At 33.3% G+C, this 71,392-nt stretch overlaps 8 protein-coding genes, 1 non-coding gene and 1 pseudogene across 12 annotated transcripts in view; 8 read left to right on the top strand and 2 right to left on the bottom strand.

The window, feature by feature from the left end:
• Positions 1,000–4,729, bottom strand: LOC18611587 (protein SCO1 homolog 2, mitochondrial). The gene is made up of 7 exons (XM_007047924.2): positions 4,484–4,729; positions 3,932–4,064; positions 3,735–3,810; positions 1,971–2,171; positions 1,797–1,886; positions 1,558–1,690; positions 1,000–1,465 (listed from the first exon to the last, which is right to left on the bottom strand). Exons 1-7 carry the CDS (start codon positions 4,552–4,554, stop codon positions 1,357–1,359), a joined length of 813 nt encoding a protein of 270 aa, XP_007047986.2. The 5' UTR covers positions 4,555–4,729; the 3' UTR covers positions 1,000–1,356.
• On the bottom strand, positions 5,707–7,769 carry LOC18611586 (succinate dehydrogenase [ubiquinone] iron-sulfur subunit 3, mitochondrial). 2 transcript variants are annotated; one of them, XM_007047923.2, is made up of 4 exons: positions 7,444–7,769; positions 6,941–7,179; positions 6,350–6,559; positions 5,707–6,143 (listed from the first exon to the last, which is right to left on the bottom strand). In XM_007047923.2, exons 1-4 carry the CDS (start codon positions 7,711–7,713, stop codon positions 5,957–5,959), a joined length of 906 nt encoding a protein of 301 aa, XP_007047985.2. In that variant the 5' UTR covers positions 7,714–7,769; the 3' UTR covers positions 5,707–5,956. The 2 variants fall into 2 exon arrangements, with proteins under 2 accessions (XP_007047985.2, XP_017982224.1); XM_018126735.1 differs by having other exon boundaries at positions 6,084–6,272.
• On the top strand, positions 14,987–17,779 carry LOC18611585 (mucin-12). Its single transcript, XM_007047922.2, has one exon. The coding sequence runs from the start codon at positions 15,670–15,672 to the stop codon at positions 17,086–17,088; it is 1,419 nt and encodes a 472-aa protein (XP_007047984.1). The 5' UTR covers positions 14,987–15,669; the 3' UTR covers positions 17,089–17,779.
• On the top strand, positions 30,798–34,455 carry LOC18611584. Its single transcript, XM_018115272.1, has 3 exons — positions 30,798–31,288; positions 32,015–32,766; positions 33,679–34,455. Exons 1-3 carry the CDS (start codon positions 31,001–31,003, stop codon positions 34,202–34,204), a joined length of 1,566 nt encoding a protein of 521 aa, XP_017970761.1. The 5' UTR covers positions 30,798–31,000; the 3' UTR covers positions 34,205–34,455.
• Positions 35,452–39,187, top strand: LOC18611582. Its single transcript, XM_018114354.1, has 3 exons — positions 35,452–35,876; positions 36,702–37,453; positions 38,469–39,187. Exons 1-3 carry the CDS (start codon positions 35,589–35,591, stop codon positions 38,986–38,988), a joined length of 1,560 nt encoding a protein of 519 aa, XP_017969843.1. The 5' UTR covers positions 35,452–35,588; the 3' UTR covers positions 38,989–39,187.
• LOC18611581 lies at positions 39,908–40,900 on the top strand (annotated as a pseudogene).
• On the top strand, positions 42,356–42,441 carry TRNAM-CAU. The gene is given in 2 exon segments: positions 42,356–42,393; positions 42,406–42,441. It is a non-coding gene; the product is annotated as a tRNA-Met (tRNA).
• Positions 46,176–48,085, top strand: LOC18611579. Its single transcript, XM_018114253.1, has one exon. The coding sequence runs from the start codon at positions 46,303–46,305 to the stop codon at positions 47,743–47,745; it is 1,443 nt and encodes a 480-aa protein (XP_017969742.1). The 5' UTR covers positions 46,176–46,302; the 3' UTR covers positions 47,746–48,085.
• LOC18611578 lies at positions 57,496–65,068 on the top strand. 2 transcript variants are annotated; one of them, XM_007047915.2, is made up of 5 exons: positions 57,496–57,786; positions 59,293–60,345; positions 61,315–62,194; positions 62,685–62,736; positions 64,602–65,068. In XM_007047915.2, exons 2-4 carry the CDS (start codon positions 59,377–59,379, stop codon positions 62,699–62,701), a joined length of 1,866 nt encoding a protein of 621 aa, XP_007047977.1. In that variant the 5' UTR covers positions 57,496–57,786; positions 59,293–59,376; the 3' UTR covers positions 62,702–62,736; positions 64,602–65,068. The 2 variants fall into 2 exon arrangements, with proteins under 2 accessions (XP_007047977.1, XP_017969438.1); XM_018113949.1 differs by lacking the exon at positions 62,685–62,736.
• Positions 71,218–71,392, top strand: part of LOC18611577 (ABC transporter D family member 1) — a 17,200-nt gene continuing 17,025 nt past the window's right edge. For both annotated transcript variants that reach the window (XM_018127013.1, XM_018127008.1), the window contains exon 1: positions 71,218–71,392. This exon is cut by the window's right edge and continues 191 nt beyond it. The gene's annotated coding sequence lies outside the window, so the exon portion shown is untranslated.

The raw sequence follows: 71,392 nt of genomic DNA, 5'->3' as shown, positions 1-71,392 counted from the left end.
AGCAACCGGTCTGCAGTCAGAAATAAAGCCCCGAATGTTGAATTCTGCTAGCTATTGACGATGACATTTTTATGATGAAGACATGAAGTTAAAAAATTAAAGAACAAGGAACCATTGAAATACGAACCGTCACATTATCTAGATCGCTCCGGCTACGAACTTCTTCCTCCGACCTGGTCCCATTAATGATCGGAACATTGAGAAGGGCACAAAGTTTTGCCTCGATCATGCAACTCTTATTACTATATTCCAATTTGCACCACTAACAAATTTCCTTTGCAACCAATCTGGATGATCTTCATTAACAGCAATGACCAGAGTGGCAAAAATTATAAGCCCCAAAATCCAAATGGTAAGCACGACTTTCGACTAGGTAAATCATAAGCAAGGCATTAGCCTTGGAGTATGAACCCCAACAAAGACAAGAAAAAAATGATTATTCCTAGTACTAAATACTTGTATATCAACACCTTTTGGCACTCTGTTCGTCCAAAAACATGAAGATATAGGGGGACAAGGCAACTAAATAGATGCTTCCGATCAGAGACAGCGTTGAGTGATGCAAATACAACGTTGCATAAACGAGCCATTTGCTTTTGGGATGATCTTCTTCCTCCTCTTCAATTTTCTGAAGTTTTCGGTGTGGGTTTATGTTAAATCGGTTCTCGCATTGTGTTTTTTTCCTGTTGAAAGGTATAATTCTCTATGTGTAGAAATGTTGTCCCGTCTGTTTTTAATTGTCACCATTGCCTAAAAATATATAAAATCACTATCTATTTGTCAGTTGGGAGATTGGCTTTTTTTCATTTAAGTTATGAGCTGGGTATTTCTGTTCTCTTCTTTTCTGAAGTTACATTGTTTCTCTTTTGAACCTTCTGGGGAAATAATTACAATCGAGATAGACAAAGGAAAAGGTGTTTCCCTTACTTTATAAAAAAAAAATTGTAGACCTCATAAGACCAAAATAAGGGGATATGCTGTATGTGAAAACAAGCAATGTTCAGAGAACAAAATTGAATCAAGGACCAGCTTGTCATCCAACTTTGCCAAAACTTTATTTCTTCTCAACATTTCCAAATTCAATTCCTGCTGTCAAGTTAATTCACTGCATCCTACTCATATCTGACATTGGAATTATCCTATGTGAAAATCGAACTATATAGGGAGAAAATGAATCCCCAAAGAAAGAAAAGGGAAATGTTTCTCTTTTTTTTCCCCAATAAAAAGGTGTAGGGTGGAGGAGGGAGCGTGGAGAGTAGGACTAGGGTTGGTTTTAATTGTTTCTACCTTGTCAATAGCATGAGATTCACAATACTCCTGGCACAACAGCGAGCAGCATAACCATGCTACTGTGCTTTAAGTTGGTGATTTCTGCAGTTCCCTCAATATTTCCTTTGACAGTTCCTCAGCATTGTACTCAACTCCAAAGCATCTTACGACCTTCATTTTTGGGTCTATCAAATACCTGAGCATTCAGAAATAAACTGCATCAAATTCTCAAATGAAAAAGAACTTTGAGAGAAGGGATGCCTGTGTGTGTCAATTTTTGGAACATACATGTTGTGAGAAGACTCGACTAGATAATCATCTCCTTCTTCTTCAACCTTCTTGAAATAAACGCGATACTCTTGTGCCATCTGCCTTACAGCACTGACAGGTCCTGTCAATCCCACTATTTTTGAATTGAACTCTGCACTTTGAAAGTAAAATTGGAGATGCATGAGCCAAGATACTTGTAATTAAAGCAGAAATAGCTTTTATCATCATCACATATTAAGTTACAAGGGCAGACAAACCTTTGAGGTAAGCACGGAGTTGTGCAGGAGTATCACGCTGAGGATCAATTGTCACAAATACAGGTAAAACCTTAACATTCTGTTTCGACTCTTGATCCAAATAAAACACAAAATGTTAGGAATATTACAAGAAATAGTTAAATGTAACATTTAAATCTGGTTAAAGGGTCATACCTAATGTATCTATAGCATTAACCATTATTTGAACCTGATCAGGTCCAACATCAGGAGATGATGTATAGCCAAAGTAGAGGAGAACCCAGTTCCCAAGAAAGTCCTGTTCGTTAACAACTTGATTTTCTGTATTAACTAAAGTGAATGGACCGCCAATAATAGGACCTATCGCAGCATCACAACCACTTCTTCTGCCCTGGCCTGCTCAACATAATCAAGAAGAAGACATGTTAAAGATTCATTAAGTCATGTTTATTACAGAATCCTTTCCTCATTGGCAATTGGACAAACACCAAGAAATACATTTATACAAACAAAATTTTCTTGGATCTTTAAACCTCAGTTTGATGCAAGCAAAAAAGTATTTTGGACTACGTGAGAAGAATCACTTCAAATAATATTAATAAGCAGTAAAGCCTCCTGTCCTGTATATATAATCTAATGTCGACTCTTTAGTACTCTCTTCCCCAGAACCTTCTCAAACGATCCAAATTAGATTTAGCTTTTAAAAAGTACACTCATTTTCTTAATGTGTAGCTTTTGTTACCCAGCAACATCATGAACAATTACCTTCACAGAAAAAGTTGAGTTATATTAATACATATAAATTTGTTTAAATAAAAAAAAACACCCATAGGCCAGTACCTTATGGGCATATTTCTATATTATGCAGACACATTTCCATACTTTTTTAGAAAATTTATAGTGTGCCAACAAAGGTATACATACATAAATTTTTCTATGCAATTCCTACGAAGAATCAAACAATAGACTACCTAACTGTTTCCATTACCTTTGACCTCGAGTTCATTCTTATAAACAAATTAAGTTATTCCACAACTAGATATTTCTTCCACACTGTTTGCCAACATGTATGACCACAGACAAAATAATACATGGAGACAACTTTTAATGCCCCACTCTTCATAGTAGTGATATGTCCTGGAAGCAGTGAGGTCAATAAGTCGGAAGAGCAACACTTAGAATTTCCTAACTAAGAAATTCCATCTATTTGCCACAGGTCAAAGTCATATGACAAACCTAGTCATGCAAAAGAAACCTCAGGAAGAAATAGCACTCATCAAACGAAGCTCTCTAGAACAAGCATGATTGCTGCATCAACTCTAATCCTACCCCAAGAAACTGTAATAATGAGAGTGTATATCAGTATCAAATGGCCTACAATGACTGCAATTCAGTTCAACTTAGCCTCTCCTTCACTCAACCTTCCTTAAAGAAAGGGATGATAAAGCAACAAACGCCATATGGCTGTTGGAACACATCCTTTTGGCCTTTCTGAGACAGAGATAGTAATGTGATACTACACAATGACAATAGGACAATAACTTAGGACATTTTGACACAAGCAAAATCAAAGAAGCACAAAAACAAACATAAATAAGTAGAACCAGAACTGATTGAAAGAAGCTTCCCAATAATTTCCAACAGTTGTCTAAGCACAAATGCACAGGAAGTCACTGAAATAAGCTACTTGAAGGTAATTAAATATGAAACATATATTCATACTCATGATCAGCCCAAACATTAGCTCAAGTGCATTGTTGCTTGTCTCATCTAATATCTTTTACTTGGAAAAATATCAACAATGAACATATTATGAAACTTCAATCCATGAAATAACACAAAATGTAGAGACCATAGGTATCCAAACTTAAAACAACCTACGTTCCAACACCTGGTCCATAACCACCAAGATTCCAATATGGGGCATTTATTTGACAGCAAAAGAAGATAAACAAGTACCTATCGCAACCGCTCTTCTCTCATCATTATAATGCACAAAAGCTACTAATCCAGCAAATCCTAGAAAAGCAGCTGACTGCAAAAGTAGGTGAAAACAACAATTAGGCTACATGTTCCTGCTATCCAACACAGAGTTCATACACAATGTAATATAGGAAAAGTACATATCAACAAGCAATCAAAGATAGGCAGCATACAACAACATAAGCACTCCACGGACGAGAAGCCTGTGTTTCTACATTTATAACAGGATGACCAGTTGGCTTTCCATAATTGTTCTTTGCTGATTTCGCATAGCCACAAGATTGGATTCTCTTAGATGGATCAAACCTACACATCCATATAAACATTAAAAGCTATGACTTCCCCAATTATACTAATAATTGCTTCATACCAAGACCAAAACTATATACAACAATGCTTCCCATATAAGCAAAACATGTTCATTTGGTAATTACAACAAAAACCCAAATCACCATTCTGATCAAAAATACATATAATACACAAAAAAGATTTATTAGAGAACAATTCCAGCATCAAAAAATTCGGAAAGTCACAATTTTGGCACTAATATTAATTTAAACTAACACTCAACTAAAAAGAAAATACGTTTTCCCCCTATCATGGATGAAAAAATAAACAATATTTATTTTTTTATTTCATATCCAACATTAAAAATGAAAGCCCATTACTTCTAAGAGCAAAGGAGAGGAAAAGGAAAAACAGAAAAGAAAAGATTAGAGAGTGACCTTTGAAGTAGATTGGGAGTAGTGGGGGAGCGGTTCTTGGTGGCAAAGAGAATGAAACGAGAAATGGACATTATATATTTTAGGCAAATATTCTGGAGAATTTGCCTTCGGAGCAAAAACCCATGTCTGAATCCTTTTTATTTATACAGGGAAATCATGAAGCAGCAGAGCAAAAGGGGAGCAGCTGCTTCACGACGGTGGAATTTTCTTTGGTACCCAAGCTTATATCGAAAAACAAAATATTCAACTCTTTTAAATAGAATTTTTTATCAAAAAAAAAGAGAACTATTTGGATGAGAAGATTTATTACTACTATTATTGGTCTAACTTTGTCAAGCTTGAAAGCCCAAATTGTTGGCCCATGTAAGTTCTTTTTTTTTCTTTTAATTCTTCGTATTGTTTTTTTGTTTTTTTTTTTTAAAGTAATTCTTAATATTGTTCTATTCGAGAAAAGGTGATTGGTTATCCACAATTTCTTTTGAATTAAATTAAGATTTATTAAAATAAAGTTAAGTATTAAAGAAATTTTTGTTAAGTTTATGTATAATTAATTTATATTTATTTAAATTTTTGTTTAATCTATAACTTTATAATTTTTGAAATTTTCAAGGTTTCTGTGGGTGAGAGATGAGACCTGCTTATATGCAAACAAAGTAAATCTCAAATTCACCCATAATAGAGTTTAGAATTTAAAATTTCTTGCAGATGCCTACACTATTTAAGCTCATATATAATATTGTAATCTACTTTTCTTCATTATATCATATTCCATATTATAATAGTATCTCTTTATCAAGACTAAATTTAATCAGTCTCATTTTCATTTCTTTATCAAAATTTTTAAAGATGTTATAAAATTAAATTTTATTTCAATTTTTAAAAAATCTTACTCTTATTTTGAAAAATTCAAAATTTTAACATAAATAATACTAGAGAGAATTTTTTTAAAAAAAATTGTGAAAATAAGTGGAGGACAACCAATAAAATAATAACAATAAAAGATGGAGGGAATGCTATTTTTGTTGTTTAATCTCATAATGTAACAAAGCTTGTGCATGCCAAATGTACCAAATTAAGGAAAACCCTTGTGCAAACCAATGCAAGCCAAATTGGGGATAAATACAAACTCGAACTTTTTAAATTGTGTTGCACTTTAAAGTGTCACTACAATTAAGGACAACCTCCTTCAGAATAAATATTAATCATTGCATGATTTCCTTTTTGTTTGACAAAAATCAGCAGCATATCACTTCGAATCAAACACATTCCTAATTTTTGCTCACGCAAGCAATATCTTGCACCTTTGGTGTTGAATTTCTAATTTCACAATGTTATGGTTCAAGCATGATTTATAAGGAAATAGTGCCAAGGAGCAGGAACTGGCTAACATTGTCATCTTCAATGCATTAGGGAGAAATGGTAACTACTAGAAGTAGTAGATAACATAACAACAAATATAGAACATATTCTTAGCTACAGGCTTTCAACCTTCTCCATTGGTTCAGAAAGCATGTGCTTGGTCTTCATCTTATGAATTGCACCAGCTGGACTCAGGTTTTTGGGGCAGTTTGCTGTGCAATTCTTTATAGTCCTGCATCTATACAATCTCTTGAAGTCTTCCGTTAAGGCCTGCAGCCTTTCCTCAGTGAAATCATCCCGGCTGCCAAGTAAATCCCATAGTTAACTTAAATTACCAATACAAGTTGTATGAGAAACATGAAGCTTTTTATCCTTTTGGCCAACATCCTGATTACTTCAATTGGATAAAGTATGAAAAACCCCTCAAATCCTGCCACAAAATACAATTTACATATAGAACTTTTATTGTGGTTCAACCAGGCAATTCACCTAGTAATTAAGCATTACCTCTCGGAGATCCATCGGTAAGCATGAAGCAAAGCAGCAGGGCCGGGATACTCCTCCGGGTTCCACCAGTAAGAAGGGCAGGAAGTAGTACAGCAAGCACAAAATATGCACTCGTATAGGCCATCTAGCTTCTTCCTGTCAGCAGGTGATTGCCTGTATTCCCTCCCATCTTCAGGTGGTCGTTCGGTCTTAAGCCATGGCTCGATTGACCTTTGTATTCACAAGGAAAATTTGTTCATAACTCACTCAATGGACAAGTTCTAGTGCTTTGTATTCGATGTTTGCATGAGTTAATAGATAGTATCATCAAATTTGTGATGAAAAAAGATTGATGTAATTTTAATTTAAATTAAATTATTATTTTAAAAAAAATATTTCAAAAATATATCTCAATACATTACAATTATTCAATCACAATCATAAATTATGAAAAATTATTTAAGATTCGATAAAATATTACATGAATCTCACATCTATAATTGATGAATACTTCATAATTTAAGATTGAAATAAATGGATTCTTGTATTGTGTAACATAACTATTTATTTCTATAAAAGGAAAATGGTAATCTCATTACTCGTAAGTCATACCTGTACTGTTGGTAATAATCGGTAAGGTCTACAACCAGATATCTGATCACATACATGTGAGGCAGGGGAGTTATAACAGTGGGCTTGCTAGTGTCTGCATTAATGGGCTCGAGGCAGGCCACAGTGTTGGTTCCGTCGTTGTTCATTGCACAAGACCCACATATCCCTTCCCTGCAAGACATCCTATAGCTTAGGCTTGAATCATCCTTTGCTTTTATCTTTTGCAATGCATCCAAAACCTGACACAGAAATGTACTTCAAAATAGGTCGACCTTAACCTTGAGAATTTTTCTTTTTTTTATAATTGGAAGAGAGAGGATTCGAATTCTGCTTTTTAAGTAGGAGATTTGAACCCTACTCTTTAAGCAGGGAATGATACACTAACTAATGAGCCAAATGCTCGAGTGCAACCTTAAGATTTGAGAATAAGAATTTTAATGATTATTTTTTCTTTCTTTTGCTAATGAAATGTTGGAAGTGCAAGAAGAAATATGCACTAGTACCATGGCGCCACAACTGGAAAGGTCTACATAGTAAGACTGGAGAAAGGGTTTGTTGTTGGTGGGGTGGTCAGCGCTCCATCTAAAGATCCTGAACTCCTTGTAAAGCTTCTGGACTCTGTTCTGAATATCCCCATGTGTTTCAATTGCTACTTCTGCATGCGCTTGTGCAGCTGGATGGTCTTCCAGCACTGGAAAATTTTGCTTTTTTGGGTCTCTACCCAAAATCCGAGCTACCTTATTGAAGCCATGGCTCAACAAGCTACTTGACATCTTTCTTTCTTTTTATTTCTATTTTTCTTTCCCCTCCCTTCGATTGATACAAAGATTTCATGAAGCATTATAACATTTCTTATTTAAGGCTTTGGATTTCTGGAGACACGTAATTGCATGGCTGAAACGTGTTGGGAGTACACAAATTGTGGCACAAACTTGTACATCTGACATCACAGCCTTGACTTGCAACTGTCATCTTCTGAGTTCGGTTCAGTCTAGGTTAGTTTGGGTTAGGTTTTGTGGTTTAAATGACAATCTAGCTTGGGCTTTTCTTTGAGTTTGGGCTTACCTTGAAACCCCATTTATTAGAAAAACTTCTGATTTATTCTATACACTTGGACCCATCTATTCTACTTTTTCTTTAGTGAACTACTCTTAATCCCAAATGTCGGCCGGACCAATTAGTATTAGACTTGTTTTTATTGTTAAAAAAATTCAACTCAAATCTTTGAAAAGAAATTTTAATTATAAAATTAAATACTCGAATGTAATTTTTTAAAAAAAATTAAAAAGCAGTTTTTATTAAACCTGGGAAATGAAAGGGTTCCCACCAGTAAGGTGGCAAAAACAAATACATCAGAATACTGGAATGTAATTAATGTTAGATTGGGACGAAAGCTCTACATGATGCAAAGTTCCAAACATGTTTGAACCTCATAACTTAATTGCCATTTTAAATTTAGGAAATGGAGAGGATTACAATACTTGCCATTGTGTAACCTAAACTGTAAATACCAAAAAAGAATCTTCAAAGAGGACCATAATGCTTTTCTTTTGATATTTTTAAAACGTATATTGACATAGAATTTGAAAATTCATAGTACACTTTGAAGAGAAAAAAAGCCCTGCCCTCTATCATTTATGCCAGCAACGGAATAGAAACAAAAATAGTTTTCAATATTTGCAGTTTCAATCAAGAGTAGCCAAATGGAACTTGGCAAGACAGAGTTAGACAGCGGGGGTTTGGTCACCATGAGCCCCAAAAGATACACAAAACGACAGGGTTAGCTGTACTATATGACTCCAATAACATACTTGTCAACCAATTTCGCTGGAAGGTTTGGTCAGTTGGTCAGAGCCTTGGATCCGGTGCTGAAGATTAGCACGACAGTCAACCCCAAAACCCCAAATTCCACCCATCTTCTTAATTAATCAAGCTCCAAAGGCCCCACTACAAAATACTACTGTTATTAGGACCACTTGGCCACCTTCTCTGCTAGACTTTTATAATGTTTGACCCCCCAAAACCCCTCCCCTCCAGCAGTCGTCCCCTTATTTGAAATTGAAATCTCTTGCAAAACTTGGTAGCTTCTTCAATTAGTTTCTGCACCCCCTGGCACATCATAGTACCATTTTCCAGACAAGTTTGTGTCTGCAACTCTGCGATGATGCCAAGAACTCAAGCATTTTTTCAAAGAAAAATTGCTCAAATTGGTCGGGACCATCGGGCTGTTAGGTGGGGTTGGGATTTAGAAAATTAGAATTGTCAAACTCATTGGTTCTTAATCATTTCAGAGCTCAACAAAATATGGGAAAGTTTTGCTCAACTCCTCCAAAGTGTCAATATTCATTCATCATATCAATTTATCAAAGACTAGTCTATTATATGCTGCCCAAGGATGCTTGGCTACGCATCATTTTCATATCAAATCCAAGGATCAAACTTTCATGATGAACATTTGGAAAAAAGCCAGCTCATAGCTGGCTTATCAGAAAAACTCGTGATCTAGATTTGAGAAGTACTTCTGCCTTTGGTCCCCAAAGGAACAAAAAATAGAAGAAACTTATCAGTCCCGGTAAGTACATACTTGTTACTTTCAAGATCACTTAAAATGAGGATTTTTCTTTATTTATTTTTGTGACCCACACTAAAATATGTATTTAATTGGGGGTAAAACATAAAAGAGAATTAAATATATATATATATATATATATTATTAATTAGCTTTTCCAAAAGCCTATATTAACACAAGGCAAACAAATGCTAATTTTTTAATTTTTTTCATGGAATTTTTACAAATTTTGTTGTAGAAAGACATATATATTTATGAAAATAAATTAAAGAGCGGAGGGTACAAGATTGAACCTGCTACGCAGTTGACCAACACCAACATTAAATTTATGTAAGTGAAAGTTTTCAGCAACAAGTCAAAAAGAAAGAAAAAACAATGCAGAAAAAGCAAAGTGGTGTCTAATCAAATGTGTAAGCAGCGTAAAACTTAAATTAACTTAATGGGGTTAGGTAACCTTTGATTGTGAAAATCAGCTTGATGTTTCCTAAATTTATATATATATATATATATGTAAGACCCACAAACCACAACAAAAGAGCTCAAATAATAATAATAATTAAAAAAACTAAAGATTTCTAGTATTTTCTTTGCTTGTTTGCTTGTACCTTTATATATGATTATTCATTTTTGTAAATTATTGATGCATTTTTGCTGTAGGGCATGGACATACAGCTGTTTTAGGCATGAGTTGGTATTCATCTTTCAAGTCATGTGGATTCTGGATGGGCGGTGAAGAATAAGAGCAGAGAGCAACCACCAACTAAAATGAAAAGAAAAATATTCTTACGAGCAGTCCAAGATATTCTGATTTGGAGAATATATTTGGAGAATGAGAATTTAATTTGCGTCGCCGTTATGACGTTTGCATGGAAAATAAAACATATAATATATATATACACTAATTCTATATAATGAGTAGAAAAATGTTGTAGTATATAATCAAAATTTATATAACTGAAATTGTAGGAAAATGTTGAACCGTCCGACCGAATTATTCAAATCCTAAATTAGTCTAAAATGAGAGAAAAGAAAATTGATCGCTTTTCCAGTATTGCAAAAGGAGGGGGAATTTACGAAGGAGAACACTGACTGTGAAAATGGTTAAAAATATTAGTAAAACACGAACGTGTAGAATAGTGGTTGAGGATCAATATAGTTCTGTGTCACGTCAAATAATTAAATATGTATCCGATACCTTACTAGGTGTATACAAAAGTCATGTAGATTTAAGGGCTATTCAAACTTAGGGAGCAAGGAGCCCCTGGATTTCTGGGCCTTATTTATATATTAAAAATGCTAATCGGTTTCTATTTTAAATTTCACAGTGAATTTACAAGGTTGACAAGTTGTTTTTTTTTTTTTTAAAAAAAAGAGACAAGTGTTTTAATAAGATATGTTTATGACAATTAATAATTATGTATACTTTATTAAATAAAAATATGTGTTTTTTTTTTTAAATTTCTTTGTTAAGTTTAAAAACTCCACCATGTATAAAATAATAATGACATAATATCTAAAAAAAATTCTTAATTATTTAAAAAAATTAAAAATTATTTATTTTTTATTACGTTTAATCAATTTTTTATAATTTTATTTTAAACTAAATAAATTATTATAATTAATAATTGACTAATTATTACTAGTCAAAATGTCACGTTAAATGACATTAACGTAACATATTGACATATTATAATAAATAATTATGTGATTTAAAAATATGATTATTTGACATATTCACCATTCACATTAGCAACATGTAAGTATAAAACTAATAAATGATAATAAATCAAATGTTAATCATAAAAATATTTTAAATTTTAAATAAAATTATAAAGAATTGATTGAACGTAATAGAAAAATAAAAATTTATTTACATTTTCTTAGATAGTTTAAGAATTTTTTTAAGTGTTATGCCTGATTCATATCTCTAAACACATTATATCACTTATTACATACCTTATATATATATATATATATATATATATATATTATTAGCATAAAAATGGTAAAAGGTAAATAACAAATACGCCCATAAATAGCACAAATCGGTTGAAATTGGCCTATTAGAAATACAAAACTACAGAAATCAACCTAGTTTACAGTAATAATTTTACCATGCCTATTCATGCACGTTAAATTGAACCTCCTTTAAAAAGTAGGCCTTTTTTAATTACTTTGGTCAACCTTTTTCACCACAAGGCAATTAAGCGAGCCTACGCAAGTAAAGGGGTTTGGATTTTCTGTTTCTTTCTCTAAAAGAATAATTCTTTATTGTTTAAAAGCATAAAACCAACTGAATAGAATACTATCACTTTTGATAAAAGAGGTTAATTTAAAGTCCCTCTAAAAAATTTACGGAATAATAACAAGTCAAAGTTACCATAAAACTAAAGCCGAAAATAGTTACCAACTTGCACTCGAGACACGTTTATATTAAACTGTACTTGACTTTCACCAAAAGAGTTTGCCGTTTTTAATACATTAAAGGCAGCAACTCGAGCAGGGGTTAGGTCAAGTTGGACGACAACCCCATAGCCAATCTGAAGGCTGTAACAGTATATACTCAACTTCAAGCCGGATTTGGTACATCTGCTTTATATGGTTGGACCATAAATAACTGTAGAGAAGATTGTTGCAACACGTTAGGTTTATATGCTTTTTGTGGACTCGGATTAGACTCTGTAACAAGCTTAAGCTCTGAAGTAACACTTGCTGTTACTTGTTTTCCATATCCTTCACATGTTTTTGGTTACACAACAGGAAAATAAAACCCTTTACCATTCTAATTGTGTACCCCATGCCTCCCGTCCTAAGAAGAAAAGAAAGCTGGGCCTCTTAAGACAGTTAGAATTATGTATGAATAGTTGCGGGCCCATAATTGTTGAGCTTATAAGGATATTTTTATTCTTATATTTGATTTGACTTGGCTTTTAGTTTGCACCCTTAAAGATACATATAATAATTGAGATTTATTTATTTTTTCATCTATAAATTGTACATTAAATTATTAAATACAATCAATATTTTTATAACCAAAGGCGTTTTTGTGTGTTACTTCATTTTAATTACGATTATCCTAATTGCTTGGATTAATTTACATCTAAAACTGTTATAGATGGGCATATGTTTGCACAAAAGGAAAATCGTATAGCCCGAAACAATAGCATGGTTTGGGTTTTTCTTTTTTTAGAGAAGTTTTAACAGAAAATAATTTGGAAGAGTACAACGTGTCATCAATTATTTATGTGGTGAACTGTTACAATCAAGACCATGACCTTGACAATGCATGACTATGTATAAATGGAGCAAACCATACGATTTTTTTTTTTTTTATAGTTTTGCAATTAACATACAAAATAAGCTATCCCTAGTTATGAATGGATAAGATTTATATAAAATCTTAGATTCGAGTCGTAGTTAATCAATTAGAAAGCTATTCCTGATTGCCAACTTCCCCTTCAAACAAAATATATATATATATATACCTTGATTCTAGATGAATACCAGAAGTACATATAATTTGATAGGGCCCATTGTAAGAGCCGGTGGCTTTCCCCATATGATCGTTGCCTGAGTTAGTTTGATTTTTATATTCGTGTTATGGATATATAGGACGGGGGAAATTATGACAAAGGTGAGACATCAAAGAATATCCCCATCAATCGGACGGTCGAGATCAAAAAAGCGACTGCGATGCATCCTTATGTGAGCCTCAGGTTCATTGAGAACGATGGCAAGTCCAATCAATCCACATTTTTGATAGCACCAACCCCTTCTACCTGGCTCGGATAGCGTCCACACCCACAGTTTTTTAGACTGATTAGTTTTACAGCCTCAAGCAACTTAAATCAGACATAATTAGGTAAGCGATTTGAGAGCCTTAATTGCCAGCTCTCTCTATACTTGTATTTCATTTTCAGCCTCCAAACGTCACCGTTTAATTCTACCAAAATTACATGTATTCTTTGCAGGATTTTATATATGGTAATACGCGTGTATACATTCATCATAGCCATTTACCAAGCATGTGTATGTAAGTTATTCACAAGCACATAAACTGTGACAATAGATGTATCAGATTCTATTAAGTATACTGAAAAGGAACAAAAGAAATAATGAATATGAAAGTCGAATACAGTTTAAAACAGTAAACAGATTCGTCATATCGAATTAATCTTTGTTTAGATAATTTAGATTATTGAAGTGATAGTGCAATATAGATAAATAACATTGATTTATTGGTAAGGCATTTGAGTTCGTTATTTTAAAAAATAATGCCCAAAACTTTTAGTGGTGAATGGAGATGAGGTTTAGAAAAAAGAAAAGAAGAACCCCACGGGCAGCAGGGACATTGCGTGCAGACATGAAATACGTAAAGGTTTCAGATTTTAGGGTTAGGGTTTGGTGTTGTAGGGGCAAATACAGACCATAGGTATGGAAAAGGAGGTAAAAAGAATATAAATAACACGTAGAATGACAAAGACCTCTAATCTCATACCAGCTAACCCAAGTTGTGTTATCAAATTATGATTTTAAAGTTAAACAATATGTAATATATTTATATTCCAAAAGGGTATAATAAAGTTAAATAAAAATATTGGTGAGCTAGCTTCATCTTTTCGTTTAGATGGTTGCAGCGAACTTAAGGTGTTGTTCAACTGATCTATCCATCCAAACATCGGAGCTTTCTTCTTCTTCTACCTTTCTTCTTTTTGTTTCAAACAGAAGAATTTGATGCTATTATTATAATAAATGAAGTGGAAGAAGATAGCAAAGGTAGAAAAAGTTATGGAAAAAAAAACAACCAGGTAAAGTAGAAGATAACAGGAAAATATAATGATTTTCCATATACAATTTCAACAGAGGAAGACTGTGAAAGATTCTCTGAGGTGAGGTTCCTCTGATCAATTATATAACCCCAGATTATGATTTTTCTTTTTATATTTATTACCACTGACTTGGTCAAAGGCTGTGGCTAGGAAATACTATAATTTTTTTTCTCTTCATTTATTAGCTTGTTGCATCAAATAATCTGTAAGGAAAACAGATGGAAACGCCATACTTAATTTTTTCTCCTATCATTAAACCTAAGTTACCTAACCATTTAAACATAAGCAATGAATAATTAATTGATTTTAAATACAAACCAGATTTTATTTTCTTCATTTATGCAATTTAGTTACTGTTTCTATATAGTACAGCTATTTTTTAAAACAGGATTTTTTATGGTTTTTGAAAAGGAATAGTAGTGATGGTTGTTATCTTTTTCTTTTATACCATTCAACAACCATCTTCCCTAATTTGTTTGCTTGCCCACCTCATTATTCCCAACAAAAGGAAAATTAATTTGTTACACTGAAATATGGAATATTTAATGGAATATATATTTAAAAGAAATAAAGAATTCCTCTAAAATATCCATCTTTTTCTTCTTTTCACACTAAAAGGATCAAAACCACATCTCCCTTATACTTTGACCAGTTGCCTTCATCACAGCCTTTCTCTCTCACACACATGGGTGTCCCACCCTGATCTTTTTGAGTGAAACCACGAGCAGAAGCAGCAGCCTCTCTTTTTGAGAAGAAAAGGCTAGAGAACAACTCCTTTCCCTCCCTTCTCTTTACCCCTCTCTCAAACAAAAAAGATTTAAACAAAAAAAAAAAACCCTAGTTCTGCTTAACTCTTACAAGGCTAAAAGCCAAAAGAAAGGCAAGAAAGAGATTAAAAGAGAGTCCCCTCCCAGCAAAGTTTACTTTCATTTTACCTCTCTTCTGCAACCATTAGTTTGATGATCCCTGAGCTGTTAATTCCTTTCTTTGCACATACCCTTTTGCTCAAAGACAAAGTAAAAGCAAGCAAAGCACTGTCTTCTTTGCAGATCAGAGCTTTAAAGACAACATGGGTACTTTCTGATAGCTCTGCTTCCGGAAGATCTTCCTCTTTCTTCTCTCTTTTCCTTCTTTTTTTTTCCTTTCCTTTCTTCTCTTTTTTGTATTACCTCATGCTTCGTTTTGTAGCTTCCTTCTTAAATGAGTCCGAGTGGTAAGTAAGCAAAAAATCTCTTCTCTGAAACTCCTCACATCTCTGTCTCCCTTTTACGTCTTTCCCTTTTTTTTTTTGGCTATCTCCTGTCTGTCTGTCTTTTTTCCCCTTCTTTCTCATGGATTCTGGTAATAGTGGTAGTATGCCATCTTCGAGTGGTGGCAGTGAAGAGTATGATTCACGCGCAGAGTCCATCTCAGCTTTCTTGAACAATAACTCATCGAGCCATGTTGGTCATGGTCCCTTGGGAAACCAACCACCACCACCAGCACCACCGCAACAGCAACACCAGAGCCACTCTTCATCAGCTATGTTTGACCCTTTATCGAACTACTTCGATCATCCTTTATCAAGATCACCGCAACTTACAACAATTCCAAATTCACTCCTCAATCTTGATGTGGTTTGGTCCAAAAATCTAAGATCTGAGCCCAATTGCACTGATCTTGGTGGGTTCATAGCCTCGTCATCACCAACCCAACAGTTGTTGACCAACCAGCAGGCACAAAGCAGAGCTACTTTTCCTTCTATGCAGATCCCTCAAGGACCAGAGAGCGCTACAAAAAGTTCAATTTCAGGCACAGGTGACCAACCCAACAACAACAACAGCAACATGGTGCGTAACCCAAAGAAGAGATCCAGAGCTTCTAGGCGTGCACCAACAACTGTTTTGACCACAGACACCACCAATTTCCGAGCCATGGTTCAGGAGTTCACTGGGATCCCTGCACCACCCTTCACGTCCTCACCTTTCCCGAGAACCAGGCTTGATCTATTCGGTACACCTTCCACTATGAGATCAACACCTTTAGACCCTTCACCTCCTCATTATCTTTTAAGACCATTTGCCCAAAAAATCCACCCTCCCCCGTTTGTTTCTTCTTCTACTGCTTCCTCCTCATTTCCTAGCTCCTCGATGGTCGATGCTATAGCTTCTACTCCTAGTACTAACATCACTTCCGCATCTGCTAGTAACAACAATACTACTTCTAGTTCAACTTCCATTAACTACCAACTGTCATCCGAGTTAGGCCTTTTAAAGCAGCCTCAAAATCTCCTCAACATCAACATGCAAAACCCAATTCTTAACTTCCAATCTCTCCTACAAGCCCCTCCAAAATACCCGCTTCCCAATTCAACCATTCTCGGAACAAAACTGCAAGGGTCCTTAGATATTCCGTCAAATGACTCTTCTCTCAAAATGGGTGTTTTAGAAGAGTTTGGTTTGAGCCATGGCCATGTCAATACCAACCTCAGCGGGCTCCAAAACATGGTATCATCGGACGGGGCATTGCCAAGAAATGATAGTAGTACTAATCCTCCAAGCTGGGGAGAAGGAACAGGCTCCCAAGAACATGATCAAAGTCTCCTAAGGTCCATCAATGGCGGCTACAACAGTAACTCTCAGAGAGTCTCAAATGGGAAAGTGAGCAACTTCTCGGCTTCTTCATCGGACTTCCATGGCGATAAAGGGCCAGAAAATGTAGCTGCAAGAAGTGAAGGTATGGTGGAATCATGGATATGTTCCTCAGATTAGGAGTATCTAAAACGTTACCAAAAATAAACCAAAAAAAGAAAAGGTTTCAAAATGAGAAAATCTCAACAAAGAATATCAAGGAAATGATGGTGAGTACATCACATGATGCATGAAAGAGATGGAATCTCTCTTGTTCTCTCGCATATTAACCATGACTTTCGACATAATTGAAAACACTGTTTTTTTTTTCTTTCCTTTTTGTCTTTTCTTTTTTTCTCCCTCTTTTAAAGTTTAAACCTTCCCCTTTTAATTTGATCATTGCTATGTAAATAATAGTAGCCTCTCTCAATATATATTCTTTTTTTCCTTCTTTTATTTGTCACATTTTCTCATATTATTATGTTCTTCATACATGGACGATCATGGCCTTTTTTCAACGTTGTCGTCTCAACAGTACAAAAGTGAATGGTAGTTGTTTAGTATTCTTCTCATTCCTTTGGAGAAATTTCTTTTTATTCAGTTTTCTTTTATGGGGTTTTTGACTATTGTAAGGTTCAGAATGTGAATGCAAATATCAGACAACGAAACCATGAAACTTTGTGTTCTCTTCTCGGACATTTTTTTTTATTTCTTTTTTGGTTATTTGCAACAAAGAGGGGAAAAAATGCAATAATTTACTGTAAGAGAGCACTATGGCCTGGAGTTTTGTCCGGTTTCTTCGTATCATTTATCCAACTCTGAATTTTTATTTTATACTTGTTTAAAATTTTGTATGATGCCTAGGAGTGATTGGTGGCGAGATTTGGGGAATCGTTAGCCGCCGCAATCTCAATTTAATTAGTTTGCAATTATCTCTTTCCTGTGTGAGTTTGTGCTTCATTTTCCTTCTTTTATAATTTGGATTGATTATTTTTTACTCCTTTTATAATGTACATACCCATGTAATGACATTTTTAATACTTTAATTTAATTGCTATAGTTTAGGAGCCGTATCAGTTCCAATTATAAGGCCATGTCTTAGCCCATGGCTCATTTCGCACGTAAAATTATGGTTGTACGTTTTGGACAAAATAACCTTTTTATTGGTATTTGAGGTACAACCGTGATTTTCTCTCTTCCCTGTTGTCTTAGGCTATTGGCATAATGGGGAGAGTTTATTATTCGAATCTAAAATCTCTATTTCGATTTTATTCTACACAGACCATGTTTTGGATCTTAGAAAAGTAATCGTACATTGTTGGTTTTTTATATATTAACCAAAACAAATGTACATGTTTAATGCTGTGATTAGTTTAGTTGTGTAGTCAGGGTTATACAGTCAGAGAAAATTATGAGTCCCAAACTAATGGAATTCCTATGTGATGGTCAAGGGAATTTCTTTTGTTTCTGCGATTAGGATGGGACATAACTGTTAAAACGACAGGAAAATCTGGGTGGGAAATATGGAAACTAGGTCCATCGTCATGTTCTGTCTCTTTTTTTCTCTCATTAAAACAACCCCACACTTTTAACAGATAAGTTTTTGTCATAATATTAGGATGTAGCTAGTCATACAGTTAGAGATATATGCACTTGGTTAATGCCAACGACTAGTTTGAGCTGGCCATTGACGTATATGGATCAGGAAATGAAGGAATCCTTCCTTTTTTAAAAAAAATATATATATTAGCTAGCTAGGATGATAATTTGTTCGTACACAATAAGGAACACGTTGGACAAGCTTAATCTCATCGTGCAAACATCAGTCTTCACTCTCATGAATCATGCGCAAACTGAGTGGACTGTGCTTTATCAAAAAGCAGTGATGTATATATACGGTAAGCCTCCTATCAAATTCAAGAAATGTGGTAAAATGTTCTTTAAGATATATGCGTACCAAGTTAGTACATTTAACTAATTATTCACAGCTCTTTTTTTTTTTTTTATGGCAATTAGTATAGAGTTGTAAGTCTCGCTGATATGAGGGTATCATGCTGCTCGAAACAAAAAACAGTGGCATTGTAGTTCCATGCAATTAAAGTAAATATTCTCATGCAAGAAGTAAATACTATTTTATGTTTAGGGATTCATAATAATATCCCAAATCCCATAGTTTGCAGAAGCTAATAAAGATAAGCATATTTTCACGTATGTTATGAATTCCTTAAAAAAGAAAGGGTAGGTGGAAATAATGTCACTCAGCTGCCAAACCCTTCACTTTTGCAGTTATATATGAAGGAAGAAACGTGCTTTCTTTTCCCTGAATTTGCACTCTCTATATTATGAGCATTGAAGCAGAAGCTGTTTTGTTCTCTTGCTGCTCTATATATACACACATATATGTTAATGACCAATGAGCTTTAGGAGCTGTGAAGAACCAAGACAAAAAAAGTGAATGAGTTCCATAGTAGCTACTAAGTTATGACTTTTGTGATTCGTTAGTGACAAATTCCTGTTGTTAACCTAAAAAAAGTTTTCCAAAAAGAAAAAAGGACTCAAAGACAAAGAAGACAAAAGAAAACCGAAATATGAAAGGAACCCTAGATGAGGCCATTTTGTCAAACACTAGCATGATACTAAAAGACATGGTTTCCCGCCAAGGGTAATTGACACATGCAGACCACAAAAAGTTTTCACAACTTTTCAAAAATTTGTAAAAATTGAATGGAAAAAGCAACTCTTCTTGAAAAACTCTTTATCAATGTCACAAAGTGGGTAATCTTTGCATGAAAGGGTGATATATCTAAAAAGTTAGCAATCTTTTTCATGTCATTGATTGATAGATCATGATCTTTTTCACTTCAATAATAAATATAAACTTTCACCTTTGGTTTAAAATTTGAATGATGAGAGGGCATGGAATGGGGGAGTTTCAAAATTTTTGATTCTTTTTTCTAGCTCAAGTAGCGGAAATATACGATTCATCATCAATGAAAATAATAATAATAATGAAACGAACAAGCATAGGATTTTGGGGAGAGTACCTTTTATAAAGGGATACCCTTTTTATTTTGTTTTTGTTTTTCGCACTAGAAAAAAAATTCAAATGATTAGCCATGGGATTTTGGAGATTTAAGGGCCAGGCCTCTAGAGAAGGGATGGGTGTGTGGTGACCTGTGACACTTCTTTTAGCATCATGGTGGCCCATGCCCAGTGAGTAGCACAGCTAGCCTTTGCTCTCTAGCAATGATGGCTCTCCTCTCTTACTCAGTCCTCACTCTCCCCTCTCAGCCCACAGAACTATGTCATAGGCTGAAAACAGTGTGGCAAACAGGCAAAATTAAAGGCGTCTCTCTCTCTCTCTTCAAATACCCTACAAATTTGAGCCGGAACTCAAAAAGATACACAACTTTTGGCATCGCCCATCAAAAAGGCTGGCACCATTCCCTCATGCATTTGAAAAAGCATAAATTAAGTACCAAAGAAATAAAAGCATATATTCAAGTACCCAATACTGGAAGAAGACAAACTTTCTTATTTCTAGAATAGTATTATTATATTCCCTAGCACATATGTCTTGTTTAATTTAAGCTAACTTCTCTATGTTTTTAAGTCAAAAGAAAATTATGTTACTGTTTATAACCCTTAAATTAATTTGGGTTTCTCTTTTTGACCTCAAATTTACAGCAGGGGGTTCTCAATGCCTTCCTTAATGGGAGAAACAGTGTATGTGTTTTAAAATATATAAGATATTTTGTTATCATTTCCTATGATTATTCAATGGATATTTTATGCTTCACTTTTTTAAGTGGTCCACTCTTTCTTCTCCTTTTTTTAACAGTAAAATAAGATGGCTTAGCAGCAACTAAATCATAATGGTGCTTGAATAATCTATGTATATATATATTTTCAGTTGCACATGAATTATGGAGAGACATGATGAAAGCAGACGCAACAATAATCTAACTGACTGCAAATATATTGGTCTCCAAGACTTGAGCCAGTTTTAGTCTCTAGTGCTAGCTTTTGTTTGTGGTCTCAGGACTCACGGAAAATTAACCTTAGCTACCTAGCTTAGCTAGAATTGGCAAAGAGTGGATGGTTTGCAGCAACATTAATTATAGTATTTCTTTTACAAAAAAATAGTACTACAAGAAATTAATGTTGGTCGGCAAGGGAAATTAGTAAGCCTATGAATGGAAACACGTGTGCCAATCGTGTTAATGCATGCTCAAACACAACTTGCAGGGAGGGTTAAACCCTAGCTGGAAGTGGACCATTGCATGCTAAAGGAGATTTTCCCTTTGACACTGCTTTTAAAACCATATATCGGAGTGATGGAAGAGCGAAGGAAGTTTCTTTTATAAAATATCTATTTTTTAATTAATTGCCAAGTTAAACAGCCTTCCTTCTTGTTGTGCAATATATGTGCAAGTACAACCTTGTAGATTCAAAAACTTCTAATAATACTATCGTTTTTATCTTTAATCTTTCACTAGAAGAAACGAGAATTTAAATTTGACTGTTTAACTATAATAAGAGATAATCTTTTATCATTCGTGCATTTATTGCACCTATTGCTTAGCACAAGTTGCCGTTTGCAATGAGTTTACAAACATTATTATAGTCTTGTTTTATTTTTTTCTGCAGAAAAAATACATAAGAAAGACGAAAGATTTCGTGACTGCTAAAGTGAGCATATCTCGAGGCCTCTACATCAATAGGACTTAAATTTGTAGGCATTGGCATGTGCCAAACAATCTATGTATGGCAGATATATAGACTGGGGCTCAATAAACATAAATCTCGTACAGAATTCTACAGGCCTATACATCCATCCACCGGGTCATACGTGGTTTCAGGTTCAGCTTAAATTGGGATGACAGGTCTATGAAAAATTCTGTTCCAGTTGAGCAGGCTAGTGAAGAACTGGATTTCTTTATCGTTATCATTATTTTTCTCTGTTTTAAAGAGATACTCAACAGTTAAAAGACGGATTTACAGTGAGGGCAATGAGGTAAGCTACCCCTATTGAAATCTGGTAGGATTATCTAACTACCACAAGTGTTTAATTTTACTAGGATCGATGCTGCTTTTCTTCTTTTAGGAAATCGAAAGGTTAATGCATTAATTAAGATACAAAAGGAAACCGGCACTTGCCCTATCTCGACCTAATTAATAAACCAAACAAGGAATGTGAGATCATATGCACAAATTTTAATTTCCCCTTCACGGATATGCTAAGTCAATGATCAAATCGTGATAGATAGTAATAATAGTTTCTTCCATGTCACTACAATCACTGTATTGTACTACTTATTGAGCACCCTGCTTCCATGCAAAATGCAAACGCACTTGAATCCTTGCAAAATGCAAATGCACTTGAATCTTTGATAGATAGAATGGTCCTGAATATATGCCCCAGGATATGATATATATAGTAGGAATTAAGTAGGAACACCAGCCCATGTTATATCTTGGGTACCTTATCACGCAAGTCTCAATTAAGTGTAAATATATGTATATACACGTAAATACATGCTATATCTTGGGTGCCGTATGTCTATAAATGAGATGCTATGAGCATTCATCGATCTCTGGCATTTACTACTCTCTATATATCCTACTCGTTTTAACACAGATCTTGAATTTAACTGTATTTTATTTATGACAAATTTAACTTTTGTGTGGCTGCTCAGTTCTTCCAATTCAATTAATAAATAAATAATGGAAAAAAAACAAAAGGGAAGCGGTTCCTTTTGAGGTTGGGGGATGCCAGCAGGTTTAATCCCTGTACAATGTCGTATTGGAATTGTCAAGATGCCAGTTACAGGGCATTAGGATACAAAACGTTGAAACAAGAAGTGGAAAGGAGATGCCAATGTCAACTCTTTTTTTTGTTTTTGCTTTTTTACACAGCATCCACAAGTAAAGAACAAATGGAAAAGGAGAATTAACCACTTCCTTTGAGTAAGTACTTTTCATGAAAAACGAAAAAAGCTGGTAATGTTCCAATCAGAAAAACAAGAAGATTAACAGTAACATCCTTTATCTGTGGTGCTTATTTAGATTTTTCACATTACTTATTGTCTCTGCCCAAGTGGGTCAGATGTGATTTTCATGAAGCCCACACTGTCTGCCACTAGTATTATTTTTGTTCTGTGCAAAGTGAAAACAGTTGACGGAAAAGCAAATCCTACCCTTCTCACACTTCATTGTGTCAAACTCGTTTAACTCGCATGAGATTAAGGCTATGGTACAAAATTTTGGTATTTGATTTAACCATGTGATTTGGATTCTGATGTACCCTGGCAAAAGGCTTCATAATGACTAGTAGTTTAACTTGATATATGTTAGGAGTGTGTGTAGTACGAAAAATTTGTATTTCCATTACAGCAAAGGCACGATTTGGGATTTTGATGGCTTTCTATAATCCCCATGTAATAAGCCAACAAGGAGTGGCTGATATAGAAGCCTCATCCATCACTCCTTTCCCCGTTTTCTTTTATTATTTAAAATCTTCTCTTTTTTCACATGGGTAAAATTATAGCTCTATAATTAAAATTTTATCTCTTATTCCATTATGCAATTTTTAAAAAGTTTATTAGTTGAGTTATGTGGTGAAAAGTAAATCTTCACCATCTTTTCAACAATTTTCATGAACATGTTGATCAAACACAAATTCAAAACTTTAAAAGTGTCAATTAGACAAATGTGAGAAATCATTGTTTTTGTCAAAATGATATAGACATTGATGGTTGTGATTAGAGATTCATCACTTTATACCAATAATCCACAAACCAAAAAAACAACACACACACAAAAATAGATGACAGCATGCAAGTGAGCTGTGAAGCTCAAGCACAACACCACACATCTTGTTAAAAATGTGTGTGCAAAAATGGGATTGGATTTGTCTCCCAGCAGAGCTCAACCCCAAAAAGGCTTTTGACACGGAGGATGCGCAGGAACAAGAGACAAAGAGAGTGGGGGGTGGGCTGAGTGGGGCCCTATCAAAGGTACTCCTACTTTTTTTCTTCTATCATCATGTTTGCACCCCCTTAATGATGCTATTTCCCTGAGCCCAAATTAATGAAATCATGGCCACTGACTCAGCTGAGGGAACCCACAGAATTCCTTGGCCCACTCTATCCTTTCATTTGTCCAACGGAGGTTGTATTTTGTGAAGTAAATTAGGAACATCAGACTCAGATGAGTGGGGGGGGTGGGGGGTGAAATAAGGAAAAGATAGCAAGATAATGTTTGGCAATGATTTTTATCTTTTTATTTTTGAAATTTGAAATGATGTTGGAACTTGATGAGAGGTCATTTGGTAAAAATAAGATCATGCATTTAGTGGCGGATTCAAGAATTTACATTAAGAATGATTAAAAAATAATCAATTGCAAGCTGCTTGATTTTATTAGTAGTAATGAAATTATAATTCTCAAAGTTTATATAAATAATAATAATAATAAAATTAAACTGAAAGGTGATGACAACCACCTACACCACCATCTTCGATCCGTCTCACATACATTTAAAAATTAAAACTTTTTAAGAGTTTATTAATGGCTGAATACAGATATTTGAAGGATAGATAGGATAATCCTATGCTTGGTAAAATAATCCTAATTAACTATATAATATGTATGACAAAATTAATTACCTGTTAGTCTCATTCGAGGGTTCATGCTTTAGTTTTTGTTTTAGAGTTTCAATTTCATTTCTATTTTCTTCTGATGAAAATATATTATTGCATTTTGGGATCCTATTACATATACTCCTTTGGTTGATATGTAGTCCTTTTCCTATTTCCATAACTTCACATATAATTAGTTTATGGCAAGGTTTCTGCATGAGAATTCTAACTCAATATTTAGAAACTTAAAAGTTTATATCTAAAAAGGGAAAATTGCTTGTTACTGCCATGTAAAATCTTTAATCAAATACTGCCTTTTTGTACTTTTAATCTCTTCACCTTCCAAAAGGAGAAAAAGTTGAAAGTAGAAATCCTTCTCATATTCAAACATTACCTTAACACATCAATTATTACCTAACAATTCAGAATGTTAACTAAAATTAGCCAATTGTTGTTAGTTCAGGTTTCTATTCTTTGTTCTTCACTTCATAAGTTCATATGTTTTCATATTAAGATATTAATAAAGGGAAATATATAGTAACCAAAACACAAAAGGATATAGACATTTCGTATTTGGGTAAGATTCTCAAATTCCTTTTAAGTTTAACCAAAATTTTACACAAATATATTAATTTTCGAAATAGACAGTGAGACCCAAAAGTATAAATAGCATTAATAGAAAATATGAAAAAATTGAAATATATTTTCTTCTTTCTCTTTTATTTTTCTTTTCTCAAAGAATGTGACAGATTGACAACACTTTCATTCATCGGTCGACCACCTCACGGCAGGTGCTCCCCTCCCTTGGAGAGCACCAAATCGTGCTCCCAAGAGAGCATTGCCGATTGCGAGGTGGCCTGAAAAAAAAATTTACAAAAAATAAAAAATAATAATTAATATAATGATAATTTTTAAAATTAATGAAAAAAAAATTATACTTTCAATATTGATACGCCATCATATTAATAATTGACTAATGGTTAGATTTATGCGTCAAGTTTAAAATATTTTTTTAAGATAAATTATTTATTTTAAAAATTAATAAATTTATGTAAAATTATGATTAAAAGATATGAAAATTAAGGTATTTAATGTTTAGTATTTTAGAGATAAAAAAATGAAGGGAATTTAGAGAGAGGGAAAAAAGAAGAGAAAAAGCCCCAACTTTTGTTTTTGCAAAGGGAATGAAGCAGGAAGAAAGAGTGATGATAACATCTAGGATTCGGTTTGTAGCATAGGGCAATCGAGTAAAATGTGATTAGATGTAATAGCGACACTTTCGGTGAGTCATATCTGCAGCACATGAATACAAAATGGAGATAATGTTTCAATGTTTGTAAAGTAAAAGTTATGTCATCATCAACAGTGAGCCCTGGAAAAAGAATTAATAATCCTCAATCTTTGATACCGAAAGACCAGTTAGCTCCAACACCAAAATGTTCATTCTATATAACAAATTTTGTATGGATAGAATAATCAATGTTTAATTGATAGAATAAATTCGTACATTATTACATGTACTAATTATTCGGTACGGGAAAAATCTTGTAAACATTAATTAATCTTCAAAAAATTAAGTTGCTTACTCCAACAAAAGTTTTCATGTGGCAATTTAAGTTTTAATTCCTTACAACAATTATAAGAAGATTGGAGCAATCAATAGAAGATCTGCTTCTTTTTTTTCTTTCATATTAAAAATGATTATTAGAATCAGTTGCAATCCCTAATATTTTCTGTTTCTTTTTGTCTTACTTTGTTTATCACAGTTTTATGAGTACGAGTTTTTATATATAAAATTTCTATTATAGTTTAACCATCATAAATAGCTGAACCCTTCAATTATTTTAAATTGTGTCCCTTTCTGAGTTATAATCATGTAGCATTTATAAAAAAGGCACAAAGGAATATGTTAATATATCCAATTATCCACATGGTTAAAAAAGGCCTGGGCTGATACTTTTTCCAAAAGGGTGCTGTGGGGCATCATTTTGTGGGCCGTAAAAGAGCTTTTGGGCTGAGACTGAAGTGTCAGACTCCCAATGTCCTAAACCACAAATCAAATTTTTGAATATATAATTTTTCTACGTCAGCTGACGTAAAGGTGAGATGAGCGAGAGGAAGGAGAAAGCGAGGACCATGATGATGATGATGATGAGATGGCGGCCCGGTGGGTGGGGGGTGGGGAAGGGGAGAAGGGGACGGACCTGCTTTTTACCTGTACGGACGTGATGTCTGCATCCCATCAATGCTTATGACTGTGACTCATTGACACGTCCCTTATATTTAATTTGCTGCTGGCCTCAACCTTTTCTCATTATACTACTGTGGCTGTGACCACTTTTGCCCATTTAACTATTAAAAATGGCCATTACATATGAGTAATTTATGTCTATTACTGAGAGATGTCATATGGTTGACAATCTGCTCATTGTTTGTTCTATGTATTGAGTTCATGTAGAGAATGGGTTTCATGTAGAAGTTATGTTCAGCATGACATATGTATGATAAACTATTTCTTACAAGCCCCTGTACTAGTTTTGATCCCCATCTCACAAAGGAAGCATGAAGTCTTGTCTAAGAAAGTTGAAGGATTTGAAATAATGTCAATATCTATCTAGCAGAGCAACACATTTCGAGTTATTTAGCTCAATGATACTGACATCTGACATTCTGGCCCTATGCTATGTAAGATGACCTATCTCGGCAGGTTTGGGACAAAAAACCCAATTCTTGCAATCTCCAAAAGGAGGCAGAGGTGCAGCCACCCAGACCATGTTTTTATGCAATAGCCTCAATCTGTGAAGCACATAGGCCTCAGCCACTACTTATATTCGCAGCCCTTTTGCTCTTCCTGGGCTTATTTCATGGAGTCTCACCAAATGACCTCTTTCTGTATTTTCCTTTCTTCTTTTGCTTGGGCTCTAATAAGGAACAGCTTAAAATGCCAAATGGGCTAAACTGTTGTAATGCCATTGGAACCTATGTTAAATTCCTTTCTCCCGCTCACCTTCTCACAATTCCAAATCAAAATATCTTAGAAGTTTCTATATTTATGTATTTTATTTAATTTAATTTATATACTCAAAATTATAATTTTTTAATTTTTTAATTTTAAAAATTATTTTAATTTAGTTTTTCTTTTTAATAGCATCTAATTTTACCGTTAAAAGGATGACGTCAATATTGACATCAACACTGACATAACACATTTTGATAATGTGGCACTTACGTGATGACCGGCATGCCACATGGCATCGATGTCATGATGTGGTAATGTCACGTGGTACTACTATGATGACATGGCACTGACATGTCAGTACCATGTGACAGATCAAAAATTTACTAAAAAAAACTTTTTGTGCCATATTATAGGGATTAAATTAAACAAAAATATATAATATATGAATTAAATTGAACAAAATTGAGATATTGAGATACTAAATTGAAAAAAAAATAAAAAATGGAAATCTTTAAATAGATGATTAATAAATCGAATATTTAAGTGTAAAAGATTTATCGTGTTAAAAAATATATATATAAATATTTTCTGACTTGATTATTTAATTTTAACATATGTACATTAATTTTTTTTTTTACAAAAATTAAGTTTAAATTCTCTTTTTATAAAAAAAATTTCAAAAAAAATATCATATCGAAAGTCAAATTTAGATAAATAACTTACATTATGTTAGAATAAAATAATATAAAACAACTAAATAAATTATTTTTCCTTCTATTTATAATAGTATTAAAGTTTGAAATTTATTTGACTTAATTTTTAACTTGAGTTGAATTCAAATTAACAAAATAAGTTGATTTAGTTACAACTTTCACAATTTACAAATAACTATTCTTTTGAATTATTCAACCCTTGCCTAATTTATCTTTTATTTAAACTTACTCAAAGTTTCTTATAAAATGATTTTATTTAACTTCGAATACCACAATCAAATTCTACTAAATTTAAATTTAAATTATTCATTTGGATCTACAAAAAATTTGTAAACACAAAATAAAATTATACAAATATTTACAATTATATTTAACTCTATTAACCATAAATGTAGTTTTTAATCTAAAAAATTTCAACATAAAAAATATAACCTGAAATATTAAACAAAATAAAAACATAAAAAATAAATAAAAAATTAAAAGAGTGGAGTAACTCAAATTTTATGTCGTACTAAAAGGTTTGTAATGCCTAAACTAAATAAATCATAATGAAAAATTATTTTTATAATCATTACTAACTCCATATCTCTCTTTTTCATTATTTTAAAAGAAAAACTAAATCAATCTATTTTGCTAATTTGAGTTCAGCTCAAGTTAAAACTAAGTCAAATAAATTTCAAAATTTTGTACTCCTACAAATAAAATAAAATATTTTATATTTTTTTATATTATTTTATTCTAACACAATGTAAGTTATTCATTTAAATTTGACTTTAGGTATAAAATTATTTAATAAAAGGAGAATTCAAATTTAATTTTTGTAAAAAAAATAATTTATATATTATAGAATCAAATAATCAAATAAGAAAATATTTATATATATATTTTTAATACCATAAATTTTTTACATTTAAATATTTGGCTTATTAATCATCTACTTAAAGATTTGTATTTTTTAATTTTTTTCAATTTAATTCCTCATCATCTCAATTTTGCTCAATTTAATTCATGTACTACATATTTTTATTCAATTTAATCCCTATGACATAAAACAAAAATTTTTTTTTGAAAATTTTTTTATTTACCACGTGACATTGACATGTCAGGTTAGTATTGTCATGTCATCATAGTAGTGCCACATGGCATGCAACGTCATCACGTCGGTACTATGTGGCATGCCATGTCATCATGTGGGTGTCACGCAATCGAAATGTGTCACATCAACGCTGATGTCAGTGTTGACGTTATCATTTTAACGATAAAATTAAATGTCGTTGGAGAGAGGGATTAAATTAAAGTAATTTTTAAAATTAAGGAATTAAAATGTTACGATTTTGAATATAAAAACTAAATTGAATAAAATACATTGGTACAAAGACTTCTCAAATATTTTGACTCACAATTCCACTATAAACTCCATGTTCCTCTCAATCCTCTCGCACAGCATTTTTTGTTCTACCAATTCTAATTATTGGTCCAAAATAGTTGAACACATATCACTTTAATTATATATAAAATTATTCAAAGGTCCTGTACAAATCCATTTTATAGACTTGTTTTATATATAGATTAAAATTCATCAATTTTTTTTTTTAAAAAGAGTTTAATATTCAACAAAATACACAACCAAATGTAAAAAAAAACCCTACTTGAAGTTTTTTTTTATGTGTATATAAATACAATAAAAATTTAAAACCTATCAGCTCTAGAAAAGAGGAGAAGCTAACAATGGATGGGACTAAATGTTAAGCAAAAGCCCTACCTAGGGATTTTTTAATACAAAGTTATAGATTAATTTATTCCTTGTAGGGCATTAATTATAATCTCATTTCTTAAGCCCTATGAAGATAATTGCTTAAAATTGTGTGATTCAATTTTTTTTTTTTAATTTGGGGTTACGAATATCAACGCTTAAAGTATGCTTGACGTTAACAAAAGATGCTGATAATAGCTAACCCAATACCCTTAAGTAAATCGATTTGTTGTTTCAGCATGTGATGCTAGTTGTGCAACTTGAATAATTTTATACTCTACGTTTAAACATAATTAAAGAAAGGATTTTGGTTGTTTTTATAATTTGGGTAGAAACAAAAATGCAATTAGATACAGAGTTTGAGGTCAAGCACAAGTAACTCTGAGTAAAGATTAGTGTTTTTGTCATAATTATTTATTTCACGTGATTGACCCATTTTATGCATAAATAGATTTTAGAATTCTATTCAATAAAATTTTGACACGTCATCTCAGACAGAATTAAGTATTGGAAACTAATAATAATTAAGGGCAACCTTGTTCAAATAGGGAAACCAAAGACATAAATTTCGATGTCCAAATCTAAGACAGATCCCACCATTTCCCCAACTTCTTGCAGCAGCCCTTTGGTTGGCCAAAATTAGCACCAGAAACTCTGCTAACTGCGTCTTCTTCTTCTTCTATCATAAAAGCAAATCCGAGGAAAAAGACTCCCAGACCCTGGTTCAATCCAATCACAACCTAACACTTGTCCAAATCCAAGATCTGGGTCTACTCCCAAGATGGCCCCTACATATATGAATTCCCTTCCACTCATTTATATGTTGTAATACACAGTGGTTTTGCCCAATGAAGTCAACTTTCAACTCCTTCTCTCTCTAACAGGTAACAACAGATCGAAGAAAAACAGAGGATCTTAAACCAAAAATGGAATGATCTGTTTTTGATTCTCTGTTTTTCTTTGTTCCCAAAGACAGAATTTTCACAATGAAGTCAGAGACTTTAACGTTGGTTCTAGTGAATCTTGCTGCGATAATGGAGACAGCAGATGAGTCATTGTTGCCTGGAGTTTACAATGAAGTTGGTGCAGCTTTGCATATAGACCCAACAGGGCTAGGCTCACTCACTCTGTTTAGATCCGTCGTGCAATCTTGTTGTTACCCTTTAGCTGCTTATCTTGCTATGCATCACAATCGTGCTCATGTCATTGCGCTTGGTGCTTTTCTTTGGGCTTCTGCCACCTTTCTTGTTGCCATTTCCACCACCTTCCTCCAGGTTATTTAAACAGCATTTTGGTTTTGATTTTTCTCCCGGATAATATGATATTTAATTTTCTGGGTATCATTGTTTGGTTTCTTTGATGTAAAATATGAATGCCAATTTGTTGGTTTTTCTTTGATTGGATTTGGTTTTATTGTAGCGTTTGAGTTTTATTTTTCAATGGGTATATAGGCAGATCTAATGGTTCTTATGGAATTGGAATGGGGCACAAGGGGTTGCCTCTTGCATACTTCGGTCAAAGTTGGAGAACTGGGGCAGGAAAATGCAAGATTGTTAAAGAAATTTATACATTTAGGCAAGCATTTTATGTGTTCCAATGAGAAACCAGTGTTTAGACTTTTTGTCCATTTCTTTTTTCAGTTATTTTGTGTGGTTTAAAAAGAGTCAGGAGGTTTATATTATATGTTATAATGGTTGTTTCATTTCATATTTAAAGCTCACTGAATATTCAAGCATTACTAAGGATGAAACTGGAAGATAGTGTCTTAAGTCTTAACTGCGGCTTACAATTTTAACATTGTCTAAAATGCGTTTTTGTTTTTCTTGTTATTAAATCGTATGTTGCAATTGCAATCTGAATTAAGCATAAGCTTTACTAGACTTGTAACGTCTGATACTGTGTTTTTTTTGTATGGATAGTTCTAGGAAACAAAGACTTACTTATTCCTTGGCATCATCAGGTGCATAATCTAGCAACAATTCTCTTATTTGGCTAATTAGGTCGCAGTTTCAAGAGGTTTGAATGGGATTGGACTTGCCGTTGTCATACCTGCTATTCAGTCCCTTGTTGCTGATTCAACCGATGAAAGTAACCGTGGTATGGCTTTCGGATGGCTACAACTGACAGGAAACATTGGCTCCATCCTAGGTGGGCTCTGTTCAGTACTAATTGCCTCAAAAACTATCATGGGGATATCTGGCTGGAGATTTGCTTTCCATCTGGTGGGTGTAATCAGTGTCGTAGTTGGTCTTTTGGTCCATCTTTTTGCTAAGGATCCTCGATTTTCTGATAGTGATAACACAGCCAAAGAACATATTGAATATAAGTCTTTTTCATCAAAAATGAAGGACATGATAAAGGAAGCAAAGTCAGTTATGAGGATCCCAACTTTCCAAATTATTGTTGCTCAAGGTGTTTCGGGATCATTTGCCGGGTCATCTTGGTCATTTATCCCTATGTGGCTTGAACTCATTGGCTTCTCCCATGAAACAACAGCATTGATCATGACCTCTTTTGTAATTTCCAATTCTCTTGGTGGTCTCTTTGGAGGAAGGATGGGAGATATTCTAGCCAAACGCTTGCCCAATTCTGGGAGAATTATTCTTTCACAGATAAGCGCAGGTTCTGCGGTCCCTATAGCGGCAGTTCTGATGTTGGCATTACCTGATGATCCTTCCACTGCATTTATGCATGGTCTCGTTTTTTTCATCATGGGATTGTGCATATCCTGGAATGCTCCAGCAACTAACGAGTACGTCTTCTTGGTCCACCTTTATGCTTATAACTAACTTGGTGATAACTTTATTTTGCTTGGGTTGGACCGGAAGAAAATGAAGTCGAAAGTAACTTTATTGTTTATCACAGCATAATAGTGCATGTGACATTGCTAGACAAGGAGTCAACGTTCAATCCTTACACCTTAGGGATTATCTTTGATCTTTTAACTAACGCATGTTTTGCATGGATATTCAGTCACAGGAAAGTGATCAAATATAAGATGTAGGACAACAATTACATACAAGAGGATTATCATTCTCTCTGAAAATATAGGTTCAAACATTCTGTGGCTTAGTGCAGCCTCATTTAGAACTTAATTTAGATTTCCCACTCGTTTGCGGATGATGCAGGTATTCTTGGTAGACAAAGTCTGTTGCATGTGAATTAGTATAGACATCTCTTTTGGGAGCAAAGGTATGTTGCTTACTGTGAGAACCATTTTCAAACTGTTGATGTTGAATATAACAAGGTAAGTTGTTTCGGTACTTTTGTATTAATAGTAAAGGGATAGTCCTAGTAGCGAATGGCATTGAATAGTGGAACCTAGGGGCTTCATCGTGGAAAGCAATCGATCAATAGTTGCTAGATGCTCATTCAATTTGTGAAATTAAAAACTGTCTAAATTTAGCATTTGGTTTGTTGCACAAACGCTAACATGCTCTGGGGCTTTGGTGGTGCTAATAGTGGTTTATCAGTATGTTTATGCACAATTATTCTTTAGGCCAAACTGATTCAATCCTTTACTTGCACTGCCACTACAGGTTGAGAATGAAATGATGCATGCATTAGCCTATTGTTTCATATTTTCATTGAATATATTAATTATAATTACAATAGTTTATCTGCATTTGATTAGCATTCTCTGGTATATGAATGGTATATACAGTCCGATATTTGCAGAGATTGTCCCTGAGAAATCCCGAACAAGCATCTATGCCTTGGATCAATCTTTTGAGTCTATACTGGCATCTTTTGCGCCTTCTCTTGTTGGGATTTTGGCTCAGCGTGTTTACGGTTATAAACCAATACCCAAAGCATCATCAGACTCCATAGAGATTGAGACCGATAGAGAGAATGCTGCATCACCTGCTAAGGCACTGTACACAGCAACTGGGATTCCAATGGCAATCTGTTGCTTCATTTACTCATTCCTTTATTGCACGTATCCAAGAGACCGGGAGAGAGCAAGAATGCAAGCATTGATAGAATCAGAAACCCAACAACTGGAGGAAAATAATTCTCCATCAAGTGGCAAACAATCCAAATTTTGTATTGCAGTCCCAAAAGAGCTGAATGACGAGGAAAGAGATGGAATTAATAATATAGAGTTTGGAGGGGAGGAGAGCCTCGATTTGGATGATAATGATGAGATGTCCCTTCTGAATCGTCACCGGCCTGCTTCCGAAACTTAGAAGACAGATGTACACGTCGGGCAGTCATAAAAAAGGTTATAGAGGCTTCAACGACTTGGTTCCTTGCAAAGGCTATCCAACTCTTCATGTCAAGCAGAATTTTTATTTACTCAGGCGCTGTAATTTTCCAAAATGAGTATGTTGGCATGTTCCACGATGAGAAATCTACTTTAAACCTGAGTCACTTGTGAATCAGTTCTTGCTATACGATTTACAGGTGATCATATATGCTAATCACTTTCAGTTCATCAGATATGCTGCATGAAAGCTTCATAGCTCAAATTTGCAATTGGATTAACAGTGAAATTACCAAATTCAACGAGTCAGCATAGATATGATATAATCTCCTTGTTGGAAGAGACTGTCACATTAATTCGAATGTCTAGGGTAAACTGTTCTTCAAAAAGTTGGATTTTCCGACCGAGACAAGTATCTACCATCATTTGTACCTGGCTTGTTGATGGCCTGATGTTCCATCAAATACCAATCACACCATCTTAACAAAAAGTGGGACGTCTGACTGATTTATTCAAGGATTTAAATATGGTTTTGCTATGTCTTTTTTGTTCATTTATTTTCCTTTTCGCTATTAACTAGTTAATTTTCCACACAGTACTTAATTTGATTCTTGCTTTTGTTGGGGTCAGTCAAGTTATGGATTTGCATCGTTTTGCATCGAAGTATGGCAGTAGGTCGTCCATCATACAAAACAAATATTGATACCAATGAAATATTTAAATCCAGTCTTATAATACAGAAACATGGGGAAGACGTCCAGATTCCATAGTAACAAAACAAGATGCTAATAATAGTTTATTTGAGTTGGTAATGAAATTGCTAGCTGACCCAACGGACCTTAGTTAAATTGTTTTTTTTTTCATTTTTCAGTAAATAGTACTATTATTATTATTTATTCAATAGTAACAAGGTCTAAAATTGTTCAAAAGAATAAGGAACCTAAACCAAGGACATAAATTTCGGTGTCCAAACCTAAGACAAATCCCACCATATTCCATACTTCTAGCAGGCTTGCAGCAGAGCCTCTTTATTGGCCAAATTTAGCACTAAAAACTCTGCTGAAACAGCTTAAGTCCTTTTCTTCTCTCACAAAATCAAACTAAGGAAAACTACGGAACACAGTTCAATCCAATCACTACCTAACACGTGTCGAATTTAAAGATTTGAATGGTTCCTACCTATTAATCCCTTTCCACTTATTTGTATGCTGAAATACACACTATATTTACTCAATTGAAGTCAACTTCCACCTCCTTTCGGACCAAGGACAGGGCAAAGAAAAAAAGGAAACGGAGGATCTTGAAACAAAAAACCTTTGTTTTTGATTCTCTGTTTTTCAATTGCTCCAGAAGAGAGACCTTTTACAATGAAGTCAGAGACTTTAACATTGGTTTTAGTGAATCTAGCTGGGATAATGGAAAGAGCAGATGAGTCTTTGTTGCCAGGAGTCTATAAGGAAGTTGGTGCGGCTTTGCATACAGACCCAACAGGGCTGGGTTCATTAACACTTTTTCGATCAATAGTTCAATCGTCTTGCTATCCTTTAGCTGCTTATCTTGCTATGCATTACAATCGTGCTCATGTCATTGCTCTCGGCGCTTTCCTCTGGGCTGCTGCCACCTGTCTTGTTGCCATTTCCACCACCTTCCTCCAGGTCTCTCTCTCTCTTAATATACATTTTTATATTTTATAGAGCCCTTTTGTTTTGCAAATTTTTTTCCTGTATTTTGGCTGATATGATATTTGCTTTCTGGGTTCGGTTGATTAGTTTCTTTCATGCAATAGGAATGCCCATTTGTTGGTTTTTTTTTTTATTGGATTTGGTTTTATTGTGGCCTTTGAGTTTTTCTATTTTTGATGATAGAAGTGGATCAAGTGGTTCTTATGGAATTGGATTGGTTTTTGAATGGGGAAAAAGGGGCTGCCTCTTATTTGCTTTGGTCAAAGTTGGAGAACTGGTGCAGGAAAATGCAAGATTATGGAAGAAATATATTGTGTTCCAATGAGAAATCTGTAATTAGAGTTTTTGAAACACTTCTTTATTCAGTTAGTTTTTATGTGGTTAAAATTTGATTAAGATGCAGCATCGCAAAGCAGAAGAAGAGTTAAAGTATATTGAGTGCTACATAGATTTAATGGAAAGAGATAATCAGGTCGATTATATGTTATGAATATTGTTTATTTCATATTTAAAGCTCAGTGAATTTCAAGCCTCATTAAGGATGAAACTAGAAGCTAGTATCTTAACTAAGGCTTACAATTCTTACATTTTGCTCAAAATGAGTTTTTTTTTTCATTGTTATTGGATCATATGGTGCAATTGTAATAGTACAAATTAAGCATAAGCTTATTGGACTTGTCACGAAATTTAGCTGATGCTTTGTTTGTATTGGGTGGATAGTTTTTAGGAAAAAAGAACTTATTCCTTGGCATCATCAGGTGCATAATCTAGCAACAACTCTCTTATTTGGCTAATTAGGTTGCAGTTTCAAGAGGTTTGAATGGGATTGGACTTGCCATTGTCATACCTGCCATTCAGTCCCTTGTTGCTGATTCCACCGATGATAGTAACCGTGGCATGGCTTTTGGATGGCTACAACTGACGGGAAACATTGGCTCTATCCTAGGTGGGCTCTGTTCAGTGCTAATTGCCTCAAAAACAATCATGGGGATACCTGGCTGGAGATTTGCTTTTCATCTGGTTTGGGTAATTAGTGTTGTAGTTGGCATTTTGGTCCGTCTTTTTGCTAATGATCCACGATTTTCTGATAGTGATACTGGAGCCAAGGAACAGGTTGCACATAAGTCTTTTTCCTTACAATTGAAGGACATCATAGAAGAAGCAAAGTCAGTCATGAGAATCCCAACTTTCCAAATTATTGTTGCTCAAGGTGTTTCAGGATCATTCCCCTGGTCAGCTTTGTCATTTGCCCCTATGTGGCTTGAACTTATTGGCTTCTCCCATGAAACAACAGCATTTATCATGACCCTTTTTGTAATTTCTGGTTCACTTGGTGGTCTCTTTGGAGGAAGGATGGGAGATATACTAGCTAAACGCTTGCCCAATTCTGGGAGAATTATTCTATCCCAGATAAGCTCAGGTTCTGCAATCCCCATAGCGGCAATATTGCTGTTGGCATTACCTGATGATCCCTCCACTGCATTTATGCATGGCCTTGTATTTTTTATCATGGGGTTGTGCATATCCTGGAATGCTCCAGCAACTAACAAGTATGTATTCTTAGTCCATTTTATGCATGTTCTCTGTGTCAAAAAACTAACATGGTAATAACTTTACCATGTTAGGATTGGATAGGGAATAAAGTGAAGTGCAACAAACCATTGGTTCATACTTCATAGTAACACAGCACAAGCCTCAAAACTGAATGTGACACAACCAGGCATGGAGCTAAATTCAGTTGCTTCATCTTAAGAATTTTGATCAATGAAGGCATAGTTGGCATGGATGTTCAGACACTGGACAGTGTTTGGATACAAGATGTAGGGCCAAAAATCTGAGTGGACTACCCCTGCTCCCTGAAAACATAGTTTCTGACATTCTGCGACTTTGTTCAGCCTCAGTAAGAACTTAGTTTAGATTCTCTACTCATTTAGGGTGAGATAGAACAGGGACAGAAAAAGGACATCACAAGAAAAATGTCTGTTCTAAGTCACAAGACTTTTTCACAGTGACAGATATTCTTGATACAGCAGACTTGACAATTAGAACAGACATTTTTCTTGGAGCAAAAGAAGACATTCTCTACTGTGAGGACTTTGTTTCAAACTGTAGATGTATTTAATCAGATCACCTAGTTCATTGTCTATTTGCAGCCTGTGCCTCAGGGTTTTGTCAGTGATAATAAAGGGACAGCGCTAGTAAATGAATGGTGTTAAGACAGTTTTATGTCTAATTTTAGTTTGTGTTTTCAAAAATGTCCAAAATTAGCATTTGGAAGTCTTTGCAATTTGTTTTGGCTCACAAGCACTACCATGGTCTAAGGATTACGTGGTGATAGTAGTGGTTAATTCAGTAAGTTTATACACTCTGATTATATTATTCTATAGGCCAACCTGATCAATCCTCTAGTTGCACTGCTTCCACATGCTAAGCAAGTAGCAGAGTTTGTATACTGTCAACTGATGCACACATTAGCTAATAGCTACATACTTTCATTGCATGCAAATTAGAATAGTATATCTGCATTTTATTATCATTCTCTCGTATAATGAATGGTGTACACAGTCCAATATTTGCAGAGATTGTACCTGAGAAATCCCGAACAAGCATCTATGCCTTGGATCGATCTTTTGAGTCTATACTGGCATCTTTTGCTCCTCCTATAGTTGGGATTTTGGCTCAGCATGTTTATGGTTATAAACCAATACCTAAAGGATCATCAGACTCTATAGAGATTGAGACAGATAGAGAGAATGCTGAATCACTTGCTAAGGCACTTTACACAGCAATTGGGATTCCTATGGCAATCTGTTGCTCCATTTACTCATTCCTTTATGGCACATATCCAAGAGACCGGGAGAGAGCAAGAATGCAAGCATTGATAGAATCTGAAATGCGACAACTAGAGGAAAATAATTCTCCATCAGGTGACAAAGAATCCAAATTTTGTGTTGCAGACACAAAAGAGCTTACTAACAAGGAAAGGAGTGAAATTGACATGGAGTTTGGAGGGGAGGAGAGCCTTAATTTGGACGATAATGATGAGAAGTCTCTTCTGAATCACCAGCATGCTTCTCAAAGTTAGAAGACTAACAAACATGTAAGACAGAAGCTGAGCTATCCAAGTTGACTTCATCTGAAACTGCAAAAGTTATAAAAGGCTTCAACAACTTGGTTTCTTCTGAAGGCCCTTCAAATTTTCATGTGAACAGAATTTCTGGCCTTCTGCAATATAAATTATTGTTAAAAATGTTGGACTCTAATCCGTACCTCGTTTTCTGGCAGGCTTGTTTCGAAGACCTAACATTTAATCAATTATAAATCACACCATCTCAACTAAACTGATTTTGCAAAGATTTTAAGGTGGTTTTGCTAATCAGAATGGAAACAGCTGATTTTATCAATGAGGGGTGGTGGGGCAGTTGGTTTCTTTTATATTGGAATTTTCTTTTTCATAAACCAAGCTTTTTTTTTATATAGGAATCCATTTGAACTCTGAGGGTACATAGATCTTGCTAACAACAAACAAAGAAGACATTATTAAAGTAGTAATTATTAGAGTTCATGATGAAAATATTTTTCTTTTAATTATCAGATTAAAATATTGTTGCTCCATCACTTTTCGCCAATTGTTTTTCTTTATTTTAGTTAGGCTGTTATGCTGCCTGTACCACGTGAATTGATTAACTATATTAATGATTTGTTATTAAGGGAAATTATATTTAGACTTGGAAGCATCCGTATTGTTAGTTTTAATAGAACCATATAAATAAAAGCGGGAAGAAAAACAAAAAAAAAATCACAAAATTGTTTTGTGGTACTCATATTGGATTGTCACAATTAGGTAAGATGGATTGATAAGAATATTAAATTCAATTTTAACTAATTTATATCTTCACTTGGTTTCACACCAAAATTTTTCCATTTTCTTCTTAATTTTTTTAAAGCTTTCATCCAATTAAAATCTAATAATTAGATATTTGAAAATTAATTCATTCAAATCATTCATGGGCGTACCTGGCTGGAGAATTGCTTTCCATCTGGTTGGACTAATTGGTATTATGGTCTATCTCTTTGTTAATGATCCACACCATTCTGATACTAATAATTGAGTTGAAGAAGAAGTTCCGAATAAGCTCTTTGGGTCAGAAGTGAACAACTTAATGAAAGAAGCAAAGTCAGTTATGGAAATCCCTTCCTTCCAAATAATTGTTGCTCAAGGTGTTTGTGAATCGATCCCCTGGTCAGCTTTGTCCTTTGCCCCTTTGTGGTTGGACCTTATTGGTTTCTCTCATGAAACACAAGCCTTTCTGATGACCCTCTTTGTAATTGCTGGCTCACTTGGTGGCCTCTTTGGAGGGAGGATGGGGGATATGCTTGCCCAATTCTGGGAGAATAATTCTATCTCAGATAAGTTCAGGTTCTGCAATCCCTCTTGCTGCAGTTTTGGTGTTGACATTACCTGTGATCCCTTTACTGCTTTTGCGCACGGTCTGGTTTTCTCCATCATGGAATTGTCTATATCCTAGAGTAATCCAGCTACTAACCTGTACATATTCGCCATTTGTCTGTCCTTTAACTATATTTTCCAGAACTATGTATGAAGAGCACTTAAACATTTGGCTCAAAGGTAGGTGTATATACTCCTATTCAAAGAGTCGGGTATTACATCCCCTCTTCCCTATTTCAAGAAAGAAAAAAAAGAACTATATATTAAGTAACTCTGTAAGGATGGTCTGTTTGGGAAGAAAATGAAGAGCAACAGAAACCGTTGCATCATCATCATCACTGCAAATTGATGCGCATGACACGGGCTTGACATGCAGCTGTAACTTAATAGCATTACCATAGGGATCTTCTAGGATGATTACTAAATTGGAAGGTAATCAAACAGAATATGTAGGAGAATAAAGAGGTAAGTTTTCACTACAGCGTAGTTAAACAAGTAGACTGCCTACTGATTTGTACGTGTTGCATTGATACATATAGTCTTAAGTTCAATTGAACTAGCTAGTGTAGACACTAACCCGTAACTGATGATTAGGATGGTACACAAATTTGGGTTTCCAGTCGATTTTGTTAATCGCACCATTCTACATCTATGTAACCCTTCATTGCGTACATAAATTGTGTATGCATGTGGCAGGATGGAGTTTTGTGCTCCTCATCCAGGGTTAGGCTCCCCAGTCCCCACTCAATTAGGATGCTACTGCCGGTGTTTTCACATTGCCTAAGTGTCTTATTTATCTATTATTTTTATATACTTACAACATATGCATAAAGTTTTCTGCTAAGTAGGATGTTTGACACTCTACATGACACATTAGCCCAAAAAAAGAAGAAGAAATACCATACACGACACTGATTACTTACATTTCATGTGTGCATAGATGATGCTTTGAATCATTACACCTAGACTTCACTTTCAGATAAAGCATCTTAGATTTTAAAATGTTAGCAATCACCAAGATTAAGGATATAATTGTTTGCATGACAAGGGTCGCTAACAAATTGATGTTCCAAATAAACTTTTCTGAAGTCATATCATTTATCAAAGAGGAGCAGTCTAAGATGGAATGGAGTAGATAAGGATGTTATGGTTCAGAGTTCCACAACAACTGATATCTCAATCATGGTTGGTTTGACTTATCAGAGCTCCCCAATTGCCTACAAAACTCTGCTGCTTTATGCAGAGCAAATAGTGTATAACTTTTATACTGAGAAATCAGGCATGCAAAAATTACGAGTAGTATTGTATTTACCAATGGAAGTAGAAAAGTATGTCTGTTTAATTAGTGTTTCTCTGGTAAATGAAATACAGAGTCCAATATTTGCAGGGATTGTCCCTGAGAAATCTCGTACAAGCGTTGAGTCCCTGCTGGCATCATTTACACCGTCTATAGTTGGGGCTTTGGCTCAGGATTTTTACGGTTACAGACCAATTCCGAAAATATCATCAGGCTCCATTGAGATGGAAACAAATAGACAGAATGCTGCACCATTGCCGGGGCACTGTACACAGCGACTGGGATTCCAATGGCAATCTGTGGCTTCATTTACTAATTCCTTTAGTGCACGTATCCAAGAGACCGGGAGAGAGCAAGGATGCATGCATTACTTGAGTCAGAAGTCATGCAACAAATAGAGGCAGATAATTCTGATCCATAAAAAGAGCTGAACAGAAAGGAAAGCTATGAAGTTGATGTGTATGGTAGGGAGGAGGAGACCACTGATTTTGATCATAATGATGGCAACTGTCTACCTAACCATCAGCTGGCGTCTCAATCTTTAGCAAACTGATAAATAAACCCTTCAGGCAGAGATTATACTTCTTAAAGTGGCTTCATACATGAAACTAAACGAATTCTAGAAATTTTAACTACACAATTTCTTACAAGAAGGGTCGTTACAGCCCCTAACAGCAGAAAAGAGAGGGCACAGCTACCATCCGAGGGGTGGTGGCGCAGTTGGCTAGCGCGTAGGTCTCATAGCTATCTGAGTTATCCTGAGGTCGAGAGTTCGAGCCTCTCTCACCCCATACTTTTTAATATTTCGAGTACTTTACTTTAAGAGGTTGAGAGCCTTAAGCCCTAAAAATGTAGAAACGCTTTGACGAAACGACCCGGTGTCGGTTGGCGGAGTTGTACATAATTCTTGACGGCTGTCTAGTACTTTGGTCCATGATTGAATGTCGCCCTGGCGTCTAACTCTGTTTTCAACTTCTTTGAGGTGTAATGTGAAAGCTATAAGTGAGATTTGTCATTATTTGCTTTAAAGGAAATGCTCCTTTTTATTATTAGAAAACGCTGTAGTTTTAAGCCAATCAATTGACAATGTGTATTGCTTATCGCCATTTTTCATTATTAAATAGCTTCTCTTTCTTGAAGATAAAAAAAAAAAAAAGGCAAGGGAGCAGAAATACATGGTCTTTAATAGGAAGTAGCTGCGTTGGCGAAGACATTGGATCCAACAGCACATGGAAAGGTGGCCAGATATTGAATAAGCAATGCATGACTTTAATAAAGACATGAGAAAGTAGCTGTTATCTTTTTCCCCTCCATGGCCTTTGCACATTGCTGTTATCTTCTTTCATGTGACAGTTATTTGTACAGCAAAAAATCTTTAGTTTTTCTAGTTGCCAAGCTTGGATTGTTGGGAGATAATAGGAGTGGAAGCACCAGAAAAGAGAAGATGATTCAATGTCATTCACAGAATTTAGTGACTAACAGCTAGCTACCTGAAGTCTTGAAGCCTATCCTCATCTCCTCCAATGATTATGACTGATTTGATATAAGCCGATAAAGCCTAAAAATATCACCTTTGTTTATGTGACAAAGACAAGTCACCTATAGATTCTGAGGGAAGGAGTTTGCCCACCATTGAATTTGAATGACAATGAATCTATTCTTAAATAAAATTCAGAAATGGAAACTTTTATGGAAAAACACTCACATTTGAAGCTTGGTATAGTAAAAACTAATAAAACACCATAAATCAAAATGAGTCCATATTAATTTGAAATGGAATTAATCTACCGAATTATTATAGATGCATGATTGTAACTTTTTTATGCAAAAAGAGTAATACTTTAACTTAAACCTAAAACCAATATCTAATCACTCACAGCCTAATTGCTAGAGCAGTCATAATTCATATGGCTATTATTGTATACTTGCAATACAAGGATAAAATTAAAAAATTTCCCTATCATGTTCCATATTTCCTATTGGAAAGAGATTTATGAAGGTTTAAGTTTCTTGTTTAGAGTAGGACTAAGAGGAGCAATAACAGTAAGTTAATATCCACCCCCCCCCCCCTCTCTCCCTCCCTCTTGAGATTAACTATTAAGAAACCAAATAATTTTAAAAAATATTAAAATAGTTTAAACAAAAAAGAGAAAACAATGAGACTGCTAAGAGCAGTTTTCAGTATTGATTAAAATGTCAATTGAGGACAACATCAGCTTTCTAAATCATGTCTATGAGCTTAAGGTACACCAAAATTGACAGTTTTACAGTTAAGTAAAAGGGCAGGGCAGGGTAATGATTTGGTGTCCTTTTTACTGCTGGCTCGGAAATACAAGATGAACGAAAAAGACAATTCTGAATGGCAAATTTAAGTAAAGCTCATTTGGGATTTTTCTCTATTAAACTTCATCAGTCCCTTTAGATTCTTCAAGTCTCAAATAGACCATGGTGCCATGGTGGCACTGGGACAGGCACATGGTCAGATTTGACATGGGAGAGCGTCAGAGCAACGCATAATTCTTCTTGTAGTAGATGTAACATGATCGGACGGCCAAGACAGCTTCCTGCACCCCCATTTTGTGGAACCCAACAAGCATATTGGTATTCTATTGCAGGCAAATGGCATTGCACTCTTTTTATGGGACCCGCTGCATGCCTAGGATCCTGATAAAACTCACCATCTTTGGTCCCACTTTTTTTCTCAGACATCGTAAACTTGGACTAATTTGCAGGGATCGGCCTTGTCTACAGCCTACAGCCTACAGCTTTTTGTTTTCAATGCATATTCCTAGATGGGAAAGCAGGAATATTATGCAAATCAGGTCACACCAGTCAACCATTTCAACTATTGGTCTCCACCTAAGTAAATAAGAAATCATCATCGTTCCAAGACCATTTTCCAATTTTTTTGGTCATTGTTTTTACCTAAAAGCTGCTATATCCTGAATCAAGAAACTCTAGCCAAAAATTTTAAAGAGGGTTGGAGTTTGGTGGACCGGTGGTATATTTATGAAGTCGAGATGGGATCAAACTCTTCCCAAAATGCTGGTGCAAACCGACACTTGGATACAACAAAGAGGCGATTAATACAACATTTGGTACTTGGAGAAAAGTTTGTCTTAGTTTATAGTGAAGTCACAAAAAATGTCAGCCTTTTCCTGTGAGAAAAGGAGTTGGCATTGAATGGAATCATTCAAGCTTGTTCATTTGAAGCTTCTCTAAAATGGTTTCTAGTGCTATAGTAGCTTCGTTGACATATCTATGCAGATTTGAAGAGATATAATTGTATTTAACAATCTTGTAGTTGAGTCAGCGTGAGGCTTTTCCTAGTTTGAATATTTCTGCAAGTGGTCTTAAAGGGTTTTTATATGAGACATATTCTAAAATCTCTTTATCAAATACTGCCTACTGCCTAACCAGCTGAGTCCAACCGACTCTTAATTGGAATTTGGCAATTCAACAAGAACCCTAAAAAATGTAAAATCCCATTTCATTTTAGCGTCTAATCTTGAAACTTTTGCAAAGGGCTAGCACAAAAACGAGCGAATTGATGTAATTCAACTTTAATTGGAAACTTTTTTACATTGGGTGTCTCATTTTTTGTATAATCTATTCTTGGAAACAAAGGTCAACCAAAAAAGGTCAAAAATAAACGCTAATACTAATAATTTATTGGTTGTGATTGCAATGAAGTAATAATTAAAATTTGAAAGTATTTTAGAAATCAAACTCATGCAACTGAAGGGGTAATTAGGGGCAAAACGTCAGATGCTTTGCCCCTTTTGCCCCATGAGTGTAAAATAATGCTACTAGTTTTTCAACAAGGAGGAGGATTGAGATGAACCCTAATTTGACTTAGAATTAACAATTAGAAGTGCAATTTATTTCTCTTACCCATAACCAAAGCTTATAAACAAGTAAAAAAAAGAGGAGAACTTATATAGTAGTCATTTAGTTGAGTTATTTGGCTGTCCATTTCTCTCCCTTTCATACGGGAATTAATTATATCAACCCAAATAATGGGCGTGATAAGGTGGTTGGTTCTTGGCTTACTCTAAACAACGTTGTTTGTTTTTTTTTCCTTTCCATTTGAACCTAAAATCTGTCAAATGTTCCATTCTTGGAGAAACTTATGGAATGGGGCGATGACCTGTGATGTAAAAGTCCAAAAACACCATTTGCTAATTGATTTAATCACAACTTGAAGAATTAATGAGATTAAAATAGGATTATTCCTTACTAATCAAATAGATGGTTTAGTTACTTAAACATTTTTATTTTGCTTAGAGAGTGAGGGACTGAGGTAGCGAGGCAGTAGCCACCTCGGGGACAGGGGCAAAACCGCGTTAATGGTAAACTCCACTACATCTTTTCTTGGCTTTTAGCACCATGTGACTGACCTCAACTTCTTCGCCCTTTCCATTAAAGTCTTCACTTCATCTTTGTGTACAACTATATAAGACTGTTCTTTTCACTTGCTTTGAATTCCCTCTCTCTCTCTCTCTCTCCTCCTCCNATACCTCCTCTCTCTCTCTCTCTCTCCCTGCCTCACTTTACCTCTTTTCTTACATGAAATTTAGATCCAATCCCAAGGCTTAAAAGTCATTGGATCTCCAATAGATCTTCAGGGACAATATCTCAGAGTTTCACCAATGGCTCCACTAGTATACTTCAGTTTCCGTAAGGTACTTTTGCTTCAACTTGCTTTGTTTTTGTTGATTTCTATGCTCCTTTGTGCCTCCATTGAGAGCCATGAGCTTCAAACCAATCGGTTTGGTGCTAGAAGAAGATTGCTAGAGCTTGAAGAAGAAGACCAGCAGCTGATAAAGAAAAAAAGCTCCAGTTTGTCCACCAAGAACAACCAAACCAAGCTCATCAAAGCTTCAAACCAATCCACTAAAAACCAAACCAAACTTATCAAATCGAATTTGTCCACCAAGAACCAAACCAAGCTTTCCAAACCTACCAATTCAACAACAGCAGTAACACTCTCTACCCTTTCCAAGTCTGAACTCAAGAAGCTCAATTCCACTTCCCAATTGAAGAAACTCAATTCCACTTCCCAATTGAAGAAACTCAATGCCACTTCCCTCCTGAAGAAGAACCTCAATTCCACCTCCCAGTTAAAGAAGCTGAACTCAACATCAAAAGCCACAAACTCCTCTAAAACCAGCTCACTGCCCACCAAAAAAGCCTCGGATCTACTCAAACTTAACCCATCCAAGAACAAAACAACCACCAAACTCACTTCCATAACAACACTGGCAGACAAAAAAGTCACTGACCCTGAATCTTCAAAACCCCAAAAGAACTCAAACAAAGAGAAAAACCCCACGACCCAGAAACCAAAACAACAAAAAAACCAACCAAGCTGGATAGACCAAGAAGATGATTCTGATTTAGTATCCGAGTTCCGAGATCTCCCAACCAAGTTCCAGCAAACCCTTATCCCAGACCTTGAAAGAATCTCAACAACCTCAAAAGCTTACTTAACCAAATACAACAAACAAATCACGAAACAATTCAAACCATATGTTGGAAACAAGCATGCCCCTACCATTGCCACTGTAATCTCTTGTGCTTTCATTTTGATCCCGTTAGTCTTTGTCTCCCTTATTTTTAACCGCATCAAAACCTACTTTTCACTACAAAAAATCCTCATTTTCATCCAAGTCTACCTCTCGATTTACTTCTCCATCCTTTGCCTCACTTCCCTCATTACTGGGCTCGAGCCATTGAAGTTTTTCTACGCCACTTCGCCGTCTACCTACGTCTGTTTGCAGGTGCTTCAGAATCTTGGGTACGTGCTTTACTTGTTGCTTCTTTTGATGTATCTGATTCTTGTTTTCTCAACGGAGAGCGGGCTGGGCTCCAAGATGTTGGGCCTGGGCCAGACCTTCGTGGGATTCGCTGTTGGGCTGCATTACTACGTGGCGGTGTTTCATAGAGTGGTGTTGGGTCAACCGCCCAAGACTAACTGGAAGGTCCATGGGATGTACGCCGCGTGTTTCCTTGTGATTTGTCTGTGTGCTAGTGCTGATAGGAGAAAGAAGGCTTACCTGGAAGAAGGTGGTGAAGAGGGAAAGAAAAATTAATTTACTTCTTTTTTTTTTTTCGGCTACATCATTACTATTAATTTAGTTGGTCCAAAATCTATAATGCTCATAATCTCAGCCACTTAAAATTTGTAGCAAGAAATAAAAATTTGTTGTCATAAATAAGATTGGCTGAGAAATTTCCAAAGGTCAATTTTTCTTGTTAATTATTTTTTTTTTCTTTTACCCTTTTATTTTTGTTAATTTCTGGTTTGTTAGATAGAAATGTAATTAGCCCACTGTTATATCTTGTGGGCATTGTAACGCCATTGAGCAAAGCAATCAGATATGGTGTTAATTACTTTTGAAAATAGAGAGGAATTTTGCAATTGTATTTCCAGATTCAATTTTATGGTATAATTTCCCCCTTTTTCTTAACCAAATAAATTTGAACAAGGAAATCCTAGATTTTGTTTGAATTTTATGTCACATGTCTCAAAGTTTGCAGATTTGGGTTGTTAGTGGAAGGTTGGAAGCTCCGCCCGCTTCCTTCAATCTGTCATTGCAAGTTGAAATTGAGGAATCTATTTTCCTAGAAATTAGAATAGATAACAGTGGACGCGCCAAATATGGAGCGTGCAGTTAAAGGGCAATCAATATAGAGTAGTGATAAGAGTCCTTAATTTGCATTATTAATAAATAGACCTGAATTATAACTTACGTTATGTCATATGTTTGAGCATGTACATTATTATAAATAATTATTACCAACTAAATTTCATTCTTTTTTTCTTTAAATAACCCAGTCTTATTGCCTGTACGTGGAGTATCTAAGAGATAGGGGAATTGGTAATCTACAGAAACGATTACGGTATGAAAATTTATTTATTTTCAAATGTCGGTCCAGTTTCGAACCTCTTTTGTATTAACACGTGCTTAATACAGAGAGTGGGGACTAGCCGAGAGTAGGAGTAGAGTAACTAGACGAACAACTCCAATGTCATTTTGGTCATTTAAATCATGGCGATGTGTGTCGGTGGCTGCATGGGATTTTGTACAACCGACAGTAAAGTGCTTACGTGTTTTTTCTTGACCGTAGTTATGTAATGTTCTGTTAGATTAGATACATGTAGTTTTCCAATGGATGGAGTTGTACAGTAATCGGGAACAATGGCCCCACTTGATTTTATTTTCATCAGGGATTAGACAATTAGGTGATGAAATCTGAACCTTTTATTCCATTAACTGACAAAATTCTTTACATAACAGGTCCCACTAAATGTCATTATCAGGAAGATTAAGAGGGTTGGTGAGAATCTTAACGATTTAATTTTGAACATGACTTCAAAGTTTTAATCCCTGTAAACTAAAATACATGTTTCTTGTTTGATTTTCAAGGCACAGAGGAAATCCTAGAGACAAAGTAATTGCTTTTTCTCGCATCAGTGAGATGTGTCAAATATCAACGCTAAGATTCTTTTTCAATAAGTTTGAATGATAAAGACATTGATCTTTCTTTTTTTCATTGATAAATGCTAGATTCAATTTAATAGTTTATATAAATATAAATAAATTTATATGAAAAACTTGAAGAGAATGAAAAATAAATACGAATTTTAAATCTTCACATGAAAAGAATGTTAAAGCTGTTGTTTAAGTCAATTAACAAATCATTGGCTTGCAATAAATTAGTCTTCTTAATACATATTTAAACTTAATTTATCTCCGGCTTATATCCACAATCATACTTATGTCAAAAAGTTAGAGGTGAAAGAATAAGATAGAAAAGCATAACCCAAAAGAAACTATTGTATTGGGTGCATATATATCCTTTCAAAAGAAGCATAATCCAATACTTATAATTAAAATTTTGGATATTTCTATTTTTAATTTATGTGTAAAAAATAAAAATAAAAATAAAAATATTAATCAAATGGAAACCTAAATTATGAAGTTATAAATTTAAACCTAAAAAGTGTTGACCTTATCCTTAAAATCCTCATCTCTATTCTCTCGTGACCAAGAGAAAAAAAAAAGAGTAATATGAAACTAGCGATTATTCTTTAATTTTAGTCAAAATATATAATTTATATCCAAAATCTTAAAAGATTTGCTAAATAATCCAAATTCAAATAGAAAAAAAATATATAAGGATAATACGTATAAATAATATAAATTTTAAACACAAAAAATTTATGTATCTTATTCAAATTTCTCAAACCAATTAAGATGATTTTTATCATTCTTTTTTATATGAGATAAGGGGAGATTGGAACTCTACTGTTTAAACAAATAGATGAGGCAGCAACTATTAAATCAAATGCAGGTGAGATATTCATGGAAAGTGAAATACATGATGACAATTAATTGATGTAATAGTATTGCTTAAGAGTGGAGAGTAGGTGGTGTGGAAAAATGGAGGTATTTACATTATATTCATTGGCAATCCCATTACGTCGCCCACATTAAAAGAAGAAAAGAGGGACAAAGTGCAAAGTGGAGCCAGTGGAGTAGGTGTTATAGCAAAAGTGCAGCACCATATTTTCGTTCATTCGAAAGTACGGTTTAGTTATTGGAACAATTAAATCTACCGGTATTTGAAACATTCTCCAAATTTAAAGTCCATTGTGGGTTAGGCAGCGATATATCTGCCAGATTTTTTGCCTTCTTCTTTTTAAAAGATGCTAGCTAGTGTCCCATTTCAAAGTGGTGGTTGAATTAGTTAATTCCCATTTTCCAGGTACGTAGACTCTTCCAAAATATCATATCACGACTATCCATCTTCAGATATTACCTTTTTCTTAAGCAATTTGGAGGACGCCTGAAATTAAGATAATTACTAAAAGTTGTTTTCTTTTCATTTTTCACACTTGTTTTAACAGTTTTCTTATTGAAAAATTAAACTTGAGTTCTAGTTTCTTTGAAACCTTAACAGAGAAGCGAAGCCCAGTATCAATAGGAAATTAAATACCCATTAGTTATTTCCGTTAACTCTTTTTTTTCCTCTGGTAAGAGTCCAGAAATCGGTCAGATCGTTCCAATACGGCAAACCAAAAGACCAGAAAAATTCAGGAAAAAAGCGACAAGGCCCATAGTACTGCTTCTAAAATTGTGAGGCTTATGACTTCAGAGGATGACATCTGTTAAAAAAGGTTGAATTGAATTATGTTAGTCATGGGGTTTAGATATCATTAACTGTTAACGAAATTTCACAAATAAGCTTTTCACTTTATTTTTTAATTTTTTTATGTTTGCAAAGGATATTCTCAAATCTCAGCCTTTTGTTCCTAAAGCCTGCTAACTGATAAGCACTCACAATTTTCAGTTGTTCGCATTGAGATTTAAGTTCTAAGTTTTGGTTGTTGAAACTCTAATTCTACCTTCACCCAGTCTTTCCAGTTAATTTTTACAAATGGAAATTAAGGAGCCGAATCTCGTCAAATTAACCAGTAAACTTGGTTGTAAATCGTTGCTTGGTTAACAACTCAAATTTAAATAATTTTCGGAGCCTGTTTGGTTTAATTTTTTTTTTAACTTAAAAACTATTATGAAGTTCTTATAAAAAATAATAACTTTTAAAATTAAGCTAAATCTGTTTGGTAAATTTACTTTTATAAATTCTATTTTATAAATAAGTTGTTTAACAAAATAATTTATATAAAATATAATTTTGATTAAAATTATCATAAAAGGTATTTAATAAATAATTTTCTATTAATCACAAATTCTTTCATTCATAATGAAAAAAAGTTAATTTTATTTTTTATTTATAAAAAGTACAAAAAGTATTTTTATATAAAATAAAATTTATAATTAATATTAAATCATATAAAAATAAAAACAGATAATGTTGAAATTATTTTTAATAGATAAGGATATTTTTGAAATAAATCTTTTTTTAAAAAAGACGCTTTTTAAAAAAAGAGAAGAAAAAACTCTTTTCTTTTAAAATTTTATTTAAAAAAAAAGTTGCTTATTTTTTTAAGAGTTTCTCTAAATTCTTGTTTGGCCTGACTTTTACTTTTAAGATGTGGATAAACTAAAAAATAACCAGACTAAACAAGCACTAGGTCAATTTTATAAGGTTCCCTCTTAAAAATGATTAGATAACAGGAAAATCCAAAGTGATAGATTGAAAGATTTTATTAAATATAGATCAAGTATAAAAGTTTTGAAATAATTTGATTAAGTTTTATTAGTTTATCTAAATAAACATTTTTACAGTAAAACTATTAATATAATTAACTTTTTACATGTTATTGATATTTTTATTAACTTTATTAATTTATGGATGTTGGTTTTACAAGTTAATTCTTATTTAACCGTTTCTTAGTAGAACCTGGGGAAGTTAATTTAAACTTCTTTAAATTAAGTTGGCAAATAAGAAGTAAATAATTAAATAAGAAAGAAAAAAGAAGAAATATAAAAGGTAACTATTTTGGGCCTCACAGGCTGCGACGACCTTCTTGCTATTTAAAGACTAGAAATTCAAACGTGCCAGGCCCTTCTGCCATAAGTTTATTTGATACAATCAAGAATTAAAAATATCTATCCATTAATCTGAAAAATCTAGTAAAACATTACAAGAACATGTTAAGTAAGGAGAAATTGGAATTTATTCAAACCTAGACCTACGTATTATATTTTCAATTCTACCGTCAAAAGAAATGAATTAGTGTTCGGGCTGAGCTTAAGTCTTCAAAACTTGGTTCAAGCCCGTTTGAAATGTTGGTCGAGCCTAATCTGTTTTCCAAGACTGGCCCTTAAGAGTTCAAATTACATTTTTCTCAAACCAAATTTAAATAAGAGTTGCAATTTTCTAACTCTTAAATTGTAAATTGCCCCTTTTTTTTCAATTTTATGGTCTACATAATCTTTAATTTATAATAAGAGATAATCTCTTTCATTTCATAAATTTTAATTTTTTATAGAAGAAAATTTTATTTTATTCTAATCAAGTGAGGGAAATATATCGCAATATATTGTTCATTAGTAAATTCCTAATCTCTAGTAGTAAAATGTTGTAGAATACATAGTCATTTTCTATATCAAATTATTAGTCATGCAATCAGCTAGAGTATTTTTTTTTCTAAAAATATGTCGTATTCTAATGTCTCATTGATGTTGAAATAGTTGTTGAACGACATGAATTAGAACATGAATAATCATTAGAGTACTGAAGTGATTAATTATTATTAATCAAAATAAAAAAAAATCATTAGAGTACTGAAGTAATTTGCTATCCACTTGTAGAATTGGAGTTTGAACCCTAATTCACGTAAAACCCTGTGTATATCTCCTTATAATGTAAAGAGTTCAGATTTGATTGGGTTCCTACATTAAGTATGATCTTCAGCCAAGGAAGATTCATTTTAGTAAGGTGGCACCATTCATGAACTTCTTCTATACAAGAATTTCTTCAACCCTACACAACGTATAAACTTAGGATGAGATTATAGAACTAATACAATATTATTACTATATATGCAATCAAATCAGTAAGATTTTGATCTCACTATTTCATCATGTTCTAACTTTTCTTTAAGGAGGAAAAAATAACAAACCAATCATCTGCCCTCATTCAATCCAGATTTAGGATCACTTTAATTAGAATTTATTGCGCATATACATATGACTGGTAAAAATTAATGAATGTCATTTGTGTTCACGGCCCAAGTAGTTGGCATTTTTTGCAGAGATTGATGAATCATGTCCCCCAAGGATTATGATCATTGATTAACCCTGAGGGCAGAGCTCTACACACTGGTTGCAAAATTTTATGCTGCTTTTATTTTATACCTAATCAGGTCGGGGGAGTATTTATAACTTCCAGGATAAACAACATTCTTCTATATGATACACATTTGTAATTTGTGAATTTATTTATTAACCGTTTGTGGCCCAAAAGCTGCTGTTTCTTCTATCTCAGACGGATGGCTAGACTGCAAGTAGCCAGAGTAAACTGGGTCCGGATGAATTTGCTTTTGGGTTTAAATGGAGCAAGCAAATTCAGCCAGCAGGGTTAGGTTATGGTCATCTACAAAATATTTCAAAGGATGTTAGCAAAAATGTTACTAGTATATTTTTAATTTTGCCTTTGTGTCAAAATGAACTCTTTTTTTAATTTTAAATTAATTAATATTGCAAATGTTACTTTTATTATGATACATATGGTACACGTTCTCTTTTAAACAAAAATAGTAACTATTTTTTTTTTGAAAATAAAATTGGTAACTACATGGAATAATCTTGGAAAAACTAGGATTTTCTGCAAAGGTGAGAATTTTGTTCCATTTTGTTTGAAGCACATCGACTAATGTTCTTTTATTTGTATGTTTATAAACATACGTACAAATAGTCACTTATAATCAAATAGCACATATATTACATGTATGCATGTATGTACACATACATATGTATGAATATCTAATTGAAATATCATGAGGACACAAATTTAATTTTTATAATTTTCTTAAAAGTTTTTAACATACAATGAACAATATTATTAAAAAAAGAGTGTACTATGCTAAAACAAAAATTTACATTGACTCAGATGGTTAATTTTATATTCTCTTTCTCTTTTGCAAAGTATAGGTACATCTTTGTGAAAAAAAAAATCCTTGAAAAAAATGCATTAAAATATATTAAATGCATTAAAATATATTAAATTTTGACTAAAATCTTTTTTTTTTAAATGTTCAATTTAATGTCTTTGATAATCTTCGCATCATATTTATAATCTTTGGATCAAATAAAATAAAATCAAACATATAATTTAAATGACAGGTAAAATTTATCTAAACTATCCACGCAAGATAATTACTTTTTTTGGTCAAAATTTTAGTTTTTTATATTTATATTAAATTAAATTGTGATAAATTATCAAAATTGTTCACCATTCAGTCCATACAAATATTAAATGGTCGAGTGAACATTCGTGAAAATGGCGTAATGACCCAAAAAAGAAAAAGATCGTGAGAAATGACAACTCTAAAAGGAAGCTACAAATACGAAGAAATGGAATTTGAAACTTTACAAAAGTCACCTTCTCTCTCTCTCTTTCATAGATACCAACAAAAACAAAGAGAGAAATTCTCCAACACAAATCCAATTCCAATTGCAAATTCATTTGCCAAATATATGAATCCATGGGCATGGGCATTGGGTCCCTGTTTGTCTCCAAAAAGTAGTTTGAAGTACAATACAAAAATTGCCATCAATTTATTTAACTTTTTATCTTCAAGCTAAGCCATATATATCCCACCTTGAGCACCCTAGCCATTGTTTTAATTGCTTTGCACACAAACTCCCAAAATGAAAAAGACTTCCACTCGGAAAATGAAAGAGACCGGTTTTAATGTTTTGTGGCTCTCTTCAACTACCTGAAAGGTTGAAACAAGGCTTTCAAGGTCCACAACAAAGACAACCAATACAGGACTGGACTAGCCAGTTGACTTGCAACATAATTCTTGGCTCTTGCCATTGTTGCATGCAAAAGAAATGGACGCATGAATGAACCATGATATTAATGCCGATGCATTAATTTTTGCTACATGGTAACTTTAGGGAATAAATTATTAGTCTAATGGATTCACTGTTAGGGCACTCTCTTGTCAGATTTGCATTATGAACGCAAAGTATTTCACAAAAATCTTGTACCATTTCAATTAAAAAGATTAAACAATGAGAAGAGTCTCAATTTCCTCATGTATGCTAAAGATATAAATGGTGTCAAAGCCTCGACAATAAATTAGGTTTAGCACTTTTCAATATACTCAAAAAGGTTCAATTTATTTTTATGAGTAAATGTTACATCATCAAAAATATCTAGCATGTGATATATTTGTTGTAGAAAAGAAGAAAAAAATCACCCTTTAGCAAATTGGAGATATATCCAATTTACACTAAGTATATCATTAATAAAGTTTTTCCCAACATGAGTTGCTTATGAACAAACCTAGTATATTTCATTCCTTTCAGTATACTACTTGGCATTTGTTCCACCAGGAACCGTCTGTAAGACATGTTTAAGTTTGGGTCCGAACCCAAGTAACCCCTTCCTTGAACCCCAACATTTATACATAAAAAGAAAAAAGAGAGTAAAAAAAAATCATGAGTTCCATGTGCAAATATTGTTCATGTTCAGCAGTGTTAGCAGACTTATTTTTAAGCCATAATCGAGTACGGGACATGCAGTGAAAGGTGGTAGATCCAAAAAATATCGATAAGCTGAGTTGTCTATGTCGTGGGGTTGGACGCCACTGCCTACCAATCTCTTTTCTTGGAGTCAAAAGCAACAATCCATCGTTCAAACCATCTCCTGCTTCAAAAGCTTATATATATGATTCATAATTTACCAGTATATATATATATATATAACTCCATAACTTGCCATTAAATAGAATGTTTGTAAAAAAGTACAAACAGCCAACAATATCTAATTAAAGGATTAATTGGAATGTTGAACATGAAATGAAATATATATTTTTGGTGAGGATAGGAGCAGTACTCTTGAGATATCAAAATGACATGTCTCTATCAATGTTGGACATTCTACGGACAATTTGATCTGGAATCTTAAATTTCAGATTTTTACCCCCCTCCCCATTAAAAAAAAAAAAACCAGATGAAAGGCTTTTAAAAATTTTATTAGGGTTAGATACATATAATATTTAAACCGGTAAGTACATATTTTTTTTCTACTTATGAGAATCAGAAAAGGACATTTGCATGGCCTGATATTTCATTTAGGAGGTGCATCAAAGCAAAGTTCAATGATGTTTTTGCCCACATAATGATTCCAACAAGATTTTAATGCAAAAAGATGTTCACAAGAAACGTTGTAAAATGCATTGAACCTGGTTTTTACTTTTCCAGAAAACCCTCCACTAACACGTAAGTAAGAAACATGATTCCAACATTATGCTAGGTGTTTCTTTGGAGGGGGGAATTTTACTTTTTGTTAAGTAACCCAAGTGTAGAAGAACAAAAATTGATGCTTCATACAGGTAAAACTGATCAAATCATAAGAATCATCTTGACGATTGTTGATTCATTGATAAGTTACAACCTTCTAGTATATATACTTCTTATAAAAAAAATATTTTTTTTACATTCTACAAATTTATTGAGTTTTAAATTATATAACAAAAAGTAATCAAAACTTCATTTTTTTTTTTTACTCTTAAGAGCCAAATACGAGATTTTTAAATTACCACAATTAGATTGAAAGCTTAGTTATTTATTATTATATGAGTTTATTTAATTGATATGTTCTTATGTTAATTTAATTTTTTATTTATAATTTAATAGATATATGGTAATTTTATAAACTTATGTATGTAAAATTCGGGGAATTTTTTACCGTGGATAATTTTTTTTGATAGAGAAATTTTAGCAAGGATTGTACGGGGGAAAAGAGTACGGGGTGAACGTTATGACAATAGGAGTAGCAGGGACTTCTTGAGTAATTTCACCTCCCCCCATATTTTCGAAACCGTGAGAAAGAGCAGGGACAAGCGTGTTAGAGTATGGGACCCTAGCCCACAATTAAAGAGGAAAAAAACCGCAATAATAAAACAACCAAAGAAATAAAGCCTGGCCCATTTAAAAAACACACATCCTGTCCATATGATTTCCCCACGCGCTGTGCCCCTGCGACGTCACCCACCACCCAATCAAACCCCTCTTAAGTGCTGCTTTCAGTGGTGGCCACAGCGCGTGACGAACAATAGCACAAGGAATTGAATAATTCTTAGTGATAAAAATAGATTTTCTCTATTGCATTAAAACAGTATTGGTGCTCTTTCCTTTTAATTTTCATTTTCAAGCTTTCGTTACAGGGGCAAGATCTTCTTCACTTTGCTGTCAGAATCCAATCCCAAAAGAAGACATAAGGAGAAGAAGAAGGAAAAAAAGAAAAACGAGAACAAAAGTACCTCTTAGTTTCAGCTACCATAGTCTCTCTCTCTCTCTCTCTCTCTCTCGGCCTTAGTTCTTCAAAGTTCACATTTTGAGCAAAGAACTGAAAGCTCTACCACAGAAAAATAAAAGAAAAAGCCTTTTCCTTTTTGTGTTTTAGCAGACACTGATTCTTTCAAGGTATCCTCTTTCTTTGTTTTTTTGACTATGTATTACTGGGTTTTCTTTTTATAAAAGTTTGGATTTTTTTTCCCTTCTAAAACTCATATTTTTATGAAGTCTTAGTGTGTTTCAGTGTTCTATTCTACTGTTCATATAAGCATCAAAGCAAAGGTTTGGAGGGAAATAATAGGTTCTGGGTTTTGTTTTTCTTCACTGGATTGTTTGGTTTTGTGAGTGCTTTTTCTTTTATTTTTTTGAAATGAGAATTTGGATCTTAATTAAGAACTTGATGTGATTAATTTTGTTAATTAAAGCATTGCACCTTAGATCCAATTCAGCGCAGAATGTGGTAGCTGAGATCAGAATAAGCCATGCTCTTTGTTTGTTCATGCCATGATACTCATTTTGTGCTTGAGAGTTTAGATATATTTCAATTAAGATATTACTTTGTCTTAATATCCTTGTAAACTGAGATTGAAATAATTTTGCAGCATTATCATTTTTTGGCTTAGACATTAGGGAAGTAATGGAATTATTTTGACTTTGTTCAATTATTTTTAGTCTTCTTTTAGTTGGTATTCGAAGTGGATACAGACGCTTAAATGTTATACTTCGTAGGCATAATATTATAGGTAAAGGTAAACGAGTGACAAGAAAATAAATATTTTTTCCATGCAATATTGAGGGTTTTTGTTTAGCTTTTTCTGTAGTCTTGTTTTCTTCACTTGAATTTGGATTTGACTAGGAAGGCTCTTTCAGTTTCAAGAGCACTGTCAATTTGCATATAATGTCAAAGATGCTACTTGCCTAAGGAGCTGGTTTTGGTCGTTTTCTGTTTACATACTCTGCAAAAGGACAAGTCAAATATAATAAAAAAGTATATATCTTGCATGCTTATTGCCCGCTAATTTTTGGAATTTTAGGTTGGGATGTATGTTAGATGAAATCTAGTAGAAGCCAGAGAAAGTGACAGATTGTATTAGAAATTAGGCAATTGGTCCCCAAGGGGACACTGCAAACTGTTAGAATTTGAAACTTTAACCTAGAGGTCTCATGTTTGAATCTTGGGGATGGGAGAATGGTGTTTATGTGATGGAAAATGGCTACCACCTTTTATGTAGCTCAAGCTCGATGGACTTTCACGTGTACTTAGAAGAAAAAAAAGAAACTATGCAATTGATTAAGAATAAATTGAAATATGCAAACATTTTAACTTCAAAAGAATTTATAGTAATTTGTAGAAATAATGAGTAATTCTGGATTTTTTGCAATGTTATCAGCTTGCGTAAATGAGATCGGAGAGTTCTGGATTTGTTTTTTGATTGATAGAGAGTACAGAATTTGCTTTTTAATAAAAATATATGGTTTAGGTTCATTATGATGGTTATAAACATAGAGCTCTATACTTGCCATTACCAGAGAGTCAAGCTCCTAACTTTTCTTACCACTGCTGCATATATAAGTTTTAAACAAATTTCTTCATTTGCAAGCTAGATGCTGATGTAAATCATCATTGTTATGCAGTGTTGAGGCTTTCTTATATGATTTCCCATGTGGTGAGGAATCTACTTGGTGCCATATGAATCTTATGCAGATAACAATCTGAACATGGATAAAGTATCTCCGGATTGTCCATACCCAGGGTGCTTTTTCTGTGTCATGAAGGAAGGAAATCCAAGTAAGCGCAGAGCCAGTATTCTGAAATTCTTTAGAGATCTTCCTTCACAAGATGATGACGGTCAAGTTCTACCTATCAGTGGCCTTTGGAATACTGCCATGGCACATCCTAATGATCCTGAATTCATTGAGTTGGGAATCTTTGAGTGCATGGCTGCACTAATATGGAAGGGTCTCAAAAATCGCCGCTGGCTTTCTCATGACCAAAACATATATATTCCTTATTATGCAGCACATATTATTGGATCATACACCATGAACATGGAAGAGTTCGCTGAAAGTGCTGTGCATGCTAGTGTAATTCCTCCCTTGGTTGAGCTTTTGAGAGGGAGGTTGACTTGGGTTGAGCAAAGAGTGGCTGTGCGAGCTCTAGGACACTTGGCTACATATACAAGCACTTTTCCTGCTGTAGCAAGTCATGGAGAAATTCTTGAGGTCTCCATTCAGCTAGCAATGAGTTCACTGGAAATAGTTTACTCTCACTTTTACCAATATGTTGATAGAAGGCTAAGTTATCACTGTGATTTGCTTACTCGTGGTATGGGTGGTGTTGAAATGGAGTCAAGGAAGGCGGAAGAATGGGCCAGTCAGCTGCAATGTTGGTCTCTTCAACTCATTAATTGCTTTGCTTTTAAGCCTGAGTTTCTTCCCACCATATGCAAGCCTGAATTTCTTGTAAAGCTACCAGGAATGTGGGGTGGACTTGTTAATGAAAACTCACCAGCTGGTATTGGTTTGTTAAGAACCATCTGTCATCATAAGCTTGGTAGGGGACCTGTTGCTAGCTGTCCTGGCATTATCGAAGCATTGTGTAATATTGCTCGCTCATCAGATGATTGGCAGTATATGGCTATTGATTGTCTTCTTTGGTTGCTTCAGGATCCAAGCACATGTCATAAGGTATATTCCTCTAATATCTGGGTGATAAAATTTAATGAAAATTCCATATCGGTGTAGAAGGCCTGGGGCCTCTGATACCATTTGGGTTGTCTTTTCCCATTATGACCACATTTTGTGACTGAGTCTCTCTTTCACAGTGCCCATCATCTGTAACAACAGACTCTATTCCTTCAATGGAATCTAATCTAAATCATTGAGCATGCATACTTTCTTAGTTTATTTGAATTCCATTTCACCTTTTTATTTTTTGGATGGTTAAGTTGGGGAAGAGGGAATTTGGACTCAATAACTTTAAGAGGTATTATATGAGTACCAGGATGTTATTTTCTTTGCCATATCCACCGACTTTTGCTGATCATCTTCATATATCTTCTATTGAAGAATTATATTATCATCTAATAAGCGATGCAGCCATATAGATTGCTTTTGACCAAAATTTCATTTAAAATTCTGAAACATATGGATAATAGTCCTTTCTTTTTTCAATATGGCACGTATGTTTTGAACTTGAACGAAAGGTGTCTGGGAGATGTGATACTTCCTTGTGATCTTGCTTGACCTTGAGTTCCTCTTTTTTGAGTAAAGTATCTTGTAATGCAGTCAAGGTACTCAGAGTTATGCCCTCATTTTAGTTTTTTGTCATTTATCAAATATAAAAACTATATTGATTCCTGACATGTAGAAAGCCTGAGCATTTGTACCGAAACTAGTTAAGTAAATGAAGAAGCATCCACATGTTTGTTTGTTTTAATTATTCATTCATTCGTTTATTTTATATTTGGTTTAAGTTCTAAAGCTGCCACATGAAGTCCAAGAATAGGTTTCGTTTTGTTGATACCACTGTCTTTGGTCGAGAGCCTTATCTCCATTAGAAATTTAACTATGTGGCTCACAACTAAGTTGTTCACTTTTGGTTTTGGGATATAGCTGTGGTATTCTCCATAGAGCTCATCTTCATTTGTCATACAGGTGATAGATAAGGCAGTACCTGCTCTAGTAGACCTTGCAGAGATTACAACTCTGGGTGATCACAAAAAGCTTGGAGATTCCATTGTTAATGTTCTTCAGGAATGTATTCAATCTCAAGGGACAGGACGCAGCTCTCTCAGTAACCGCACAAAAGAACTGATCGAAGAACTGTTGAGTTCGAGGCAGAGATTGAAGTGGGAAAAGAATATGCCAAAGGAGGATCTCCATATTAAACAGGCTGCTGCTTTAGTGGTCAAGCTCGAAGGAAACTCTCTTTTCTCATCAGGAAATATATCTGGAGCTGCATCAAAATACTCAGAAGCATTATCATTGTGTCCAATGAGATCCAAGAAAGAGAGAGTTGTTCTCTACAGTAATCGAGCTCAGTGTCATCTTCTATTGCAGCAACCATCGGCAGCCATTAGTGATGCTACACATGCATTATGTCTTCACAACCCACTTAACCGTCATGCCAAAAGCCTATGGAGACGAGCTCAGGCTTATGACATGCTTGGTTTAGCTAAAGAGAGCTTGCTAGACGCCATTCTCTTCATAAACGAATGCTCCCAGTCAAATGACCCTGATCTTTCATTGAGGCAAAATAAGGTTCCTGACTATGCTGAACGGCTAGTGAAGAAGCAGATGCGTGCAGCTTGGTTATTTAGAGAGGCAGCTATCAAACTTGGGGGTGTGCACTGTGAGGGTGATGCAGGTGACATGTATGGCCAGGATACTGATGACTCTGAATGGGAGACAGCTAGTGAAAGTGATATTGGAAATGATGGAAGGGATGAAATGGGTGATGATGATGATGATGATGATAGCGAATGGAAGAATGAAGATGAGAGGAAAGATAAATATGAAAAACCCTCAATGAAAGGTAAAATTGAATATTTTAATGCTGCATAAAACTTTTATGGCATTTTGACATGTTTAGTGTTCTTGCATCTGTGACCAACTAAACAGTAACAAATAATAATTACAATAGAAAGAAGGAAATCTGTTTATATTCCTTTTTTGGTTGCTGACAAAGAGGGGTTGGGGGGGGGGGGGGGGGGGGGGNTGAGGAAATTTTAATTAGATTTAAATAGATGAGTCAATAGGGTTGGGGGGGGGGGGGGGGGGTGTTGTTCACTACATAGCAATATGATATCAACATATCATCATTTAACAGTTATCTTGCAGATGTTGGGGCATAGCCCACTTCATAGACATACCTCCCTTGTCCCCTTCAAAAGAGGAGATTGCAATTTAGACTCTCCTGCTAATACATTCTCAATTTCCACTGTTCTATGTTTCCATTGCATCATTTTAAGATGCCATTCAAGCTCTTCTATGACAATTTTGCTATTGTGATTATTGATAAACAGATTTTGAGATTCATTGAGGAACAGATCTTTACAAAATCAATTGACAGCTTATGTAAGCATTCTATTGGCTATGAGCATATCTTTTTTCTTTTCCTACCCAAAACATCTTTATCGTTATACGAAACACAGTATTTGCCCACTGCAGTCTCAAAAGTTATATCTGAATGAAATGAAAACCTATAAAAGCCAAAAGGATAAAATAGTTTTGAAGAATTTCTTCTTTATCCCTTAATTAAATTTTTTAAATTCTGTTGGTTATGTGTAACTAAATGCTTAATGCTTTTAGCTAATACGGCTGCAGATTGGGTGGCAAACCTGTCAAAAAGGGATTGTGCCTTTCAAACAATTAACCTACATCTTCCTTGATGTACATTCTGAGTAGAAATGAATTACCCACTCCCTTGAAGTGTTTCTAGTTTTAGCTCTAAGATCTTAAAGATTTCTGTTTTATATGATTTCTCACATAAGAGTCTTAGAATGGGTTCTGTTGTTGGTTAAGACATCTTAGATAGTTCATTGTATGGATTTTTTTTCCTCCCAATATAGGTGGAATAAAATCTTCTTTCTGGCCAAGAGAAATATCTCAGTGCTTTTAGGGTTCCAAGTTGTTGTGTTTGCATTTTTTTTTTTTTTTGGATGCAAACTTTGTTTGCATGTTACCGGTGGAATAAATCATGTTACATATCGAGCAGTAAAATTGGTTAGTTTACCAGTATTTTATTATTACCCTATTCTTATTGCAAGGATGCAAAAACTTAGGAGCTGTCCCGCAACTTAATTATTAGAGGAGCCAAGTCTTACACATTTGTTGTCCACCCTGCTTGAATGTTATTGAAACCCGCTCTTCTATACAGTTGAGCTACATTCAAGTGTTGGCTTGACTTGGTACTTGAGATTGTTAGCAAAATGAGTTGATCTTGGGCCCCAGACAAAGGCTGGTTTACTAAGCTTTGGCTTGTTGGTTGACCATATGAACTTATTTATGTACTATAAAACTGATATATACAATATAAATATATTTATTTTATAAAAATAGTTCTTAATTTCAAAAACAACTAAACAGACATTTTATAGTTATATATTAAGCCAATACTGTAATCTTTTCTCTTTTTTTTTGTAATGAAACTTTGATTTGGGAGACATGGTGGGGATTAAATTTGAATGGTTATGTGTCAATGGGAAATGTTTCAATTTTCTGTTTTTAGTCCAGAAGGATAGATTAAGACTAAAAAAAGTAATTAATTGTGGCTTTCAAGGAAAAGATAGGACAAAATGGTATAATAATCATAAAAAGTCTAAAGAAAAAAAGAAGGCAAGTTTGTTTCCTGACTTCTATGTCAGCCAAAATATCTTCCACAAAAGCAAGCAATAAAAAGAGCAGAAGAATGTGTGAAGAGTGTTTGGCTATCTTTTGATGTTTGCTTATGTTAGAATAAGAAACCGGAATGTCTGTTATAATTAATCTGTGATAATGCTATTGACTTTTAGCATCATAAAATTGTTAATTTGACTTTTGTTAGAATATCATGAGAATGAAATACACACATATAAAGACATGGACAAATACACACATACATTTACCAACTTTTTGGGCTTGAAGGGTTGAATGATGTGCACTATTAAATGATTAATTTCGGGAGTGTTATATGTTTATTGTTAAGGAATTATGATGTTGTACATCTTGTTACCATGGTGTGAACTAAGTTTCATCCTTAGGTAGCTTTCCTACATGTTTAATATATTGTTCTGTTAAAGAGGGGGGGGGGGGGGTTTCTCAATCTTCAGCTCAACAACTACATGAGCAAAGTTTTTGTATAGTTCTTTGTTTGCATAGGGTCCATGACGTTGGAAACCTAAACAATGTGTTGTTTTTGGCCACTAATCATGAACAATGTATTGGTTCCTTGACTTTTACAGACATAAAGCACGGATTCAATGTGCAGCTCACTGATGAACCATGAGTGTTTGATGAAGGACAAACAGCTTGGATGTAGCCGTCCAGTGAACAAAAGCTACCATGATTTGGCATTTGTTATCTCATACTCCGAAGCTATAGCCTAGTTGTGCTTAAAGTTGCTCTCATGTCTGGCTTAGTGTTAGAAGAAGCAAGTTAGAAGGAAAATTTGTCTTTTGTCGTTGTTTTTAGAGGTAAAACTTGCTTTTACAAACATTTCTTCTTGGTTTTTTTTTTTTCCTGATTTGTTCTTGTTAATTTCAACTGTAGAAAGTGACAATAGATTTTGAGTGTAGAGAACCATTTTGTCTGGAGGGGTTTGAAGCTTTGAGTGATCTCAAGATCCTTGTGTATATAAAACCCTTAAGGGTTTTTGACACTGAACTATCATATTTGAATGATAATTGTGATCTCTTATGATGGTTCAATATTTTATTGTGTGGGAAAAATACTGGATAATCATGCTAGTTATGAGGTTTATGGAAAGGGTTATATCAACAACTAAGTATATTTAGCTCAATGTTCGGTGCATGTATTTTCTTTTTAAAGAGTTTGTTCCAACCTCTTTCTCACCGATAAAAAAATTGCGCGATTAAAAAGGGAGAAATTATTATATAAACATTTCTATTATGTCAATTTAACGTTTCAACAAATTAAAGTTTTGATATGTAACTATAATTTATCATATGATCGTCATATATTCACTTTTGTATTATAAAAATAATATATTTATGTCATAATAATGTGTGAGAATGAAATCTTCATAATATCGTTTAATTAAATTAAAACAATGTTTTTACAAAGATCGTTAAAAAATATCGTATTAACAAGATATTAGAAAGTCATATTCACAAATAAATTTGTCAAACGATTGTACACATGAATAATATTGATTTATATTCTTTCTTCACGTCTTTAAATGTTTATGGAGCAATGATTTAGAGACATGCATGTGTTTAAATAAACTGTCCTGTGGAACACACCATGAAGTTTGTTCAGGTTCGTCTGTGGCAGTAAAGATGGGATTGGACTTCATTATTTCTAGTTTTAGCAGACCTCAAAACGGTTAAGATACACACTCAACGTAACTTGGCTGTCCTGCTAATTGATTTGATGTGAAGTCTATCGTTATTAGATAGAGACTCTTAATTTATTTATGGCTAGCAGTTGTATATGTCAAATTTTAGTAGTTGGAGCTTATCTTAATTATTTATTAAATGATGATTCAATTTTCAGTCTTAAATATTGGGGCACACTGGCACGTCACATGTACCCCTTTTTGGACTATAAAGATCCTGTTCTTGCTGGAGTCTTCTAAATTTGCTATAGCAACAAACAAACATAATAATATAAAAAAAAACTTAATTTATTCTATATGAAAAAGAGTTTTTTCTTGTATCATAATTCAATTATGATAAAAATAAATAACATGTGAAACAAAAAGAAGCAAAATAAAAATTGACCAAGGAAATTTTATCTTGGAAGTAATTATTTAAAATTTAAGGGTGCGTTTGTTTTGAAGTAAAAGCTTTTACAAAAAACATTTTTAAGATCTAATGGTATTTGAATGATTGAAAATGAAATTTTAGGAGAAAAAGTTTTATGGATCAACAAATAAAAAACTCGTTGATGTCAGAAATTATCCTATGTCTTTGAGGGACGTAAGACAATTTCTACCACACTAAAAAAAAACAATTCCTGTTTAGAAAAAAAAAAAAACCCTCTTACCTTAAAGCCCTAAGTTCTTAACATTATCATCTTTAACTTCTAATATTATTTGAATATTTATATTTTATTTCATTCAAAATCAAGGACACCGCCTCATTAAGTGATACGGGCCGTAGCCCTCCAAAATTTAAAAGAAAATTTTCATATCATATAAAATTTTTAAAAAATATTTATATATTCTCTTAATGATCTTATTAAAATAATTTTTTATTTAATAATTAATACAAATAAAGAATAATAAGATAATTTCACATATTTCACTCAACTTTAAAGTTTTTTTTTATTTTTTCTTTTAATTTGTATTATTATTTTTATTTATATTTATTTTTTTCATTTCTAGTCTATTTGCTTATATGTTTTAAATTTCTATATTTTCTTTCCAAATTTCTATTAACTGTCAACCATATTCTTTTTATTTCTTTTTTGTTATGTCATATACGGTATCTATCTTCTACTTGTTATGTTTTTTTTTTCTGTTATGTAAATTTTATTGTTTATGATTTTAATTTTTAAAAATTAATAAATTATTACGTAGTTCTTAAATGTAAGTGTTAGTATTACATTACTACTTAAAATTTTATCAATGTATCATTTTTTTATTAATCTCAATTATGTAAGAAGAAATTAACTTGAGTATATCTTTTTTTATGTGTTTTATGTTTTATATTTAATTTAAAGAAAATTTCTTGAATATATAATCTGTAAACAATCTTAATTATATAAGAGAAAATTATTAATTTTTCATATTGTATTTAACTATTTATATTTTGCACATTATAATTTTATATTTAGTATTATAAATTTAAATAGAAATAAAAATAAGAATATTTGATATTGACTGCATTAAATTTTTTTTTTCAAATTTGATTAAAATATAAGTAAATTAAAAACAATTGACAAATTCTTTAAAACAAAATGCAAATTGTCCAAATGATTCTCTTATACTTAAGCCACCAAGTCTCAATTCATGAATAAGAACAATTTGAATCAAAACGTTTGATACTCAATCTTGAAAAAATCGATAATTTTCAGTATATAATTAATAATTGATAAATTTAAATTCAAAAATATGCTCGAGCATAACTTTCCTTTGTAAATTTTTCTTTTTTGATTTTCAAGTTATATAAAATTATTTTCTCTTTTCAATCTTTTGATTTTTAGTTAAATTTAACATATTAATTTTTAAAATTTTTAACTTTTATTTTTCTATTTTTGACTTTTAATAAAAGTTGACTAACTTTGCTTCTATTCAAAATAATAAGATCTTAAATCGACATCTTTTTATTTCCTCCAAAACAGTAAGACATAATAATAAAGTACTTATAGGTTTGAGGCAAATATTTTTCAAAAGATGATCAAAGCAATGAAAAATATTTTCGATAGTTTATCCAAACAATAGAACAATATTAAATTTTTCTATAAAACACAAAAAAAAAAATTCTCAACAATTTATTTTATGATTACCAAATAGACCCTAACTTGAAAAGTTGAATTTTTAAGCAAGTTTATTGAATTATAAATTTGTTTATAGAGTTTAAAAATTTCATTATTGATATTTTAAAATAATAATTTTATATATTTTACCCGTTAAACAAAAAAGGAAACAAAAATCTAATTTCTTACAATGCTATTAACTCGGGACATCTAGAAAATGAATATAGGTTATGAAAATACATTAGACTTTATTAAGTTAGAATAAAATTGGGGGTGAATGGTACCTTTCTTCTGCCACTATTAAACCACCTTTTCTTCCCTCAAAATTTTTTTAAAAATGGTAACCTTTAATCGAAAATTTAAATTCCAATGGTGGGAGTTGGGAGTTAGGACCTTTTGGGACCATTTTTATTTCCTCACCTATAGCTTTAAATGAACAAGTCCCCAGTGCCTAATCTCCCATTGAAGAAGAAACATTAAAATACCGTAGCATTTAATTTAATAATAATAAATATTGGAATTAATAATATTGATATTTCTCATATCAAATAAAATAAGTAAAAGAAAATCCAAGTTCAACAAAAACTTTTCTTCTGCTAACAGACAAAAGAATTCCATTTTCCAAAGCCTTCCACGCAATGACAAACGATGCCATGCCATGCTATCTCTATTGATTTCACCAAAACCCAAAAAAGTGCCTACGTCACGCCATTGGTTTCCGCGCTTGCTTCCAGGCTAGTTGCTCCTCTTGCTCTCTCTCTCTCTCTCTCTCTTAACATGCACGCTCGCGGACAATAAAATATTTACAAAAACAAATATCTGGTACAAAAATAAAATAATTAAAAGTATTTCTATATAAATACATAAAATAACTGTTCATTTTACACTTTTTTTCTATGTGAATACAAAATTGTCATTTGACATTACCCTAGAAAAAGCTTTAGCGACCTTGACTAGCTAACGTCTGTTGTACTTAGCTTTTAAGAGTTTGGCTTTGTTGCGATGTTTTTAGAGATTTGACTTCGTTTTTTCTTTAATGGGAGAGATGGACTTTAATCTTTTATGCTTTATTGCATTTATATATATATATATATATATATATATATATATAATTTTTTATAAGAAGAATTCGAACACAACTATTTTAAGAGAAATAATATACATTAATTATTGAACTTAATATTTTGAAACATTTATATATACCTTCAAAATGCCAAATAATATATATTTGTTGTTCAAAGGTGCTTTTATGCTCTTCTTATGATAATATTTATTAAAAAAAATTGTAATTGATACATTATAAACGTGGTGAGAAATAAACGAAAAAAATTTCATAAAGTAGAGATTTCATTTACCTTAACAAATACCTTAGGCATCCATTAACTAGACACTTGTCAAAATTCTTGAAATTTAGATAAAGAATGTTAATTTTTGTTTTTTCTTTTGCATTTATTTCTCATAAAAATAAAAGATAAAAATATCAAACAAACTTTTAACTTTATATAAATAATTTTAAATAATTATTTTAATAAGTTTTTTTTAATTTTATAAAAAGTATAATGTAATTATACATGTTCAACCATAATTTTTAACTTTTGGTGATTATTTGATATTATTATTATTTTTGTTTTTATAATTATTTTTATAATTATAGATTTTAAATTTAAATAATAAAATTATATTTAATTGTAAATATTTTTATTTAATCGTGTTAATCGTGTTAAACGTGTTATTAATCGTGTTGTGTTGTATATTAACACGTTTAATAAACGTGTCAATCGTGTCGTGTTACATGTATATTAAACGTATACGTGTGCGTGTTTTAAATTTAAGATGTGAATATTAAACGTGTCGTGTTTGTATTTAATCTTAACATATTTTATATTTAATCGTATCTAATACGTTTACGACATGTTAACACGAATTGCTAAGTTTATGTTAATGTGTCTTGTTCAAAATTATCAGGTTTAAAACAAATAGAGGTAAAATTTATAAAAGCACTTAAAAATAACCAAAATAATTTATATTCTTATTTTCTTGAAACAAAGAATTGTTTTAAAAAATAAACATTAAAGCAAATTCAATTATAAAAACAAAAAGAAAAGGTTGTCCTAATATTTTTGGACTAAAGTGAGAAAGTAATACTTGAAACTTGAAAGAATTAAATGTAAATACATTTAAATATTTGATTTATTGATTATTATATGATCTTTTATTTAAAGAATAAGATTCAAATTTCATTCTTTTAATTATAAAAAAAATATAAGCACATAATTTCTACTATAGTGCTCAAATCCAACAATTAGCAAATTGCATTGACTCATGCCATGTGTGTGACAACATCGTAGTGGGTTTGTACCATATTTTTTTAAAAATAATTTATAGTACTGTTACTTAGACCGTTGGATTTTATATAATTTTTTATTTCTAATTATTATATTTGACTAGGGAGGGTTGATTAAAAATTAATGATGTGGTCCCAAAGAAAACTCGTGCCATAATTGATTGCCACTTTTTCCATTGTGGAATGCCTAGTACATTGAAATTATGAATGAAATAACAAGTGATATTATGATTATTAGTTTTCAAACATTAAAAATGAAAGAGATACATTTGTATTGATAAAACATTTTTTGTTAAAAATATTATTTTTGTTTAATGTTTTCTAGACATTAAATTAAAATAAAAATATACATAACCTTTATGTTGCCATTTGTTTAGCCATTTTTCAAGGATTTATTATTTTTATAATAATTTATTAAAATTTAAAATAGAGTTTCAAAGGCTAAAACAATTCCTTCAAAGATAAAAAGAGAACTATTTTTATCTTCTATAAGAAAGAAATGTAAGATACAAGTAGTGCATTAAATTTAGCTAAAAACATACTCTTTGACATTGTAGCGTTTTATGCCACTTTAATTGAACAATATTATAACAAGAAGGATTAACTCAATAAGTAAAATTGTTATTTCATCATATCAGCATATATTTCTCTCATTCAAATCATGCTATGTGATTTTATTTATAATGTTCTCAAAATCAACTTAAATTTAGGTTTAGTAAGCTAATTATTTACGATACTCAATATCTCATATCTGATGTGAATGTGATTGTTAAGACTAATATAATAATCAAAACCTATCACTACTAGCAACTTGAGTTTAAATTTTTAAGGATCGCGTGGTTTAGGCTAAAAATTACTAGATAAGTGATTGGACTTGAGTCGTTACAAATGATTTCAGAGTCTGTACCAGTTCGATGTACATTTGATTTTTTTTGATTTGGATAGAACAGATAAAAATAAGAAAAAAAAAGGTTAAAAAAAAGAGAGAGTTTTTTATTGCAAAGAAAAAAGAATAAAAGATTTGACTCAGAAAAAATGTTGGAATATAGAAAGAAGATATAAATAAGCTCCATCATTCATTCCATCATCTATTAGGCTCTCTCGCCCCCTCTGTCACTCTAAACTCGAGTTTCTTCTCATTTCTCTCTCCTCCTTCCTTGGAATTCTGTTCATCCGGTTCGGTCGGTTCATCTTCGATTTAGCAAAAAAATCCCTCAAAAAGGAAAAAGCAAAAGTCTAGGGTTTGAG

This window comes from Theobroma cacao, chromosome 1, assembly GCF_000208745.1.
Source record: "Theobroma cacao cultivar B97-61/B2 chromosome 1, Criollo_cocoa_genome_V2, whole genome shotgun sequence".
NCBI classification, from domain to species: Eukaryota; Viridiplantae; Streptophyta; class Magnoliopsida; order Malvales; family Malvaceae; genus Theobroma; species Theobroma cacao.
Note: the sequence above shows the minus strand (reverse complement) of the source record. Positions and strands in the feature narration are given on the sequence as shown.

Bases quoted from the DNA above. Each gene is read 5' to 3' on its own strand.
- LOC18611587 (XM_007047924.2), bottom strand. From the start codon at position 4,554: ATGTCCATTTCTCGTTTCATTCTCTTTGCCACCAAGAACCGCTCCCCC. The intron at 3,811-3,931 runs GTATGCTGCCTA...CTACTTTTGCAG, and splicing joins CGTGGAGTGCTTATGTTGTT to TCAGCTGCTTTTCTAGGATT. The intron at 1,691-1,796 runs GTTTGTCTGCCC...TTCAAAGTGCAG, and splicing joins ACTCCGTGCTTACCTCAAAG to AGTTCAATTCAAAAATAGTG.
- LOC18611586 (XM_007047923.2), bottom strand. From the start codon at position 7,713: ATGTCAAGTAGCTTGTTGAGCCATGGCTTCAATAAGGTAGCTCGGATT. The intron at 6,560-6,940 runs GTATGACTTACG...GTGAATACAAAG, and splicing joins GATTATTACCAACAGTACAG to GTCAATCGAGCCATGGCTTA. The intron at 6,144-6,349 runs GTAATGCTTAAT...TTTACTTGGCAG, and splicing joins TACCGATGGATCTCCGAGAG to CCGGGATGATTTCACTGAGG.
- LOC18611585 (XM_007047922.2), top strand. From the start codon at position 15,670: ATGGATTCTGGTAATAGTGGTAGTATGCCATCTTCGAGTGGTGGCAGT.
- LOC18611584 (XM_018115272.1), top strand. From the start codon at position 31,001: ATGAAGTCAGAGACTTTAACGTTGGTTCTAGTGAATCTTGCTGCGATA. The intron at 31,289-32,014 runs GTTATTTAAACA...TTGGCTAATTAG, and splicing joins TTTCCACCACCTTCCTCCAG to GTCGCAGTTTCAAGAGGTTT. The intron at 32,767-33,678 runs GTACGTCTTCTT...TGGTATATACAG, and splicing joins AATGCTCCAGCAACTAACGA to TCCGATATTTGCAGAGATTG.
- LOC18611582 (XM_018114354.1), top strand. From the start codon at position 35,589: ATGAAGTCAGAGACTTTAACATTGGTTTTAGTGAATCTAGCTGGGATA. The intron at 35,877-36,701 runs GTCTCTCTCTCT...TTGGCTAATTAG, and splicing joins TTTCCACCACCTTCCTCCAG to GTTGCAGTTTCAAGAGGTTT. The intron at 37,454-38,468 runs GTATGTATTCTT...TGGTGTACACAG, and splicing joins AATGCTCCAGCAACTAACAA to TCCAATATTTGCAGAGATTG.
- LOC18611579 (XM_018114253.1), top strand. From the start codon at position 46,303: ATGGCTCCACTAGTATACTTCAGTTTCCGTAAGGTACTTTTGCTTCAA.
- LOC18611578 (XM_018113949.1), top strand. From the start codon at position 59,377: ATGGATAAAGTATCTCCGGATTGTCCATACCCAGGGTGCTTTTTCTGT. The intron at 60,346-61,314 runs GTATATTCCTCT...TTTGTCATACAG, and splicing joins ATCCAAGCACATGTCATAAG to GTGATAGATAAGGCAGTACC. The intron at 62,195-64,601 runs GTAAAATTGAAT...TGACTTTTACAG, and splicing joins TGAAAAACCCTCAATGAAAG to ACATAAAGCACGGATTCAAT.